The sequence below is a fragment of the Chiloscyllium plagiosum genome, unplaced genomic scaffold, assembly GCF_037043375.1.
Source record: "Chiloscyllium plagiosum isolate Xiang-an unplaced genomic scaffold, Cpla_swu_hap1 HiC_scaffold_39, whole genome shotgun sequence".
In the NCBI taxonomy this organism is placed as follows: Eukaryota; Metazoa; Chordata; class Chondrichthyes; order Orectolobiformes; family Hemiscylliidae; genus Chiloscyllium; species Chiloscyllium plagiosum.
The window spans coordinates 52,424,334-52,496,422 of record NW_028270177.1 but is presented as its reverse complement, the minus strand read 5'-3'; the positions used below and the strand labels follow the sequence as shown (position 1 = coordinate 52,496,422).

The following is a 72,089-nucleotide window of genomic DNA, read 5'->3' as shown; positions in this document are numbered from 1 at the left end:
GATTGAGATCCGGAGCCGCAATATCATGTTGCAAATATACAAAATGCTGGTGAGGTTATACTTGGAATATTGTGTGTAGTTCAGGTGCCCATATTTCGGGAAGGATATGGAAGCATTGGGAAAGGTGCAGAGGAGATTTACCAGGATGTTGCCTGGTCTGGAGGAAACGTCTTATACGGAAATGCTGAGAGAGTTGAACCTCTTCTCATTGGCAAGAAGAAGGCTAAGACGGGATGTGATAGAAACATACAGGATGATCGGAGGCTTATATTGGGTAGACGTTGGAAGTCTTTTTTCTAGGATGATGACGTCAGCTTGTACGAGGGGGCATAACCACAAATTTAGGGGGTGATAGATTTAAGACAGATGTCAGAGGCAGGTTCTTTACTCAGAGAATGGTTCGGGTGTGGAATGCACTACCTGCTAATGTAGTCAACTCAGCCACATCAGGAAGATTTAATCAATCCTTAGATAAGCACATGGGTGATTTTGGGATATTGCAGCGGGACGAGCTGAGAACAGTTCAAAGGTCAGCTCAACATCATGGAGCAAAGGGCCTCTTCTGCGCTGTATTGTTCTATGACTAAAGTGCTACAAGAGATTTCTGCTGTCTTAAACAGAGTGACGCATCTTGTATTGTGGGCTTACGAAATATCATTGATCTCTACCAAACATATACGAGGTCGCGTCAGGGCAATAATAAGATGCTGCAACAGGAGGGTAACAGCTAACTCCATACAAAACCCTCCTCCTTCTCACCTATTTTCACGTCCAAAAGCCAGCTCCTTCCAGAAGAGCACCTCTATATCCCACCACAACACTTTGCCCCACAATCGTGGTATCTGGCTGTGCACTAGGAGTAGTGCAATAGTCTGTACTGTGACCCACGGGGGCCCTGAAACACTTGGTAAAGACAAAACTCATCTGAGCATTGAGAGCTCCACCACATTGCATGCATTGTCTATTGTTTTAACTCTGTTCCTGACTTCCCTTGTTTTTCCTAATGAACCTGTTCAAAGTTATTATTACACACACCTGCACAAGCTGTCAATTGAACCCAGGCCTCTCGGTCCAAGATTCGGGATATTTTCACCACATCACAAGGCATCGACTCTAACTTCCTTTGTCCCTTAGCCTGCTGAGTCACGCCTGAATCAACTCTGCAATTGGGAGGAAGGGTCAGAACTTGAGGACCGAGCAGCAGCCGGTCCTCCAGCCAGCATGTGTGAGGAGCGAGCCCAAAGCATTCTCGGGAGTGAACGCTTCAGGATTGGTCAGAAAGCAAACTATTTTGTCGGATTGATCATTCTTACCACACAGTGGAGCATGAATTAATGTGAGATTTTTAGAAATAGTTGAGATGTAAATCTGATAACGTACATATATACAACAGATTTGCACAACACGAGTAAGAAACTTATTTTCAAACTCCCAGAACGATTGATAATTTACATACCTGGTCAGTATGGTTGAGTTGGACGGAACAGTCCGTTTGCATGCTAAACAGCTCAATGCCTGTAACTCGACAGAGCAATTGTTAATGACTAACATTCCACCCATGATTCTGTGCAGGTGTGAATATTCTCTATAAACTCACCGATAACGTCAGACGCACGCGCAGTTTAGTTTCTATGGAGAGTGTGCACAGTGTCACATTTGGAGATGCCGGTGTTGGACTGGGGTGTACAAAGTTAAAAATCACACAACACCAGGTTATGGTCCAGCAGGTTTAATTGGAAGCACACTAGCTTTCGGAGCGACGCTCCACAATCGCCTGATGAAGGAGCATCGCTCCGAAAGCTAGTGTGCTTCCAATTAAACCTGTTGGATTATGACCTGGTGTTGTGTGATTTTTAACAGTGTCACATTGGTCAGGACACAGCAAGAGAGAGAGAGACATGGAGCTGCTTTCTCTGGCAGCGGCTGCGATCAGCTTCAGAGAGCGATGCTCAGAGCCTCGCTGGGAGAAAGGAGCGCAGAGAACTCACAAGTCCTGGATACAGGTAAAAACAATACCCGAAATACACCCTCCAGGACCCAGTAAGGGAAGATCCATTTTTATTGATTGATTCCACGAACGTAGCTTCACTGGGCGATCCCGCAGGAATATCCTCTCTCAGTACTTCTGTGATGTTTCACCCAATCAGAACCAGCGGCTCTCCTCCTCTCTCAGCTCCCCTTCTGTCCTTCCTGCCCCGATGGATTTTTCTTAACATCAGCAATTGTTTAATACTCACTCACAGATTTCTGGATAAATTGTCTCACAATAATACCACAAGGCCAGCACTTCGCCTGCTCACAGGTTGCGCATCCCAGTGTAACATGAATCAAAACTCTTTCTTCCTGCACAATTGTTTGACCCGGCACTCTGGTGATATCACTCAGTATCTCTCCATGTGGTATCCCTCACTGTGTGGGTCTAATTGCTGCCTCTGTCAGCATCTCTCACTCTTGCAGTCACTCCAGATCCTGAGCCAACAGAATTATCCACTCCAGAGAGATGAGGCAGCGCAGGCCATGAATGGAGACTGAGATTTTCCAGATCTCTGTGGGGCTCAGTGCCATTCTCCATGTGTAACCCTCATAGCATCAATCTAATTTCCCATTCTGCCTATTTCTGTGTCTTCTACAGGTACGTAGGGAGTTGCTGACTCAATAGACTTGCCAATTGCTGGTTGGAAAGATTGTTGGTCAGCCAAACAGACAAAGGTCAGGGAGGTCGGCAGCATTTCAAAAATCCTGCCGCCAGGTAAGATCACTCCAGTGCACAGAGCAGAGAGCAATGAGAGGGCTCCAAACATCAGCTAGCAAGACATGACATAGATATAGTGCTGGAGTGGGAGCACAGTACTGACACACCCCAGGCTCATTCACCACGTTTACTTTAAGTTTTGTTGTACTGAGACAGTATCAGGAGTTCCCAGTTTTCAATCCAGGCATGTGGTGTCTTGGTGAGCATCAGGATAACAGAGGGGAAAGCAGGCCTCCCACGAGAAGGTGGTTATGCTGCCTGGGATCTTTCTATTCCCTCTCCAACACTGTATCGATAGCATGTCTTGTGGACCAGTGTCTTCAATCATGTTAACTTCTATAAGAATTCCTACCTCTGTCATCTCCTCCCCTCTCACCAATTACTTCACATATTTGAAGCCTCCAGTTCAGACGACCATCCATATCGCTGTAATTTGCTTCAGTCTCTACAACATGCCTTGTCTAGATAGTCTCCTCCTCCAACAACTGGAGACATAGGGTCTGTTTCTGTGCTTCATGACTCTTCGGTCGAGGTTTCTGAAATGGAATGAGTCACATTTGCCTGTGATTGGCCCATATTCCTTCAAATCATCCATTCTCCATATACCTGCCCAAGTGTCTTTTCCATGTTGAATTGTACTTGTTTTTACCATTTCCATTCTGTCTATGCACCATCCTCTGTGGAAAATGTTGCCCCTCCGCTCCCTCTTTAAATCCTAGCTCGCTCACCTCACGTTAATGCCTCTCGCTTTGGACTCACCTACCCTTGGCAATTCACCTTATTTAGGCCATGCATGGTTTCATAACCATTTATAAGGTCACCCCGTGGCCTCCTCTGCCCAGGAGAAATATTGACGACAATGTTACACATATCTCCAACTCATGTGCTCAACGCTCTGACCAATGACGGCAAGTGTGCCAAATGCTGCTTTCCCCACCCTGTCCCCATTCAATGCCAATTCCAAGGAACAATGTAACTGTACCCCTTAGTCTCTCTTTATTCGACAACACTGCCCAAGGCCCTACCATTAACTGTATTTGTCCTCCCTGTTTGGCTTAACTAAATCCAACACCTGAATTAATCTCCACCTTTCATTCCTTGGTCCACTGGCCCAGTTGATTACCATCCGTTTCAATAACTATATTGCCTGCCCACTCTTCCACTAATCTTGGTATCCACAAACATACTAACAGTGACTCCTATATTTTCACTCAAATCGTTTAGGTAAATGGTGCACAACTGTGTTCCCAACACCAATCCTTACAGCACACTGCTGGTCAGTGGTCTCCAGTCTGAACAACAACCTTCTCCCACTCTTTCTCCCCCTGTCATCCCATTTTGTATCCAGTTGGCTAGCTCTCCCTGATTCCTTGTGATCTACCCTTTCTAACCAATGTATCATGCTACACCCTGACCAAGGGTTTGCTGAAGCCAGAAATAACATCTGTTGCTCTGCCTTTGTCTATCGTCTTGGTCACATCTTGAACAAACTCAAGTCAAGTTTGTGAGACATGTTTTCCCATGCACAAAGCATCTGTAATAAGTCCTTGTCTTTCCAAATGCATGTAAGTCCTACCTCTCAGAATTACTCCAACATCTGACCCACCCTGCTGTCTGGCTCATCAGTCTGTAGGTTCCTGGCTTTCTCTTGCAGCCTTTCTTAATTAATGACACAACATTATATTCATAGTCAGAGTCATACCGCACTGTTCGGTTAACGCTAACCATACTCTAAAACAGATCTCGTCCAACCTGCCTGTTCCTGGATCATAAACCTTCAAACCTTTCCTATTCCTGTCCTAATCCTAATGTATTTTAAACATTGTAATTGTCCCCATGTTCACGCCTTCCTTGGGAAATTCATTCCACACACAACCCACCCTCTGTGTAACAATGTGCCTCTCATGTCTTTTTTTTTAAATGTCTCTCCTCTTAAAATTAAAAATGTAGCTCCTAGTCTTGAAGCTGCCCTGTCCATGGGAAAAGACAACTCCCATTAACTCTATCTATCCCCCTCATGAGTTTATAAACTTCTATGACGTCATCTGTCAACATTCAGGTTTCAATGAATAAATACCAACCTAACCAGCCTTTCTTTATAACGGAAAACTTCCATAACCAGCCACATCCCAGTAAATCTCATCTGAACACTCTCCAACTTAATAATATATTTCCTGCAACTGGGCGAACAGAACTGGACACAGGATTCCAGAAGAGGACTCACCAATGGCCTGTGTAATCTCAATGTGATTTCCCAACTCCTATATCCAAAGGACTGAGCAATGAAAGCAAGTGCGGCAAGCACTTTTTTTAGCCATTCTGTCTCTCCATGTTCGAAGAGGAAGTGAGGGCTGCAGATGCTGGAGAACAAAGCTGAAAATGTGTTGCTGGAAAAGCGCAGCAGGTCAGGCAGCATCCAAGGAACAGGAGAATCGACGTTTCGGGCATAAGCCCTTCTTCAGGAATGAGGAAAGAGTGTCCAGCAGGCTAAGATAAAAGGTAGGGAGGAGGGACTTGGGGGTGGGGCATTGGAAATGCGATAGGTGGAGGGAGGTCAAGGTGAGGGTGATCGGCCGGAGTGGGGTGGGGCGGAGAGGTCAGGAAGAAGATTACAGGTTAGGAAGGTGGTGCTGAGTTCGAGGGATTTGACTGAGACAAGGTGTGGGGGAGGGGAAATGAGTAAACTGGAGAAATCTGAGTTCATCCCTTGTGGTTGGAGGGTTCCCAGGCAGAAGATGAGGCGCACTTCCTCCAACCGTCGTGTTGCCATGGTCTGGCGATGGTGGAGTGGGAGGGGGAGTTAAAGTGTTGGGCTACGGGGTGGTTGGGTTGGTTGACTCCTTGGATGCTGTATGACCTGCTGCGCTTTTCCAGCAACACATTTTCAGCTCTGTCTCCATGTTGCAAACTTCAAAGAAATATGTATCTGAACCCCGAAGTCCCTCTGTTCGATAACACTACCGAAGGTCCTACCATTAATTGTACAAGCCCTGCTCATGTTTGTTGTACCAAATGCATTCCTTCGCATTTATTCAGACTGAACTCCATCTACGGTTTTTCAGCCGTTCACGCATTTCATCAGGACCCTTTTGTAATCTTCGGAAACCTTCTTCACTGTCAACAATGCCACCCTCCAGTCTACCAGCCTATCGCACATCGCTCTCTATGGTACAAATATCTCTGCTCGGGGCCCTACAATGTCTTCACCAACTTCCCAAAATGTCCTGAGATACATTTGATCAGGTCCTGGGGATTTATCTACCTTCCTGTTGTAAACCCTCCAGCACCTCCTTTTCTATAAGGTGGAATCATTTCAAGACATTGAGTCATAGAGATGTATAGCACGGAAGCAGATCCTTCGGACCAACTTCTGCATGACGTATCTAGTCACATTTGCCAGAATGTTGCCAATATCCCTCTAAACCTTTCCTATTCATGTACCCATCCACATGCCTTTTAAATGTATTTCTATCAGCCTCCACTAATTCCTCTGACAGCTTATTCCATTCAGTCTACAGGAATCAGTTGTCCTCTAGGTCCCTTTGAAAAGTTTCCCTCGCCTGGGGAAATGACCTTGTCGATTCACCCTATCGATGACCATCGTGATTTTAAACAACTTTATCAGGTAACTCCTCAGCCTCCCATGTTCAGTTGAAAATAGCCCCAGCCTATTCAGCTTTTCCCTGTTGCGCAAACCCTCCAACCCTCGCAACATCCTTGGTCATTTCTTCTGAACACTTTCATGTTCCACAACATCCTTCCGATGGCATTGAGACCAGAATTGCACACAGTATTCCAATAGTGGTCAGGCCAAACACTGTTTTGTTCCCTGAGCACCCCAGTGTTTATCCACAGTAAGCTCCAGAGTGAAATATTAGTTTCAGATCTTGTCGTTTCGCACATCGTTGGCTTCATTGATCATTTAGGATACCTAGCTCTTCTTTTGCTCTTAATACCCTTGTAGAATCTCTTTGGACTCTCTTTAACTTTCTCTGCCAAAGCTATCTCATGTCCCCTTTTTGCATTCCTGATTTCCATCCTCAGTTTATTTCCACAGCTCCGATGCTCCTGAAGGGATTCACTTGAGTCAGCATGTTTTATCTGACATGTGCCAACTTTTTTCTTGACCAGAACCTCGAAACTCATCCAGTGTTGCCTAATCCTGTCAGCATTGAGCTGCACACTAACAGGAACATGCTCGTGCTGAACGCTCCTTTTATCTCGGTTTTAAGATATTCCCACATGCCAGACCTCCCTTTACCTACAAATAGCCTCCCCAAATCTACTTTAAAAATTCATGTCTAATACTATCTTGCTCCATTGTATAACTTGAAATTGTGGACGAGACCTGTCCTTTTCCATCGCTATTTTCACACTAATGCAATTGTGATGATTTTCCAAAGTGCTCTCCCACTAACACCTCAGTCCCGTTCCCGACCTTCTTTCCCAAGGGAAGGTCAGGTTTAGCCCCTTTCTCCAGTTGGGCCACTTACATAATGACAAGGAGTTCCTGGAACACACTTAACAAATTCCTTCCATCCAAATGCGTAACACAGTAGCAATCCCAGTCCAGGTTTGGAAAGGTTAAAAAACCTCTACTGTTACAACCCTATTATTCTAACTGATATCTGAGATCTCCTGATATATTTGCTCATTCATCTCCCATTGCCTATTGCTGTAGTACAATCGTAGCAAACTGATGACATATTTTTGTTTCTCAGTTCCACTAATATCGCTTAACTGTGCAATCCTGCATGAGTACTCTCTCTAGGTACTGCCGTGATGCTTCCCCCAATCAAAACCACCACCTCTCCTCCTGTTTTGCCTCCTGCTCTATCCTTCCTGTAGCATCTGTCCCCTAGAACATTGAGCTGCCCGTCCTCAGCTGATTTTCTGTATTACCTATGGTATCCCAGTCCCATGTTCACATCAATGCTGTGGGTTCACCTGCCTTATCTGTCTGGCACTTTGCATTGAAATAAATGCAGTTTAATTAATCGATTTTCCCTCATGTTCGGCTATTGCTTGCCGTTTCTATTTATATTGCTGTCTAGAACGTCTGTACCAGCCTCAAACTTCTTTCTGGCCTTACGACTGTTTGGGGTCCCACAGCCCTGTCAAACGAGTTTAAATCCTCTCGACCAGTTCCAGCAACTCTCCCCACCAGGGTGTGGGTCCACTCCTCTTCCCAGTTCAGCTGTCTTCCCCACCCTGTCTACCTATGTTGACACCTTCAGACATCCAGGGACATATCCACCAACGCCCATATGTTCCTCAGTACTTCAGGAGGACCTACAATTCATGATGGATATCGTTACCTTATTAGACTTCCAAAAGTAATCAGAAGTAGACTCAATTTGCCATTACTCTCCTCAGTTTATCATCTGATCGATATCAGACAGCAGCCTGAGACCATCCCCCTCACTGTGACCAACTCTCTCACCTTTCATGTCATTTGCAAACCTCCTAATGATACCTTCTACTTTCACATGCGAGATATTAATGGACATAATAACCAGCAATGGTTCCTGTACAGGTCCCTGTGGTACACCCGCTGGGCAAAGGCTTCCAATCGTGAAAGAAACTCTCCACCAATTGTGGATCCAATTTACCAACTTGCCTTGGATCCCATGGGCTCTTTCCTTTTGGAACAGCCTTCCATGTGGAACCTTGTCAAAGACCTTAATGAACTCCATGTAAACCACATCATCTGCACAGCCCTCACTAATATCAGAGGACAGTCCTCTACCTAATCCATACAGACAATCCCTAATGTATTCCTGTCCTGTTGAATGTTGATTCATCGTGTCCCTCAGAATTGTTTCCAATAAATTCCCTCCCAATGCTGTCAGATGATCTGTTCTGTAATTACCTGGCCTATCCCTGCTGCTCTTGAACAAAGGAACAACATTCGCTGTCCTCCAGTCGTTCAGCACTTCATCTGTGGCCAGCAAATTATTAAATATATCCGCCAGGGCCCCAGCAATCTGCTCCCTTCTCTCCCATAGCAGCCTGGGATATATTTTATTGTTACTGGGAATTGTTCCACCTTTTTGCCTGTTAATACATTTAACGCCTCCTTCTAATTGATTTTAATATGTTCCAGAACCTCACCATCCCAACTGAAATCCCCGGCTACAATGTCTTTCTCCTGTGTGAATACAGATGGGAATTATTCATTGAAGACCTCACCTATTTCCTCTGGCTCCATGCACTGAATGTCCCTTTGGTTTCTAACAGGCTCCACTGCTTAGTTGGGGGATCCTCTTACTCTAACTGTACTTATTAAATATCTTGTGGCTTATCCTTAACATTATCTGCCAAGGATATTTTGTGCCCATCGTTTGCCCGTTCATTTTTAAGTAACAAGATCCCCTCCCCCCGCTTTCTATCTAATGCCTTTGTTACCCATTATTGTTAGCATCGTCTATTTTGCCTGAGTTTCCACAAGGTTGTGAACCATTGAATATTTATGTTCCACCTTTTGTTCACCCTGTAACCACATCTCTCTGGTGTCTAAATCACTCATCTCTGTGTCACAAGTCCACCTACCTTATTGAAGAGAGTTTGTCGATGCGGAAAGTTAAAGTTCTGTACTCTTTTCCACTATTTCCTATCACAAACCAATTCGCTAATGTAGAGTTTTAGTTAAACTCTGTCCCATCCTGTTCCTTTCTGCTTGTCTTCAGCCACATCCCCATGCTGTTTCGATGAGTCACTTTTACTATTTGGATTTGGAAAACATTTTGCTGTGGGTATGTCGTGCAGACCACGTGAGGAAAGGCAGATGTCCTTCTCGAAAGGACAAGTGTTTGGGCTTTTTGTACATCAGCAATGGTTTCATACGTATTTATGGATTGTTAATTATTGTTTTTAAATTATTGATTTGAACTTCCACCATTTCTGATGGTGGGATTCAAATCTGCCTCCCCTGAACATGCCCCAACAGTGATACCACGAGGGCATCACTTCACGTGTTCACACGTTGCTCATCCCTGAGCACGGATACCAGTGTATCATGAAGCTAAACCCTTTCTCCCTACACAACTGTTTGATCCTGACATCTTCCTGAACTCGAGTGATATCACTCAGTCTCTCTCCATGTATCCCTCACTGTGAGGTCTAATTGCTACCTCTGAGGTCACCTCTCCCTCTTGCAGCTAATCCAGATCCTGAGCCAACAGAATTCTCTGCTCCAGAGAGACGCAACAGCATTGGCCAGGGATGGAAACTAGATTTTCCAGATCTCTGTGGGACTCAGTGCCATTCTCCATGTGTAACCCTCACTGCATCAGATTAATTTCCCATTCTCCCTATTTCTCTGCCTCCTGCACGTAATCAGGAAGGTCCTGACTCAACAGACTTCCCAACTGTTGGGTGTCTCGTCCATCACCTCATCGAATACAGTTGCTCACCCAGAGGGCAGGGAGTTCTGGAGCCTTCAATAAATCCTGCAGCGAGGTAAGATCACTCACAGTGACCAGAGCAGAAGGCATTTAAAGAGTGAGAATCTTCAGCTCACAGGACATGTCATAGATACAGTGCTGAAGGGTAAACACAGGTCATAAAGCTCCCAGGCTCAATCTCCACCCTCTTGTAAGAGGATGAGTTTCAGCTCTGCTGCCCTAAGCCTTCCTAAGGCAGTATGGAGAGTTAACAGTTATAAATCCAGGCCTGTGCAGTCTCAGTGAGATCAGTACAACAGAGGGGAAAACAGGCCTCGCTTATGAAAGTACTATTGAAGCCTAAGATCTTTCTGTTCCCTCTCATACATTCTCTGTTGTCCCATCGTAGAGTCATACAGCACGGAAACTTACCTTTCAGTCCACCTCATCTGAGCCTGTGCCTTGAATGCTTCAAACTCTGAGAACAGTTCCTATCTCTGTAAACTCTTCCCTTGTCTCCAATCCCACTGTATATTTAAAACCTATTCCAATGTTGAATATTCTCCCTGTCTCTGTAAACTGCTCCAATCTGAATAATATATTTCCAATCCCAACAATCTCCTCCTTTAGTCATTACAATAATCCCTATTCCTGTCATCTTGCACAATACCTACAGCCCATCCTATCCCTGTAACATCCTCCAGACTTTACAAACCACCCCCATCTGCATACCTTCCTCCAGCCCGTACAGCGCATAATATCACTGTCACCTTCAATCCCTATAACATTCCTGCCTCCTGTCCTACGTCACCACATGACCTCTGAAAACATACCTTCCGAACAGACCTCCCAAACTGTGTAAGCTCCTCCAATCTCTTCAGCCTTTCCTGCCAGTTTAACCTGCTCCAATCCCTGCAACCCTCCCTGTGCATAGTGTTCTGAAACCAATTTAACCTTCCCCATGTCTGCAATCGCATCCATCCTCTGTGATCTCCTCTGTCGCTGTGACCTTCTCCCTCACGGCAATGCTTCGTTACTCTACATCCTGCCATCACTACTAACCTTTCTGACTCTGTAACCTCCTGTCGCCACTAATACCATCGATGAACCTGGGACTTCTCTTTGTGGCTGCATCCAAGCCCACTCCGTACAGGCCCCTCTCTATAACCACCTTCTGTCTGAAGAATCATCCAGTGTCTACACCACTCTGCATTACTAAGTTCATCCAATTTCAAAAGACATCACCACAAAGCTCACTATCGCAGTAACCTCTTCCAGCTCCTCGCTATCACTGTACGCCATCCTGCCTCTACTACCCTCCCTATCACGTCATTTCATCTCTGAAACCCTCACGATCATAATAAATCTCTTCTATCTCTACAAAATAGACCAAATCTCAGCAAACTCTTCTCTTCCTACTCCCCTCCATGTGCATGTAATCTCATTGAATCTTTAGAAACAGTTGCTTATTACCACTTCTGGGGAAAAGACGACAATATATGTTTCGCCAATGAACACGACCTCCTATAATCCTCCCTGTCACAGTAAACTTCTCCAACTCCTTCACACATCCCTTTTCAGTCACCTCCTCCAGCCTCCACAGGATGAATGACCGTCCCTATCTCATTAAATCTCGATCAGACTCCAAGAACCTCCCTATCTCTGTAACCTCCCATAGTCAACCCATCCCTTCCTATCTCTGTAAACTCCTCCATTCACTCCCTGCCTCCCTATCTCTGTCACCTCCTCCAGTCGTTCCTCCCGTCCCAATCTCTGTCACTTCCGCCAGTCACTCCTTCCATCTCCATAAATCACCAAATCACTCCATCCACAACCTCCACAAATGGCGGGCCGAAGGTCCTATTGCTGTGCTTTACTGTTGGATTTTCTAATTTCCTGGCATCCACCATGGCAGTGCCCCTTAGAATCCTAGATGGTCCGTTCAATTTCTTTGCGATTTTTTGAAATGTCAATGTTTCAAACTCAATCTACTACACCTCATTCCATTAGAAAATCCCATTATCTCCAGGATCAGCTGAGTGATCCTTCTCTGGCCTGCCTCCAATACAAAAATATCTTTCCTTCGGGAACTCATACTGTTCATAGTATTCTCGGTGTGGTCTGACTGGTACCTTAGATTAGATTAGATTAGATTACTTTACAGAGTGGAAACAGGCCCTTCGGCCCAACAAGTCCACACCGACCCGCCGAAGCGTAACCCACCCATACCCCTACATTTACCCCTTACCCAACACTACGGGCAATTTAGCATGGTCAATTCACCTGACCTGCACATCTTTGGACTGTGGGAGGAAACCGGAGCACCCGGAGGAAACCCACGCAGACACGGGGAGAACGTGCAAACTCCACACAGTCAGTCGCCCGAGGCGGGAATTTAACCCGGGTCTCTGGCGCTGCGAGGCAACAGTGCTAACCACTGTGCCACCGTGCCTCCCACTTGCATAGTTTAGCAAGAAATCTATATATTACGACTCCATTACATTTGTAATAAATGTCAGCATTTGATCTGCCTTCTCGATTACCTGCTGACCCTGTAAGCTATCTTTTTCAGATTGATCCACAAGGAGTCCCAAAACCCTTTGTGCAGTCAGTCTGAAACCAAACAGTGTTAGCCTGACAGTAAGTCAGGAATGTGTTGGAATGTATTATAAAGGATATGGCAATAAATGATAACTGGACACTTAGAAACAATTGGAGATGCATGATATTTTAAAAGAAGAATATTTTTTAAATCTGTTGGATTCTATATTTCGGTGTGACCATAAGTGGCAGAATAGATAAGGTTGGGGGAGGCTAGTGGCAGTAGAGGGAAACTTCAGAGGCATTTTGTCAATTCCAAACAGGGCTAAAGAGTAATGAGAGAGAGAATAGGGCCCCTGAAAGGTCAATGAAGATTTACTGTGGAGAAAAACATGGAAGCTCAGGAACTTGGGAAAATACATAGTGATGTCTTGAACAGAGTTTACATTTGAGAACAGGAGTTGCTGGATGTCTTAAAATGCAAAAACGTTGATAAAACCTTCGGACATAATCAGATGTATCCCATCGCTTTGTGGGAGGCTAGAAATGAAATTGCAAGGCCCCTCGCAGAGGTATTCGTGTCATTGACAGGCACTACAGGCCAGTAAGACAGATGGGAGGGTAATTTGTTCGACTAAATTCTGAGAGAGAGGATCATCATGCATTTGGAAAGGCAAGAACTCATTAGCGATAATCAACATTGCTTTGTGTGTGGAAAATGATGACTGAGTGTTTGTGGAGGTAGACAAATAATAGATCAAGGCAGAGGAGTAGATTATGTCTCCATGTATTGTCATGTGTCTGCATGGCAGACTGGTTAGTAAGTTTAGATCACACATAACCAGGGAGCGCTCACCAAATGGATACAAAACAGGATTGATGGAAGGAGACAGAGCATGTTCAGAGAGGGTTACTGCTCAGACTACATGCCTGTGACCATGGTATGCCATGGAGTTCGGCGCTGGGTCACTGTTATGCATCATTTATATAAACGGTTTGGATGATAACACGGGAATCATGGTTCGCAAGTTTGTGAGTGACACTCTAATTGCTGGGAAAGTGGACGGCGAAGAGGATTATCTGACAGTACAACGAGCTCAACAGTACTTCTGGGCCAGTGAGTTTAGGAATAACATGTGGACAAATGCAAGATTGTGCATTTTGCGAAGGCAAACCATGCTGGAATTGTACAGTTAATGTTCGGGCCCTGGGTAGTGTTGTCAATCAGAGACCCAGGGATACAGGTACACAGTTCTTTGAACGTGGTGTCACAGGGGATTATGTGGAAAAACTCAACTGGTCCACGTATGTCCTTGAGGGAAGGATAGCTGACATTCTAACCTGGTATGGCTCACATGTGACTACAGACCCACAGCAATATGGCTGACTGTGCTGCCCTCTGGGCAATTAGCAGTGGGTAATGTGTGCTGGTCCAAGTGGTGACATCCACAGCCCATGAATGAATAAATAAAAAATGATATTTCCATCGCTACCGCTGCAAACCCCTCCAGCTGCAGCAATTCGTATTGGCTGTGTAACATTGCCCCTCTCTGTAACACTCTCACCACCTCCAGCACCTCTCCCTGTTCATATCATCTCATTAAACCCTGACAATGTTTCATTTTCCTGGTGCACTCCTCCTGCTACTAGACCCCGAATGATCCCTTTATCAAATACTTCCATGTTTATAAAGCATTGGCTTCTTCAGAATTATTGGGTGTTATTTTTATTATCTTCTAAGAATCTCTTAATGAGATCTGGTAAATCCTGGGAATGACTGAGCCAAGACCATCCAAATGGGGGAGAAGCATTGGGAAGGTTTCGAGCACCTTGAGACTTTCTGTGGGGAAAAAGGGGAATCCAGGAGAAAACAGCACAAGGAGCTCGCAGCTACTGCAACGCCCCGCCCACCCCTTCCCACGGCCACCTTCTGCCCCATGTGTAGCAGAGTCTGTGGAAGGCCACATCGGTCTGAACAGCCACCTACAGACTCCCCCTGAGAGTGGGAGAGAGTCAGCCCCGTCTGTGACCCACCACCAATGAGATGATGCGATAGGGAAGTTTAATCTTCTTTCAATTGTTCTACTGTCTGTTACAAATTCCGATAATTCCCTGCCCAATGTCTTGCCTCACAATGTAATGCTGTAAAGGGGCCTTAACACTGCCCTTCCACTTCTGTGTTCTGACTCCTATTAACCAGAATTTGATTTCCTAATGTTTGATAGTGTGAGGCCACATATAATCCCATTGTGATCCCTAACGATGAGAGTTCCCCATTCTCCTTCCCATTCTGCCTGACTTTCCACAATATTGTGTAGCCGTGAATATTAATGCCCCATCTTTTGTTCACCCTGTGACCACGTCTCTATGATGGTTATTGGATAGAAATCACAGTCACATGAGCATATCCCTTATCACAAATGCTTCGTGCATTCAAATTAAGAAATAGTAATTTACTTTTGAAATCACAATTTCCTGTCACAAACCTATCTGCTGATTACAGTTCTGGTTAAACTCAGTCTCTTTCTGTTTCTTCCTGTTTTTCCTTAGCCACAGCCCCATGTATCAATATTTGAACATTTCTCTATGGAATTGGGAATTTCCTTTCAGCTGAGCCCTGTCCCTCCTCGTCTGTGTCAGTTTAAAGCACTCTATATAATCCTGGTCATATGATTTACCAAGGCACTGGTCCCAGCACAGTACCATCCCATTACAATAGCTGACTCCTCCCTGAGTACTGGTAGTAGTGCCCACTGCATAAGACCCACTTTTTCTAACACCATGGTTTGGTCCTGAAATCTTCCAGCATTCTGGTGATATGACTCAATCGCTCTCCATTTGGTATCCCTCATTGTGTGGGTCTAATTGCTGCCTCTGTCAGCGTGTCTCACTCTTACAGCTACTCCAGATCTGGAGCCAAAAGAATCCTCCGATCCGCAACAGCACAGACCAGGGATGGGGACTGGGATTTTCGTGATTTTTGCTGGACTCAATGCTACTCTACCTGAGTTATCCTCACTGCATCAGTATAATTTCCCATTCTGTCTGATTCTGCCTCGTGCAGTTAATCAGGATGTTTATAACTCCTGTCTCAACTATCACCACATTGACAACGCTTGGTCAGCCAGAGAGAGAGGGAGAGGGAGATTTGGAGCCTTCAGTAAATCCTGCAGCCGGTAACATCACTCACAGTAAATAGCACAGGGAGGAGTTAGTGGCCGTCTTTATTCAGACCTGGAACACAGGACATAGATACAGAGCTGGGCAAGGAAAAGCAACATACTAGGCTTCAATCCCACCATCTCGTGAGGGTCCTGTTCTCGCCTCTGCTGTACTGCTCCTCCCTGAGACAGCACAGGAGATCCCAGGCATCAGTCTTTGCCCATGCTATATGAGAGACCTCTGTAATATCCTTCAGTCCCGATAATCCATCTCTGTTTGGAATCTCCTTTCGTCCACACCATTCTCTCTGTCTCAGTCAGTTTCTCCAATCCCTAATACCCTAATTCCTAAACTTCTCCAGCAGATACTAAATTCCTTCATTCCTGTAAACCCTGACAGTCCTGTCTATCCCTGTAAGCTCCTCCTATCAATACCACCCTCCATGTCATTGGGTTTGTTTTTAACCTCTCCATCGGTCCCTACCCAGGTAATCTTCTCCAGCTCCTACAACCCTATCTTATCTGTAAAAACATTATAATATCCTTCTCCTTCTCCAATTCTTCGATGTTAATCTTCTTAAATTTCACCCTTTATTCCCACCCCACCACACTCCTCCTGACTACAGGAAACCCGTTCAGTTTGTGCAATCCTCCCATCTGTGTAACTGTCTCCAACCCAGCAACCTGGCATTCTCCATTGCCTTCCTATCTATGTAGCCTCCAGAACTAGAAGCCTTCTTATATCTGAAAATATCTTCAGTCACTACAACCTTCCATATCTCTGTTAGTATACACAATACTCACCTACTGTTACACCCCCCCGTCTGTGCCTCTCAGTCTGCTTACCTCTCCATTTCTCCATTCCTATCCCTACCTTCATAATCTACTCCAGCTCCCTCTGTCTCTGTAATTTCTTCCAATCTCCAAACATCTTTGTCCCCCTGACATTCTTGACCAAATGTAACTCTGTTTAACTCTAACATTCTCGAGTCCCTGAAAGCCTCCCAATCTCTGTAACCTCGACCCATCTGTTCAAACCCCCACTGCTGAGGAATGACTCCCTGCATTCGCCATAAGGCAGATAGAATGGCAGTGAACAGCTATTATACAACTGTCATTCCGGAGATGTAGCTGCAGAATGACTATTACTGGGAAGGGAATATTGAAGGTTTGTTGGGATCTAGGCAGACTACGCAAAAAGCCAACAAGTTGTGAAGAAAGAATGAGGTTAATGCATTAATGAGGGCTGAAGAAGGGCTTATGCCCGAAACGTCGATTGTCCTGCTCCTTTGATGCTGCCTGACCTGCTGCGCTTTTCCAACACAATTTTAAGCTCTAATGCATTAATGAGACAGTCATGTGGATCTGAAGATCAAAATTTGGAGTCTATTTGGGTGGAGTTGAGATTAAGCAAGCAGTAGCAACCGTTACAAGGAATTCTTCTATAGGCACATTGATGGTAATGTCAATATGGTTACAGTCAGGACACTGAATGTTCTTGTAACAAGGGCAGTACAGTAACTGTGTGTGACAGTGGTCTCCATACCGACTGGATAACTAATGAGTATCAGGGCTGTAATGGATGGAATCCTGGATTGTATTAAGATGGGTTTCTATAACAACATATCAAGGAGCTATCAACAAAATTGTCTATTGTAGATCAAATGCTGAGTACTAATAAATATCCAATAATCACATCATAAAGGAGTTTTGTGAGCAGAGATCCATAATGTTATAATGTAGATACTGAGTTTGAGATCAGACCATGAGATGTAGGAGCAGAATTAGGCCATTTGGCCCATTGAAGATGCTCTGCCTTTCAATCAGATCATGGCTGACCTGATGATCCTCAATTCTACTTTCCTGTCGATTCCCCAAAGCCCTTGTTTTCCTGATCCATTAAAACCTGTCCAGCTCTGCTGTAAATATTCTCAATGACCCAGCCTCGACAGCCCCCTGCAGTCAGGAATTCCCACAGAGTCACTACCTTCTGAGTGAAGACATTCCTTCTCATCTCCATCTTGAATGGGTGAGCCCTTGCTGGGATTTTCTGCTCCCTGATTACAGATTCACACACAATTGAAAGGAAAGGCAGTGACAAAGATAATTATTGCAGATGACTTGAAAATTAGTGGAGTTTGGGTGAATGAGCAAGGAGATCCAAGTTTGCAGGAGGTTACAGATCAGTTGGAAAGGTGTGCTGAGAAATGGCAAATTAAGTTTAATCTGGACAAGTGTGAGATGATGAAGAAGAAAGTCAAGAAGAAAGTTTGGATACTGAGGGATATTGATATACAGAAGGATCTTGGTGCAAGTCAGTAACTCCCTGAAAATGGCAACAGAAGTGTTTCAGATGGGATAGAAAGCAAATGGAACACTGGCCTTCATCGGTAACAACTTTGGGTAAAGTGGTTTGCACCTGATGTTGTAATTGTATAAAACTTTTGTTTGGTCACACTTGGAGTACTGTGTGCAGTTCTCATCTCCACATAATAGGAAGGATGGGGAGGCTTTGGAGAGGGTGCAAAAGGGGTTTATCAGCATGTTGCCTGTGTTAGGTTTTTTAAGGGTGTCTTTGGTACAAGAGGGAATTAAATGAAGTTGGATTGTTTTGCGAGAGTATCAGATGCTGACAGGCGACCATGTACAAGAATATAACATTCGGAGAGGGACAGATAATATGGATAGTCGGAATCTCTTTTCCAATGTGTAAGCTTCAAATCCTAGAATGCATAGTATAAGGTGAGAAAGAGAAAGTTTAAACGAGATCTGTGAGGCAAGTTATTTTTTACATAGAGAGTGGATGTTTCCGAGTGATGTCGTAGAAAAAGAAATGTGAGTAAAGTTTTGAAGTGGCATTTAGACAGAAACATGAAGAGGCAGAGAATAGCGGGATGTGGACCATGTGCAGGCAGATGGTATGAGTCAGAATAGCATCTTGGACAGCACAGACATGGCGGGCCGAGTGGCCTGTTGCTGTTCTGTACTGTTCTATTTTCTAACTTCCCAGCATCTGCCCAGTCAGGGCCCCTCAGAATCTTGGATGTTTCATTCCATTTCCCTCTCATTTTTTAAACTTTAATGGGTTCAAACTCAACCTACTTCACCTCGTCTCATTAGAAAATCCCTCCATTCCCAGGATCAACCAAGTGAACCTTCTCTGGACTGCCTCCAATGCGACAATATCTTTCTTTCGGGCACTCACACTGTTCATAGTATTCGAGGTGAGGTCTAACATGTACCTTGCATAGTTTTAGCTAGACATGCCTATTTTTAGACTCCATTCCCTCTGTAATAAATGCCAGCATTTGATTTGCCTTCTCTGTTACCAGCTGACCCTGTAAGCTACCTTTTTCAGTTGATAAACAAGAGCTACCACAACCCTTTCTGCTGTGAGTCTGAAACCAGATAGTGTTAACCTGTCAGTAAGTCGGGAGCAAACTGACATTGTTATAAATAATATGTCAATAGACAATAGCTGGCCACTTAGAAACACATTTGATAAAAGAGAATTTGCTTTTGAGCCTATTGGATTTAACTTGTTGATGTGAATATAAATGGCAGAATAGATAAGGATGTGGGGGGGTGGTGTAGTGGTATGGGGGATATGGTGTATTTAAATTTCAGAAACCTTTATGCAAGTTTCAATAAGAGCTAAAAAGTAACTCGTTGGAGAATAGGGCCCCTTAAAGATCAATAAGATCATCCCTGTGTGGAACCAGTGGAGAAGGGTGAGATATTGGACAAAAACAATCTTGTCAGTATTTATTGTGGAGGAAGACATGGAAGCTCGGGAACTTAGGGAAATAAATAGTGATGTCTTGGAAAGAATCCTCAACGGGGAAGTGAAAGTGCTGGAATCTTTAAACAAATAATTTAGATCAATTCTCAGTGTCTTGTTCTGTCTATGCTAGAATATTGTGGGAAGCTATGGAAGAGGTTGCAGTGTCCCTAACAGAGATATTTACATTATCAACTGACACCGTGAGGTACCGGAAGACTGGAGGGGGTATAATGCTGTTACATCACTTAAGAGTTGCAGGGAAAAGCCATGAAATTACAGCCCAGTGAACCCAGTGATGGGCATGTTGTTGGAGGAGATTCTGAAAGAAAGGAGCTACGTATATTTGGAAAGGCAAGGGCTGATTAAAGATAGTCTTTAGATTAGTGTTTCACAAACCGAATTGACTCTTCGAGGAGATGGCCAAGAGATAGATAGTCAGTGTTGACCACATGGACATCAGCAAAGCATTTGACAGGGTTCGAAGGGATGTAGAATATCTAGTTAAGAGGAAGAAGGAAGCTTACTTAAGATTGAGAAAGCAAGGGCCAGATAGGTTTCTGGAAGGTAACATGGAGCAGCACGATGGCTCAGTGGTTAAATAACTCATAACACCACGGACTCCATTTCGATTCCAGCCTATAGCAACAGTCTGTGTGGAGTTGCACATTCTCCCCGTGTCAGCGTGGGTTTCCTCCAGGTGCTCCGGTTTCCTCCCACAGCCTAAGGATGTGCATGTTCAGTGACTCACCCATGCGAAATAATCCATGGTGATTGCGGATGTATAGGTTTGACACATTAGTCAGGGCAAATGGGTAGTAATAGGGTGGGGAAATGAGTCTTGGTGGGTACTGCTTGAAGGGCTGATATGGAAGTGTTGGGCCAAATCTAGCGATTTTCTAAAGGTAGCCAGGAAGGAACTGAGGAATGGACTTAGGACAACTAGAAGGGGGCATGAAAAAGCTTTGTTGGGAAGGATTAAGGAAAACCATAAGGCATTCTCCACTTATGTAAGGAACAAAAGCATGGCCAGAGTGAGGGTAGTGCCGATCAGGGATAGTGGAGGGAAATTGTTCCTGAAGTTAGAGGTGGTAGGGAAGGTCCTTCATATATACTATGCTTCAGTATTCACTGCGGAGAGGGACCTTGTAATTTGTGAGGACAGCATGAAAAGGACTGATGTCTGTGAACAGGTGGATGTTAAGAAGGTGGATGTGTTCAGGATTTTGTAAAAGATAAGGATAGATAAGTCTGCTGAACCAGATTGGATATGCCCAAAATTACGACAGGAGGCGAGGGAAGAGATTGCTGCGCAATTGGCGATGACCTTTGCACACTCACTGTTCACTGGAGTCGTACTAGAAGATTGGTGGTTGGCAAATGTTGTTCCCTTGTTCAGGAAATGGAATATGGATAATCCTGGTAATTACAGACCTGTCAGTCTTATGTCTGTGATGTGCAGATAATTGGAGAGGACTCCGAGACAGGATTTATGATTCCTTGGAAAACCATAGTTTGATTACAGACAGTCAGCATAGCTTTGTTAGGGGCAGGTCATGCCTCACAAATCTTATTGCATCTTTTGAGAATGTGACAAAAACACCTTTTTGACTCTTTCAGAAAGTACATAGGCATGGGATACAGGGAGACCTGTCTGTCTGGATGTGGAATTACTGGCCTTCAGAAGACAGAAGGTGATGATAGATGGAAAGCATTCATTCTGGAGCTCAGTGACCAGTGGGTTTCTGCAGGGAGTGGTGACAGAACCTCTGCTCTTTGTGAGTTTTTGAATGACTTGGATGTGAGAGTGGGTTAGTAAGTTTCCCAATGACACGAAGGTTGGTGGAGTGGTGGATAGTGTGGAGGGCGGTTTTAGGTTGCAACGGGACATTGACAGGCTGTAGAGCTAGGTTGAGAAGTGGCAGATGGAGGTCAATCTGGAAAAGTGTGGAGTCAGTCATTTTGGAAGATTGAATTGGATTGCAGAATGCAGGGTGAAAGGCAGGATCTTTGGCAGTGTGCAGGAACAGAGAGATCTTGGGTCCCAAGTCAATAGATCCCTCAACGTTGCCACCCAAGCTGATAGGCTTGTTAAGAACGAATACATTGTGGTGGATTTCACGAGCTTGGAGATTGTGTTTTAAAGCCGTGAGGTTATGCTGCAGTTCTGTGGAGCCCTGGTTCGACCCCATTTGGAATATTGTGTTTGATTCTGGTCCCCAAATTACAGAAAGGATGTGGAAGCTTTAGAGAGGGTAAAAAGGAAATTTGCCAAGACTATGCGTGGACTGGAGAGCATGCCTTATGAAGAAAGGTTGGTGGAGCTAAGGCTCTTCTCTTGGAGTGGAGAAGAGCGAGGGGTGACATAGTAGAGGTGAACAAGATGATGAGAGTTACAGAGAGAGTGAATTTTTCCCTCATGACATAAATAGTCATTGCAAGGTGGTATAATCTTAAAATGATGAGCAGGTGGTTAAGGGGAGATTTCAGAGGTAGGTCCGTTAGATATAGAGTGGTGGGTGGGTAGAATGCACCGCCAGCGGTGGCAGTAAAATTAGATGTATTAGGGACATTTAATATAGTTTTGATTGGCACATAAACGATAATAAAATGAAGGTATGTTGTTTAGGAAGGTCTTACTGACCTATAAAAGGCCAAAGGATCTTGTGCTGCACTGTTCTGTGTTCTACATTCCATATGGTAAACTGGGTAATAAGCTCAGATCAATGTAAAAGGATATGGCATTCAGGAGGAGCGAGGGAACTGGATACATAAATTGGCTTGATGGTAGGAGACAGAAGGTGATGGGACACATGTTGTTTTTCTGACTGGAGGCATGTGACTAGCGGTGTAGTGGGCCCACTGTTGTTTGTCGTTTGGATGGGAGTATTGGTTTCCTGGTAAGTCAGTTTTTTTTAGGTGACACTGAGATTGGTGGTAAAGTGGACAGTGAAGAAGGTTATCTATGATACAACAGATGAATAGTGGGCTGAAGAATAGCAGATGGTGATTAATTAGATAAAAGTGAAGTCTTCCATTTTGGTGAACAAACCAGGGTGGGAATTATGCAGTTAATATTCGGGCCCTGGGTTGTCAGTCAATGACCCAGTGATGCAGGTACACAGTTCTTTAAAAGTGGCGACACCGGTAGACAGGCTGGTGAAGCAGGAGTTTGGGATGGTTACCTTCATTGGTCAGAGCATTGAGAGTAGGAGTTGGGATGTCATGGTGTATCTGTACAAGACATTGGTGAGGCCACCATTAAAGCATTGTTGATCAGTCGGAAGAACTCATCAGGTTCACTTACCTCCTTTAGGGAAGGACATCTGATATTCTAACCTGGTCTGGCCTACATGCGACTCCAGACCCAAAGCAGTATGGCTGACTCTGAGCTGCCATCTGGACGATTAGCATTCGGGCAAAGAATGCTGTCCAATCAGTGACATCTTCATACTATTAATGAATAAATAAAAATGCATATAGAGTCATAGAGATGTACAGCATGGAAACAGACCCTTCGGTCCAACCAGTCCATGCCGACCAGATATCTCAACCCAATCTAGTACCACCTGTCAGCACCCGGCCCATATCCCTCCAAACCCTTCCTATTCATACACCCATCCAAATGCTTTTTAAATGTTGCATTGTACCAGCTTCGACCACTTCCTCTGGCAGCTCATTCCATACACGTACCACCCTCTGCGTGAAAAAGTTGCCCCTTATGTCTCTTTTATATTTTTCCCCTCTCACCCTAAACCTATGCCCTCTCGTTCTGGACTCCCCGACCACAGGGAAAATGCTTTACCTATTTATCCTATCCATGTCTATCATAATTTTGTAAACCTCTATAAGGTCACCCCTCAGCCTCCCACGCTCCAGGGAAAACAGCCCCAGCCTGTTGTCCCTTCCTACCTCTGCAAACCCGTCCAGCTGCAGCAATCCGTATTGGCTTTGTAACACCGTTCAGGCCCTGACCAGTCTCTGTAACACTCTCACCATCTCCAGCATCTTCACCTCTCCCTGTTCCTACCTTGGTAATGATTCCCCTTCCCATTGCCCTCCTCCTGCTAGCAGACCGTTTGCAAACTCTTTAAAACGTAATCCTAAAACACTCTCTCACTTCAGGATTTTAAATAATTTTTGGTGACCTTCTCAGCCTAATAATCTAATATGATCCATTTTGTCCTGAGTGAGGGACGGGTGGGAATTTCTTGCTGAGGTTTTGTTTGTTTAAATGGAATGTGTTTTACACTGTTCCTTCAAAAGTTTTCCACTGTTCATTTGCAGACCCATGTTTCAGTGTGTTTCCCCTGTTTACCTTGGTCAGTTATCCTCTCAAACTCATGTAATTGGCTATTTTTATTTCTAATTGCAGCGTGTCCTTTCTGTGATTCACTTTAAAACTTTATATTCCTTTAAACTACACTTTACCAAAATTTCCCGGAGGACCTCTTCAGGTGGAATTACTCATCCACTACGTTTCATCACACAATCTGACATAGTTACGTCCCTTGCCAGTTGCACAATGTGTTACTCAAAAATAAGACAAAAAACCCTGCAAACTCCACTTCCACTATCACTGTTGTCAGTGTGACTGTCCCAGATTATACCAATATCAAAGTTTCCAAGCAATATAACAATGCCTTTATTAAAAAATTCCAATGAGTTCTGTGTAATGCAGTGATGAGCTATGAAATGTTGTTCGGTGGCTGAAAGTGTTCTGCTGCTTGTGCCCTTAGCAAGTAGTAGCCAGAATTTATATTCAGACTGACTCTACTTCATGATCTACGGCCAAATGCTTTCTCTGTGATGCCTTTGTTGAATATTATTGTTAGTGTTACCCATTTTGCCTGAGTTTCTGCAAGGTTGTGAACCATTGAATATATATGTTCCATCTTTTGTTTGCACTGTAACCATGTCTCACTGGTGTCTAAATCTCATGTATCACTGTGTCACAAATGCATCTACTTTATTGAAAAGACTTTATCATTTCGAAAAAATCTCATAATTTACTCTTTCCCACAATTTCTTGTCAGAAATCGATTCGCTAATGTACATTTCTAGCTAAACTCTGTCCCTTCCTGTTCCTTTCTGCTTGTCTTCAGCCACACTCCAATGCTGTTCCGATGCTTTACCTTTTCTCTTTGAATTTGGAAAGCTCATTTCACCTGAGCCCTGTCCCTGCATCCTCTCTGTCAGTTTAAAGCCCTGTCCATTAACCTACCGACGTAATTGGCCAGGTCACTGATCCCAGCACTGCTCCAGTAGGACCATCCTAATGGATTATTTATTAAATCAGTTTTGGGATGTGGGTGTGTCTGGCTGACCAGCCTTTCTTGCCCAGCCCTTGAGCTGAGTAACTTCCTCGGCCATTTAAGAGGGTAATTGAGAGGCAAACACTTTGCTGTAGGTATATCCTGCAGACCACGTGAGGATGGGCAGATGTCTTTCTCTCAAGGACAAGTGTTTGGGTTTTTTTGTCCATCAGCAATGGTTTCATATTTACTTGTAGATTGTTCATTATTATTTTTAAAAATATTGATTTCAAATTCCCCATTTCTGGTGGGGTTCAGACCCTTGTCCCTGAACATTAGCTGAGGTTTTGGATACATGCTCTAGCAATAATAGCTCGGGGCCATCACTTTGCTTACTCATTCCTGACCAGATATTACCAGGGCATCATGAAGCTAAACCCATTCTTCCTATACAGTTGTGTGATCCTGAAATCTTCCTGCCCTCTGGTGATATCACTCTGTCTCCCTCCATGTGGTATCCCTCATTGTGTGGGTCTAATTGCTGCTTATGTCAGTGTCTTTCGCTCTTGCAGCTACTCCAGATCCTGAGCCAACAGAATTCTCCACTCCAGCTGGACGACGCAGCACAGGCCAGGGATGGAGACTGGGATCTTCCAGATCTCTGTGGGACTCAGCGCCATTATCCGTGTGGAACCCTACTGCATCAGTGTAATTCCCCATTCTGTATGTTTCTGTGTCTCCTGTTGGTTCTTAGGAAGGTCCTGACTCAATATTCTCACCTCACTGAAGATGATTGGTCAGCCAAAGAGACAAAGGATAGGGAGATGTGGAGCCTTCAATAAATCCTGCAGTGAGGTAAGATCACTCAGTGCACAGGACAGAGAGCAATGAGAGAGAAACAAAACAATGGCTAACAGGACATGACAGTTACAGTGCTGGAGAGTTAGCACAGTACAGGCACACCCCCTGCTGTAAGTTATGTTGTACTGAGACAGCATCGGGAGTTCACAGTTATCAATCCAGGCCTGTGCTGTCTTAGTGAGCATCAGGACAATAGAGGTGAAAGCAGACCTCACACGATAGGGTGGGCATGCTGCCTGGGATCTTTCTGTTCTGTGTTCCCTCTCCAACGTTGTATCTTTGGCATGTCTCATGGACCAGTGTCTTCAATAACTTTTAACTGCTATAACTGTTCCTGTTCCTGTAACCTCATCCCTTCCTGATAATTCCTCCACATATTCGAAACGTCCTGCGTTCCAGACTACCATCCCTGTAGATGTAAGTTGCTTTTATGTCTACAACATGCCTTGGCTCGGTAGTCTCCCCATCCAATAACTGGAGACAGAACCATGCAGCACAGAAACGGTTCCTTCAATCCAACAAGTGCAGACTGACCAAGATTCGTGAACAAGTAACATTTCTCTGCATTTGACCCATATCGCTGCAAACCTTCTCCTCTCCATGTATCTGCCCAAATATCTTTTACATGGTGTAATTGTACTTTACCATTTCCCTGGCATCTCATTCAAGACGTGCACCATCGTGTGTGTGCAAATTGTTCTCCTCTGATCCCTTTTATGTCTTTCCTCTCCGACCTCACATTTATGCCATCTTGCTATGGACTCCCCTACCCTACAGAAAAGACCTAAGCTATTCGCTTTACCTCAACTCGTCATGGTTTACAAACCGTTATAAAGTCACCTCTCAGGCACCTACACCCAATGGAAATATGACAGACAACGATACAAATATTTCTGCTAGGGTTCCCGCCACTACTTTGCTACAATGTTCTGGGATACCTTTGTGTTTTAAGACCTCCAGCACCACCTCTTCTGTAATGGGAACTCTTTTCAGGTCATTGCAGCTTGTTTTCCTTTGTTTCCCAGTCTTTGTCCACAGTACGTTCTGACATGAAATATTCATTTAGGATCTCGTCCATCTCCTGTGGTTCCACACATGGATGGCCTTACGGAAATTTGAGGTGCCCTATTGTCTTTCCAGTTGCGAATTTGTACTTTATTCTGTAGAGTTTCTTTGGATTGTCCTTAGATTTCTCTGCCAAAGCTATCTCGTCCCTCCGATTTCTTTTTCCAGCTTAACTAGCCTATCCTTCTAAGTCAAACCCTCCAATATCAGTAACATCTTCGTCAATCTTTGCTCCATTTACAGTTTCAGAATTTGCTTCCTGAAGCAGGAGGATCGGAATTCTATGCAATACTCCATCTAGAGACCAGCAATGTATTATACAGCCGTATCATGATGTACCAACTCATGTACTCATTGCTCTGACCCATGAGGGGTGGTGGTACCAAATTCTGCTTTTAACACCATGTCCACTTCCAAGGAACAATATAACTCCATCCCATAGTCTCTCTCTGTTTGATAACACTTCCCAGGGCCCTACCGTTAACTGTGTTAGTCCTCCCTGTGTTTTCTTCACAAAATCCAACACCTGAATTAAACTCCATCTTTCATTCCTTGACCCACTGGTTCAGTTGATCAAGAAAAGCTTCAATAACTGTATTTCCTGCCCGCTTTAATACTAATTTTGGTATCCACGAACTCATTAACAATGACTTCTACACTCTGAAACATATCGTGCATATAATTGATGCATTAAAGTGAATCCACCACTGGTCATAGGCTTCCAGGGTGAAGAACAACCATCGCCAACCACCCTCTGTCTCCTACAGTCAAGGCAATTTTGTGTCCGTTCGGCTAGCTCTCCCTGATCCCATGTGATCTAACCTTACTAACTCGTGTACCACACCCAATCCCGTCAAAGGCCTTGCTGACGTCAGTATAGACAACATTTACTGCTCTGCCTTCATTTATCTTCTCGGTCAACTCTTCAGCAAAACCAATCATGGTTGAGGGACGCTATTTTATCTACACAAAGCTGTGCCGACTATCCCTAATCAATCCTTGCCTTTCCAATTGCATGTAACCCCTGTCCCACAGAATCGCTTCCACATTCTCAATGGTCTTTCGTCAATGGCCTTTTATTCGCCGCCACCCTACAGGATCCCAGCTCATCACCCTTGGCTGTCAGTGAGAGAAATATCTCTTTAAGGGGCCCCACAATTTCTTCCCGCACTTCCCACAACGTCCTGGGATATATTTGATTAGCTCCCAGGGATTTGTCTTTTTTATGCACCTTTTTATAAACCCCAGCACCCCTTGTCCTCTAATGTGGACCCTTTTGAATACATCACTGTTTATTTCCCTGACTTCCCAAATCTTTCTCCACAATAAGTTCAAACGTGAAATTTTTGTTCAGGATCTCACTCATCTCCTGTGGTTCCACACATGGATGGCCTCATTGATCTTTATGAGGCCATATTCTGTCCCTAGTTAATCTTTTGTTGTCAATATTCAAGTCCAATCTCTTTGGATTTTCCTCAGCCTGATCTGCCAAAGCTTTTTGTGGTCACCTTTGTGCCCTCCTGATTTCCGACTTCAGTGTATTATTTCTTCAAGGGATTGCCTTAATACAGTTGGCTATATGTGACACGTACCCCCTTTTTCTTGACTAGAATCTCTATACACCCTGTCATCCAGTGTTTCCCACTTGTGTCAGCATTGTCCTGCACACTAATAGGAATATGCTGACCCTGAAATCTCACTTTAGCTCTCTTTTGAAATTTTCCCAGCTGCCTGACGTTCCTTTTCCTGCAAATAGCCTCCACAATCAATTGTTAAAAGCTCTTGACTCATAGCTTCAGGTTTGAGGCAAGGTCAGTTTTGATCTTTAACCTTGTGGATCAGGCCTCTTCTTTTCCATCACTATTTTAAACTAATAGAATTGTGGTCACTTTGACAAAGTATTGCCACACTAACAACTCAGTCCCCTTCCCTCCCTTGTTTCCCAAGGGGAGGTCAGGTTTTACTCCTTCCTGCAGTCTGACCATTGACATTCTGACTGAGAGAGTTTACTTGAACAAATCCCTCCCATCCGAGCTCTGAACACTCTGGCAGTCCCAGTCTAGATTTGGAAAGTTAAAATCCCTGACCATTACAACCCTATCCTTACAGATATCTGAGATCTCCCGACATATTTGCTGCTCAATTTCCTGCTGACTGTTGCGGGCCTGTAGTGCAGTCATATCAAACTGATGACCCATTCTCATATCTCAATTTCACTATTATAGCTTCACTGTTGTTTGCACAGCAATAGCCTCTCTAAATGGTGCAGTGATATTTCACTGCCCAAAAACTACACTCTCCCTCCTCTCTCACCTCCTGTTCTCTTCGGCCTCTAGAATCTGTGCCCTGGAACATTGAGCTGCCAGTCCTGTCCCTCCCTCAGGTGGTTCTGGCATACCTGTGGTGTCTCAGTCTCATGTTCCTGTCCATGCACCAAGCTCATCTGCCTTACCTGTTAGGTCTGTTGAGTTGAAATAAAGTAGTTTAATTGATGAGGTTTCGCTCACTGCCTACTGTGCTCTTGCCTGCCTTGTCTATTTAAATTACTCTCTTGAAATTCTGTCCCAGCCTCAACATTCAGACTGTAGCCTGAGACCATCCCCCTCGCTGTGGACAACACTGTCACTTTTCATGTCATCTGCAAACCTAATAACGATACCTTCTGCTTTCACATTCAATTCATTAATGTACATAATAACCAGCGATGGTTCCTGCACAGATCCCTGTGGTACACCCGCTGGACGAAGGCTTCCAATCATGAAAGCAACCTTCCACCAATTTTGGATCCAATTTGCCAACTTGCCTTGGATCCCATGGGCTCTTCCCTTTTGGAACAGCTTCCATGTGGGCCCTTGTCAAAGGCCTTATTCGATTCCATGTAAACCACATTATCTGCACTGCCCTCATCAACATTTTCAGACACCATTTCAAAAAACTCAACTGAATTCGTAAGTCAGGATCTTCGTCTACTAAATCGATGCTGACTATCCCCAATTTATCCCTGCGTTTTCAATTATTGATTCATTATGTCCCCCAGAATAGTTTCCAATAATTTCCCTATCTCTGCTATCAGACTATCTGCTCTGTAATTACCTGGACTATCCCTGCTGCCCTTCCTGAACAAAGGAACCACATTGGCAATCTTCCAGTCATTCGGCCCTTCACCTGCGGCCAGCAAAGTATTAAATATATCCAGCAGCGCCCCAGCATCTCCTCCCTTTCCTCCCATAGCAGCCTGGGATACATTTCATTAGGCACTTGAGATTTCTCGACCTTTATGCCTGTGAAAACATTAAATAGCTCCTCCTTATTGATCTTACCATGATCCAAAATCTCACCATTCCGACTGAAATCCCCGGCTACAATGCCTTGCTCCTGTGTGAATACAGATGGGAAGTATTCATGAAGACCTCACCTGCTTCCCCTGGCTCCATGCACAGATTGTCCCTTTGGTTGCTAACAGCCCCCATTCTTTTGCTGGGAAAATTTGTACTCTGAATATAGCCATCAAATAGCTTGTGACATTTCCTTAATAGTGTCTGCCAAGGAGGTTTCATGGCCATTGCTTGCTCCTCATTTTTAAGGACCCGCTTGCACTCTATATAATTGTGAAGGGCTTCACCTGATTTTATTGCACTGTATTTTCTTTATCAAACTCACGATATCACTTGATCAGCATTCGCTAAACTTGCTGTCTGTGTCATTTCCTCTTCATGAACACACTGGCCATGAATTCTCACTGTATCTTTAAAATACTCGACTTTCCAAATATAGCCTAACTGCAGGTAGTTCATGCCAGTCTCTGTTTGCCACATCCTGTCTAATTATCGGAGACTTAGTAGTGAGGGGGACAGACATGAGACTGTGTGGCTGCAGAAGTGACACCAGGATGGTGTGCTGCCTGCTGGGTACCAGGGTCAAGGGTTTCTCCGAGTCGTTACAGAACATTCTGAAGGTGGAGGGTGAATAGCCAGAGGTTATTGTGCACATCAATCCACAAGGCAGAGGTACACAATGGGATAGTATCCTGTGAAATGAGTATCGGGCGTTAGGTAAGAAGTTAAAAAGCAGGACCTCCAGGGTAGTGATCTCCAGATTACTCCCAGCGCCACATGCCAGTGAGGATTAAAATAGAAAGATAGGCCGGACTGATGTGTGGCTGAGGAACAGGCGTAGGGGGGCAGGGTTTTCAGTTCTTGGGTCATTGGGATCTCTTCTGGGGTAGAGGTGACCTGAAAGAGCGGGAACGGGTTGGACTTGAACCAGAGGGGCACCAGTATCCCCAGTATCCCTTGGGGGGCTTGGGTGGGAGGGGTTGCTTAGTGGGCTGACTGACAATGCACGAGGCCTGACTGGTAAGGCAAATGAGCTCAGACCATGGATTCTCTCTGGGAACTGCGATATTCCAGCCATAACAGAAACATGGCTGAGATAAGGGCAGAGCTGAAAATGTGTTGCTGGAAAAGCGCAGCAGGTCAGGCAGCATCCAATGAGCAGGAGAATCGACGTTTCGCGCATGAGCCCTTCTTCAGGAATCTTTCTTCAGGATAAGGGCAGGACCGGCAGCTTAGTGTTCCAGGATACAGAAACTACAGGTGGGAGAGAAGGACAAGTAAGTGAGGGGGGTGGAGTTGTCCTTTTGATATGTGAGGACAAGACAACAGTGTTTAGTGAGGATACACTTAAAGGATAATCAAATGCGGCCATATATTTAGACGTTAGAAACAAAAAGGGGGATGGTAAGTCTGCTGGAATGGAGTTTTTGCCCCCCAAATAGCCAGCAGATATGTGCAGAGCAGATATGTAGAGAGGTTGCAGTGACCGATAGGAATATTTAATAGAGTTGTATTGGTTTGAGTTTAATTTCCCCTGGATTTACTGGGCCACCCATAGTATAAAAAGGCCTGGATGGGGTGTAATTTGTCAAATGTGGCCAAGAACGTTTCCCAAATCAATATGTCGAGGGTTGATCTCGACTCAGGCGGGTCGAGGTCTAGCAAGTGACTGAAGTGTCAGTCAGAAAGCACTTTGGGTCCAGTGACCACAACTGTCTGCGTTTTAACATAGCTATGGAAAAATATCAGACAGGTCGATAGATTAAAGTGTTTAACTGGAGCAGGGCCAGTTTTGGGATAATTAGGCAGGATCGAGCAGTTGTTGATTGGGTGAATTAAAAATTACACAACACCAGGTTATAGTAAAACAGGTTTATTTCGAAGCACTAGCTTTTGAAGCGCAGGTGATCATTCTAAAAGATGAAAGGCTTAAACTAAATTTGTTGATATTACATTCCATTACATTGCTTTCCTGTTTCAATAAATTCTGTGTCTTATGATTGTGCTGCACAACCACCTGATGAAGGAGCAGCGCTCTGAAACCTAGTGCCTCCAAATGAACCTGCTGGACTGCAAGCTGGTGTTGTGTCTTTTAACTTTGTGCACCCCAGTTCAACACAGGCTCGTCCACATCATTACTGTCGTCGATTGGGTGAGTCTGTTTGAAGAAAAAGCAACAACTGGCAAAAGCGTGATCTCAAAGATCTAGGGTCAATATGTCACTGTTAGAGTGAAGGGAAAAGCGGGCAGGTTTAGGGATGCCTCGCTGATGAGGGACATTGCAGCTTTGTCCGGAAAATGAAGAAGCATACAGTGGATCTAAGCTATCCGTATCTTCTTCCAGCCCAAAAGACACGATCAATATGTGGAGATCTTATAATCTCTCAGGTCCTTGCAGCACTCCTGATCTGCAGAACTCACTCCAATGCCTGTTACTCTCCTGCTCCAGTTCTGAAAAGACTCGCTATCTGTGTAACATCCTCCCGTTGCTATCTCCCGCCCTGTCAATGTAAACTCCTCCAGTTTCTCCATCTATCTCCTCATTTCAATAACATTCTCCAGCTCTTACACTCCATCTGTGTAAACGTCACACTGCCTACAACCCTTCCCACTTTGACCAAACTGGAGGAGGTTACAAATGCTCCCTTACCTATGAAACCGTCTTCACCTAAATTGCTGTGCTTATATCCTGAAATATCTGCCCAATTCCACACCCACCATATGCAAATCATCTCCAGAACCTAAGCCTTTCTATATCTATAAACATCTTCAGTCACAACTGCTCTTCATATATCTATTTTTCTTCCAATCTATCTAACCGTCTTGATCGCCATAATCGGCTTCATTCACCAAGAACACGGCTGTCTGTGTAAACCGCTCCATCCTACCAACATCCCTATCTATGCAAACAACTCCATCCCTCCCAACCTCCCCATCTCCACAAACTCTTGAAGGCCCTACAGCTCTCTGCATTTCTGTAACACCCGGTGGCTCTCTGGTCCTCCCTTTCTGTGAAACCACCTCCAGTCCCCACATCCCACCCAATCTGGGTCCTCTGCTCCAGATCAGACCATTGCTGTCTCTGTTACCTCCGACAATCCTCGCAAACCCTTCCTATTTGTATATCTTCATTCGGATCCCATCCTCTCCAATTTTCTGTAACCCTTCCTATTTGGAACATAGAACAGTTCAACGCAGTAAAGGCCCTTCGGCCCTCAAAGTTGTGCTGACCTTTTATCATACTATAAGATCAAACTAACCAACATACCCTACATTTAACTATCATCCAGGTGCCTATCCAAGACTGACTGAAATGTCCCTAATGCATCTGACTCGATTACCACTGTTGACAGTGCATTCCACGCACCCACCAACCTCTGTGTACAGCACTACCTCTGACATTTCCATGAAACTTCCTCCAATCACCTTCAATTTATTCCCCGCATTATAGCCATTTTTCACAATGGGAAAAGTCTCTGTCTATCCACTCTATCTATGCCTCTCATCATCTGGTGCACCTCCAACAAGTCACCTCTCATCCTTTTTCATTCCAATGAGAAAAGCCTGATCTCGCACACTCTTTCTTCAAATGACATGCCCTCCAGTACAGGCAGCATCCTGATAAATCTCCTCTGCAACCTCACTAAAGCTTCCACAACTTTCTGATAATGAGGCAACCAGAACTGAACACAGTATACCAAGTGTTGTCTAACTAGGACTCGATAGAGCTGCAGCATAACCTCATGGCTCTTAAACTCAATCACCCTGCTAATGAAAGCCAATACATCATATACATTCTGAACAAGGCTATCAAATTAAATGGCAATTTTGAGAGATCTATGGTCTTTGAACTCAATATTCTTCTGTTCCTCCACACTGTCAAGAATCCTGATGTTTTCCTGTAAAGTTTGCCTGTGGAATCCTTCAATCTTAAACCCTCCCTATCTTGGCAACATCCTCCAAACCCTACAGCACTCATAAACTGTGAAACCTTTTCAAGTCCTGACAATCCACCTCAGCTCTGAAATTTCTTATATTAGCATGCAACCCTCAGAATTACTGAAGTTTCTTTTTTCTATTGCAATATTCCTAATATCTGCAAAATTCTTCTGTCCTGATATCCCTCACTATCTCTGTAACTGCCATCGTCCTTCAGTATCCTTCTGGGGAACATTGCAGAGGAAGGAAGGGTTCTAGAGTCCGGGTCATGTTACGGACGTAGGAAGGGCTGTAGAACCTGTAGGATGGTACAAATGTAGGAATGGATGTCAATCCTACAGGAGGTTAGAGGGAACGGGATTCTTAGAGCCTGCAGGAGTAACCGGGAATGGGTTGTTGAACCTGCAGGATGTTTAAATTTGAATGTCTTACTGTTTTTGATCGGACTATTGGGCTGATCTCGCTGTCCTATTTATACAAATATTGGCCAGAATGGCTAAGCACAGCTTTAGGTTCCCAGGCTGGGAGATGTGATCTCAGATGTGAATCTATTTGCTGTTCTGACTGTGTCCCTGACAGTGACCTAGTGCTGCTCTGGTACAAAGCACTCTCCGTGCATGTGGTAACCTCCAGGTCTATGTGACTGAGCAGAGTTCACCTCATCAAAGTCTTCATTTGGAATGTTCTTTTTCCCCCATTCTTTTCAAGTGGCAGTTTTGCTAGATGCAGGAATCGGGGATTTTCCATTTTGAGAGAATGAAAGCTTTATCATTGGGAACTGAGAAGCCTTCCGAAATAGGATAGCTGCAGTCCCAAGACAGGAGACGTATGCCTGTTAGGGAAAAAGGAAAGGTTGGGAGGTGTGGAGAACGCTTAATGATTAGAGAAACTGAGGTTTTAGTTAGAAAAAGGAGCATATGTCAGGTATGGACAGGAGAGATAGTGTGAATCCTTAGAGTGGAAAGGCAGTAGGAGTATAATAAAGAGGGAAATCAGGACGGCAAAAAAAGGACATAAAATAGCTTTGGCAAATAGAGTTAAGGAGAATCCAAAGGGTTTTTATAAATACATAAAGGAATAAATGGTAACTAGGGAGAGAATAGGGTCCTCGACGTTCAGTAAGGCACGTAGAGCTGCAGGAGATGGGGAAATACTAAACAAGTATTTTACATCAGTATTTACTGCAGAGAAGGACATGGAAGATATAGAATGTTGGGAAATAAATGGTGACATCTTGAAAAGTGTCCACATTACAGAGGAGTAGGTACTGGATGTCTTGAAGTGTAGAAAGGTTGATAAATCCCCAGGACCTTATCAGGTGTACCATAGAACTCTGTGGGAAGCTAGGGAAGTGATTGCTGGGCCTCTTGCTGAGATATTTGTGTCATCGATAATCACAGGTGAGATGCCAGAAGGCTGGAAGTTGGCTAACGTGGAGCGACTATTTAAGAAAGGTGGTAAGGAAAAGCCAGAGAACGGCAGGCCGGTTCGCCTAACGTCAGTGTTGGGCAAGTTGAAGGAGGGAATCCTGAGGGATAAGATTTGCATGTGTTTGGAAAGGCAGTGGAAAGGCAGTAGGAGTATAATAAAGAGGGAAATCAGGACGGCAAAAAAGGGACATAGCTTTGTGCGCGGGAAATCATGTCTCAAGAAATTGATTGTTTTTTTGAAGAAGTAACAAAAAGGATTGATGGGGGCAAAGCGGTGGATGTGACCGATATGGACTTCACGAAGGTGTTCGAAAAGCTTCCCCATGGGAGATTGGGGAGCAAGCTTACATCGCATGGAATAAAGGGAGAACTGGCTATTTGGATACAGAATGGCTCGAAGATGGTGGTGGAGGGTTGCTTTTCAGACTGGAGATCTGTGAAGTGGTGTGCCACAACGATCAATGCTGGAGCTATTATTTTCATTATATATACAAATTATTTGGATGTGAACATAGGAGGTATAGTTAGTAAGTTTACAGTTGACACCAAAATTGAAGGTGTTGTGCACAGTGAAAAACGTTACCTCAGATTACATTGGGTTCGTGATCAGATGGGCCAATTGGCTGAGGAGTGGCAGATAGAGTTTACTTTAGATAAATGTGAGATGCTGCATTTTGGAAAAATACATCTTAATGGTAAGGTCCTCGGAACAAAGGGACCTTGGAGTGCAGGTTCATAGTTGCTTGAAAGGAGAACCGCAGGTAGATAGGATAGTGAGAGGGTGTTTGGTATGCTTACATTTACTGATCAGAGCATTGAGTAGTGGAGTTGGGAGATCATCTTGTGGCTGTCCAGGACATTGGATAAGCCACTTTTGGAATATTGCATGCAATTCTTGGCTCCTCCCTATCGGAAGGATGTTGTGTAAATTGAAAGGGTTCAGAAAAGATCTACAAGGATTTTGCCAGGATTGGAAGATTTGAGCTACAGGGAGAGGTTGAATGGGCTGGGGCTATTTTCCCTCTGATGTCTGACGCTGAGGGGTGGCCATGTAAAGGTTTATAAAATCAAGCGAGGCATGGGTAGATATAACGACAAGGGCTTTTCCCTGAGGTACTAGAATCCAGAACTGGAGGGCCTAGGTTCAGGGTGAGAGGGGAAAGATATAAAAGGAACCTAAGGGACAACTTTTTCAGGCAGAAGGTGGTGCATGTATGGAATGAACTGCCAGAGGAAGTGGTGGAGGCTGGTACAATTACTGCATTTAAAAGGCATGTGGATGGGTATGCGAACAGGAAGGACTGAGAGGGATTTGGGCCAAGTGCTGACAAATGAGATGAGATTGTGTTAGGATATGTGAGTGGCACGGACAGTTGGATCGAAGGCTCTGTTTCTGTGCAGTCCATCTCTATTACTGTAAATGCTTTCCACTGTCCATTTCCAGCCATACACTTCACTGTTTCCCCTCTTTACCTTGGTCAGTCCTCCTCTCAAACACGCGTAAATGCCTTTGGTTGTGATTGTAGGGTGTGCTTTATGGTCGCTTTAAAAATCCATCATCTCACTGAATTCCACTACACTACAATTTCCCAGAGGATATCTCAGTGTGACATTACTCCTTCACTCAGCGTCATCACCCAATGGTCGATCTGAGATAGTCGCATCCCTGGCCATTTACACAATGTGTTCTTCAAAGAAACACTGACACAAAGATTCAAACAGGATTTTGGAGAACATCACTTTTGCCAATGTGACTGTCCCAAATTACACAAAGACTGAAGTCTCCCAAAATTATTACAGTGCCTTTGCATTACAGAGGAAATCTGTCGACAACAGATTTCCTTTCTTAAAGGATATTGAGCAGTCAGATGAGTATATCGGACACTGACATTAAATTCTGGGTGAACAGTCTGGTGAGAATAACACGAGGCCATCACCTCTCCCACTCGTAGCTCAACCATCACTGAGTACTGATCCATTAATCAAAGCCCTTTCATCATGACCATTGATTGATTCTGAAACTTTCCAGCACTCTGATGATATCACTCAGTCTCTCTCCATGTGGTATCCCTCACTGTGTGGGTCTAATTGCTGCCTCTGTCAGCGCCTCTCGCTGTTGCAGCTACTCCAGATCCTGAGCCAACAGAAGTCTCCACTGCAGAGAGACGAGGCAGCACAGGCCAGGCATGGAGACTGGGGTTTTCCAGATAACTGTGGGACTCCATGCCATTCTCCATGTGTATCCCTCACGGCATAAAACTAATTTCCCATTTTGTGTATTTCTCGGTCTCCTGTAGGCAATCAGGATGTTCTTGTCTTAGCCGAATTCCTAACTCCTGTCTCATTAATGACCACATCAAACATGGTTGGTCAGCCAGAGACAGATAGAGAGGGAGACCTGGAGCCGTCAGTAAATCCTGCAGCCAATAAGATCACTCACAGTAAACAGCACAGGGAGGAGTTAGTGGCCTACTGTATTTACAGCTGGTAGACAGGACATAGGTACAAAGCTGGGCAAGTTGCATTTACATTCTAGGTGTCATTTCCGCCATCTTGTGAGCATCCTACTCTCACCTCTGCTGTACTGGTCCTCCCTGAGACATCTCTCACTCTCTCTCTCTCACTCTCTGTCTCTTTGTCTCTGTCTCTCTCCGTCTCTCTATCTTTGTCTCTCTATCTCTGTCTCTCTATCTGTTTCTCTATCTCTTTCTCAGTCTCTCTCTGTCTCTCCGTCTCTCTCTCTGTCTCTCTCTCTCTACACCCCTTCTATTACACCCTCACTTTCATTTTCTTCCTCTCACCCCCTCACTCTCATTCACTCTCTCTCCCACTCACTCTCATTCTCTCTCACACCCCACACTCTCTCTTCCCCTCACTCATTCTCTCACACCCCCCACTCACTCTCAACATCATCCCTTTATCTCACCGGACTCTCACTCTGCCTCGCTTACCTCTTTCACAACTCTGTCTACGGCTCGCCCTCTATCTCTCCCTATCTTGCTCTCCCTCCTCTCGATCTATCTATTTTTCTCACTCTCACTCTCTCTTTCGTCCCTTTCTGGCACTCTCTCTTGCTCTCTCAGTCTCTCTCTCTCTCTCATTTCCATATCCTTTCCCTCACTCTCACTTGCACCTCTCTCTCTCTCTCACCCCCCTCTCGCTCTCTCATCCCTCTCTCTTGCTCGCAACTCTCTCCACTCTCTCTCATCCCCATTCTCTCTCATTCCCATTCTCTCTCTCCCCTCTCTCACTCTCACCCCCTCTCTCTCTCTCCCTTTTGTCTCTCTCCCCCTTTCTCTCTCTCCCCCTTTCCCTCTCTCTCCACTTTCTCTTCCCTCTCCCTCCCCCAATCTCACCACCCTCTCTCTACCCTCCCTCTCGCCCCTATCACTACACCTACTTGCTCGCCCCACTCTGTCTGTCTGTCTCTCTCTCTCTAGACACCTCTCTCTCACGCGCCCCTGTCTCTCGACCCGCTCTCTCCCGCCTCTACCTCTCTCTCGTCCCCACTCTTTCGCCCTCTCTCTTGCCTCCTCTCTCTTACCCCCTCTCTTGCCCCTTCTTTCTTGCCCCACTCTTGCCCCCTCACTCTTGCCTCCTCTCTCTCGCCTCCTCTCTCTCGCCCCCTCTCTCCTGTCCCCTCACTCTCATACCCGCACTCTTGCCCTCTCACTTTTGCCCCCTCACTCTCGCCCCCTCACTCTCACCCCTGTCTCCCACGCCTCTCTCTCGCCCCATCTCTCTCGCCCCTATCTCTCTCACCCCGAACTCTCGCGTCTTTATCTCTTGCGTCTCGATCTCTCGCGGCCCTCTCTCTTGTGCCCCTGTTTCGCTTGCACCCCTCTCTCTCACGCCTCTCTCTCTCGCGCGCCCCTCTCTCTCACGCCACTCTCTGTCACCCGACTCTCTCTCGCCCCCTCTCTCTCGCCCCTCTCTCTCTCGCCCATCTCTCTCTCGCCCCACTCTCTCGCGCCCTTCTCTCTCGCGCCCCTTTCACCTCTCTCTCTCACCCTTCTCTCTCACCCATCTCTCTCTCGCCCATCTCTCTCACCCGACTCTCCCCGTCTCACCCCCGTCTCTCCTCGTCTCTCCCCGTCTCTCCCCTCCGTCTCTCACCATATCTCTCACCCCCGTCTCTCACCCCCGTTCCTCAGCCCCGTCTCTCACCCTCTCTATCCGTCTCTCCCCTCTGTCTCCCCCGTGTCACCCTGTCTCTCTCCCCATCTGTCCCCCTCTCTCTCCCGTGTCACCCCCGTCTCTCACCCCCGTCTCTCCCCCGCCTCTCCCCCCGGCTCTGCCCTCGTCTGTCCCCCTGTCTCTCCCCTGTCTCCCCCCCTCTCTCTAAGCCCCTCTCTCTACCCCCTCTCTCTACCCCCCTCTTTATACCCTGTCTCTAGACCCCTCTCTCAACCCCCTCTCTCTTCATTCGTCTCTCTTCCTCCCTCTCTCTTCCTCTTCCCGCTTTCCACTCCTCCCGCTCTCCTCTCTCCCCTCTCCCCCTCCCCTTTCCCTGCTCTCCCCTCTCCCATTTCCCCCCTCTTCACACTCTCCGCCCTCCCCTCCCCCCGCTCTCCCCTCTCCCTCTCTCCCCCCTCTCTCCCCCTCTCTCTCTCACCTCACTCTCCCCCTATCTCTCCCCCCTCTCTCTCGCTCCCTCTCTCTCGCCCCCTCTCTCTCGTTACCCTCTCTCTCTGCCCCCTCTGTCTCTCGCCTCCTTCTCTCACCCTCCCCTCTCTCTCACCCTCCCCTCTCTCTCACCCTCCTCTCTGTCTCACCGTCCCCTCTCTCTCACCCTCCCCTCTCTCTCTCCCTCACCTCTCCCTCCCTCCTCCTCTCAATCCCCTCTCTCTTTCCTCTCTCTCACTCCCCTCTCTCTCTCCCTCCCCTCTCTCTCCCTCCTCTCTCCCTCTCTACCTCGCCTCTTTCTCTGCCTCACACCTCGCTCTCCCTCCACATTATATCTCCCTCCCCTCTCTCTCCCCCCTCTCTCTCCCACCTCTCTCTCTCGCCACCCTCTCTCTCCCTCCCCTCTCTCTCCCCGTTCCCTCTCCCTCTCCTCTCTCTCCCTCCCCTCTCTCTCCCTCCCCTCTCTCTCACCCTCCCCTCTCTCTCTCTCTCCCCCTCTCTCTCCCTCCCCTCTCACTCCCTCCCCTCTCTCTCACCCTCCCCTCTCTCTCTCTCCCCCTCTCTCTCCCTCCTCTCTCCCTCTCTACCTCGCCTCTTTCTCTCCCTCACGCCTCGCTCTCCCTCCACATTATATCTCCCTCCCCTCTCTCTCCCCCTCTCTCTCCCACCTCTCTCTCTCGCCACCCTCTCTCTCCCTCCCCTCTCTCTCCCCGTTCCCTCTCCCTCTCCTCTCTCTCCCTCCCCTCTCTCTCCCTCCCCTCTCTCTCACCCTCCCTCTCTCTCTCTCTCCCCCTCTCTCTCCCTCCCCTCTCTCTCTCCCTCCCCTCTCTCTTTCCGCCCTCTCTCTCCCTCCCTCTCTCTCACTCACCACTCTCACTCCCGAACCTCTCTATTCCTCCACTCTCTCGCCCTCCACTCTCTTCCCTTTCCTTCTATCTCACCCTACCCTCCCTCGCCCTCCCCTCTCTCCCTCACCTCCCTCGCCTTTCTCCGTCTCTCACCCTTCCCCCTCACCGTCCCCTTTCTCTCGCCCTCATCACTCTCTCGCCCTCCCCTCTCTCCCCCGCTCTCTCCCTGCGCTCTCTCCCTGCTCTCTCCATCCGTCTCTCGCTGCTCTCTCCCCCTATCTCTCTCCCCGCGCTCTCTCCCCGCGCTCTCTAGCAGTTCTCTTCCCCCGCGCTCCCCTCCGCTCTCTACTCCCAGTGTCTCTTCCCCCACTGTCTCTTCACCCCGCTCTCTCTTCGTCCCGCTCTCTCTTCGTCCCGCTTTCTCTTCGCCACGCTCTCTCTTCGTCCCGCTTTCTCTTCACTCCTCTCTTTCTTCCCTCGCTCTCTCTTCCCCCTGCTCTCTCTTTCTGCCGCTCCCTTCCCCGCTCTCCCTTGCCAGCTCTCTGTTCCCCATGCTCTCTCTTCCCCCAGCCGTCTTCATCGCTCTTCACCCCGCGCTCTCTTCCCCCGCTCTCTCTTCCCCCGCTCTCTCTCCCGCCCGCTCTCTCTTTCCCCCGCGCTCTCTTCTCCCCGCTTCTCTTCCCCCGATCTCTCTTCCCCCCGCGCTCTCTTCCTCCCGATCATTCTTCCCCCAATCTATGTTCCCCCCGACCTCTCTTCCCCGCTCTCTCTTCCCTCGTGCTCTCTTCCCCGATCTCTTCCCACCACACTCTTCTCCCGCTGTCTTACCCCCGCTGTCTTACCCCCGCTCTCTTCCCTCGCTCTCTTCCCTCGCTCTGTTCCCCGCGCTCTCTTCACCGCGCTCTTCCTCCCGCTCTCTCTTCCCCCGATCTCACTTCCCCGATCTCTCTTCCCCCCACTCTCTCTTCCCACCTCTTTCTCTTCCCCTCGATCTCTCTTCTCCGATCTCTCTTCCCCCGCTCTCTCTTCCGCCGCTTTCATCCCCCCGCTCCCCTGCTCTCTTCTCCCCATTGTTCCTTCCCCACCGTCTCTTCCCCCACTCTCTCTTCCCCATGTGAGAAACAAAGCCCACTCACATCAATAATTTCAGTCCGAGACCAAGTATCTGAAACAGCAGCGTTGTTTTATTTGTACAGCTGCAGGTGGGTGTAATGTCTGACGCCTCGAAAGGCATTGACAAAATACACACCAAACCCCAATCAACTCTGCAATTTATACATTTTAAATTCCCATATTTTTGTCTCATTTTACTATTTGTTTCTGCTTCACTTACGTCACTCATTTCCTTAAGACTTATCCCACAACTTCTGTTTATCCTGTCTTGTCCGTGACAAACTCTTATCTCTGACTCCCATAAGGGTGTTTGACGTCAGTCTACCGTAGATTATTGATTAGGCATATCTTTTCTTCGATCAGCATCTATTTCCATCCAGAGGCCACTTTGACCTCTTTGATTAGGGTTTGTTCCTGTGTCTCCGTGTAAGTGGGGAAACAGATGTCTTCCTGTTTGCCCATACATCCACCATTGTTCTGTAATCACGTCTCATGCTAACATCTCCTTTCTTTTTGCTGAATATATATTTTCTCATTCCTGTTCTGTATCAGAATTTATAGTTGCAGAAATAACATTAATTCATTTATATTCCACAATTTCCCCTTTTTCTTTTCATTACTATCTGTTATCTTCTGCATTTTTGTCTCTTTTTTTTTAAACATTGTTCCCGAAATTCGCAAGCATCATTTCAGAGATTTCATCCATCTTAGTCTCACTCATCTCCTTATTATTTAGTTGATAATGTTCCTCTGTCTGATTCCCTCTCAGGGGCATCTGTTTCAACAAGGCTGTTTCAATCAGCATCTGGGTGAGCCCTCGTATACAGGGTATGACACAACAGCCAATGGCCACCAATACCCCGACTACTACTATCAGGGAAGTAACGATCGAAACCACCACCCCCTGTTTCTGCTAAAATCATATCAAGGGCTATTCTGTTTTCCCATGCCATCCTACTTGTCGCATCAAGCTGTTCTGATATTCCTTTAACCACATCTCTTGTATAATATATAAATCGCTGTTGATTATAGAAAATGTAATTTATCCAATCTACATTTTTATTTATTGTTACCCACCAAAAGAGAGCTGACTCAAAGACTGCTGCAATCTGGTTACGAGCTTTGAATTCATCAGGTACTCCCCTAGGAACTCCTACCGAATCAAGATAAATCCTGTCATCGAAAGAAGTATCTAACAGTAATCTCTTACCCCTTCCCTTTTTCCCTACTATCTTTTCCTTCTCAAATGCCAAGGTAAATGGAATTGCCAATTTACAATTGCGCATATCCCTTTCCAATCCGGAGGTAGGGCGGGTGTCAATATTTTTCCTCCACAGTACCACCACAGATCCGCTCGGGGAACCTTTAATGCTGAGTAGTTCCCTCCCTTCTCCGTTTCGGTAACATTCTTAATCTCTGTACATAATTTCAGCTCCCCCAAATCTCTCGACCGACTTGTACCTCGCCTGTGCACACACGACATGTGATTTCCAACTGCGGCGGAAAATGTCGGAGGGGGGGAACTTTTACATCTTTCTTCTCCAAGGGAGGGAACATTAGAGATAGGGAGGTACAATTCCTATCATTCCATGCAGTCTCATCCTGGTACAGGGCTATCATACATTTCATGCCCTTACTGTTTCGCTTCCACCCGAGCGGAAAGGGAACCACCTGGGACACTGGCCTACCGGAGGCACATCCATAGCAATTGCTTTTGTTCAGACTTTTTACAGTATACTTTACCCATTCAATCCAGGCATTTGCATCCCCGTACCCAGTCTCTATCTCGATGGTCTGTTTCAAATCCTTTACCTCTATAATTTTTACTACTTTAGGATCATCGGGAGGGGTGAAAGGTTGTATCTCATTACCCAGTAATTCTACCCGTTTTCCCTGTCCTACGCTAATTCGAAAACAACAGCCCACAAACTCCTTCCCATTTGCTTTCATTTCAATCCCAAATGTTTCATTTAATTGTATCTCATAATTGCCACCCCCCAAAACTGCTTCGTGCCATGTGGTTTTCCTTATCGTTAAATATATGGGGTTACACTTTTTATCGGGACAATTGCATGCTGGTCGGAAGGGGGCCTGGTGTATTGTGACAAGACCATTATACCAGGTACCATCCCCGAGGCCATCCCCATAGCACTTAAGATGTATCTCTGAGTTGCGGTATTGTCTCTGATTAACTACATTCCCACAATTTACTGAGCTACATACATCAGTGTCTATTACTGGTGGATTATCAGACTCCGGAACCATTAATAATACATATGAAAATGATATGTGACAAAATCCTAATACCAAGAGCGCTAGCATCATGACTCTAAACATACGCAGCATTCTAATCATTATGCTAAAACACAAAAAGGCTTAATATACAATCTTACAGAAATAATCCCGTGCTCGCGTCGCCACTGTATAGTCAGTTACTCAAAGTCTCTTTAGTCTGAGTGTCAGCGGGTCTTGCGTTGATTCGGCTGTCCAGACTTCTTCCTCAACTGGAGGGTCCACTGGCCCTTTGATCCGAGTATAATGAGTCCAGCCTTTCTCCGCCGTCCTTATTGCCGTTTCGGGAGTCAAAAGAGCCTGATACGGCCCTTCCCAGTCTGGCTGCAGCTTAGTCTCTGTCCATGATTTTACTAAGATCCAATCTCCTGGCCGGATGGGATGAACAGCAAATTCAAGGGGCGGAGTCTGTGCCAATAGACCCTGTTTTCTGAGGAAAGATAAAGAGGAGGACAAGCCCAGTATATACTTCTTTAAAAACAAATCTTTAGTTTCGGGAATTGGCAATTCTCCCTGCGTTCCCAGATAAGGTAATCCAAATAAGATTTCATAGGGGGATAGTCCCAAATCTTTCCTCCGCCAAGGGACAAGCCCAAAAGGCATCCTTTAAATCTATCACACTAAACCATTTGTGGTCATGAGGGATCTTACTTAATAACGTATAGGGGTTTGGCACCACTGGGTGTCTGATCTGTACTATTCGATTTCATGTTCTCAAATCCTGCACTAATCGATAAGTTCCTTCAGATTTCCGCACTGGTAGAATTGGGGTATTATAAGGAGACATACATGGCTCCAACAGTCCATCTCTAATCAGTCCATCAATTACTGGCTGCAGTCCTCGTTTACCTTCTATGGGAATAGGGTATTGTCGTTCACAGATAACGTCTCCTTTCCGTTTTAAATTTATTAAAAGGGGAGGGATCTATAGTTTTCCACGATTCCCTTCTCTAGCCCATACAATAGGTTCTATCTTTCTCTCTGCATCCTCTGTCAACATCGCCAGTTGTACAACTAATTCTTTTTCCTGAATTCCAATCTCCAGTCCTAAAAGGATAATTAAGTCTCTCCCTAGTAAGTTGCTTCCTATATCAGGGATATACAGTAGTTCCCCTGTGACCCTATCCTTAGGACCTTCTATCATCATAGGTTCAAATACTGGAACAGTAAATCCTTCCCCTTTTACCCCTGAAACAAAGAAACAATAATTGACCGTGTTAACATTTCTACCTTCTTTGTTTTAAAATTCAGCAATGACCGTGCTGCCCCCGTATCTACTAGGAAGACTGCCTCTTCCCTACAGGGTCCCACCTTCAAGTTTATCAAGGGTTCCTGGTGGGCCCCCGAGGGCAGGAACCCCTAACACCCCTATTCTTCATCATAATTCATAAGCGGAATTGCCCTTTCTTCCCTTTGTAGATCGGGACACCCCCGCTTAAAATGCCCTATCTTTCCACAATAATAGCATCCTGCCTGTGGAGACTTCCATCTCTGCCCCTGTCGCTCAAACCCTCTATCAAATGTTTCCCCTTGTCCTCTCCCTCTTCCTCTTCCTCTCTGTCCTACATGCTGCCTCCTGCCGCTCCGGTTGCTCACTATTGGTTCCATTCTTTTCTTAAATACCTCATCCACTGTAGCTCCCGTCATTTTCGCCTTCTGTTTTTGTCTCTCATCCTCCCTCTTTACAAATACTTTCTGTACCTCTCTCAACAATTCATCTAATGGTTTTTCGCTCCATCCTTCTATCTTCTGTATCTTTCTCTGTATATCTGGCCATTCTCTTGTCACAAAATGTACTTTCAACAGACCCTGTGCCACTGGGTCCTCAGGGTTCATTCCAGAGTATTTCCGCATTGAGTCCCTTAATCTTTGCAAGAAAGCTTAGGGAGTCTCATCTTTCTCCTGTCTAATTTCAAAGGCTTTAATCAAATTCTGTGACTTCGGAACTGCCTCTGTTATTCCTTTTAGAATCAGGTCTTTCAATTCCCTCATTTCTTCTCTATGCTCCGGGTTTTGATTTTCCCACTGGAGGTCTCTGAGGGGAAACTTCACCTCTCCCTGTCCAGCATCCCCATCTCCAATCGGGTGTTTCCTGTCCCATATTTTAATGGCAGCTCCTCGTATAAGTCCCCTTTCCTCCCCAGTAAATAGTATATTCAAAATAGACATTAATTCAGCCCAGGTATACAGACTGGGCCCCAAATATTGATCAATTTGTTCAGACAATCCCACCGGGTCCTCAACCAGGACCTTCATTTCCTTTTTAAATGTTCTGACCTCCCCACTGGTGAGGGGGGCACTTACACACCCAATCTCTTTGTCCCCTATGGGTACCTCCCGAAGGGGATAAGTCGTTACGTTCTTCCCCTTTTTCTATTTTTTTAAAGAAATATTGCAATATTTCTAGCTCCCCATAACTTCAAACACCAATTCATCAATTCATGCTTGACTAACCTTTAAAGCCTGTTCCTAACTTATAAATATATTTATATATATTTACGTTCATTTCTTCAGTATTTAATAGTTAAAATGCAAAATGCATACAGTTCCCAATTTTGCAATTCACTGTAATTACCCAGTTTTAGTCCTTTAATTTAGATCCAAAATTAGTTTTCTTAAATAGTCCTGACCGATCATTGCTCAATGACAATACTATAGGTCGTAAAATAATCAGAGCTTGCCTTAAAATAATTTGTCTACTCAAGTGTTTTTCAAAAAAAAACTTCTAATGCATGAACAATGGCTGAATCCAAGGTCACAGATATTAACCATAGAATTTTGCTTTTATTACAATCTAATGTTGAACTGAAACTTCAACAGTCCTCCATAAATCGCTTTTATGTAAAGATAAAAGAGATTAGTTAGAAACTGATAGTAAGGCAGTCATGATCTGTAAAAAGAACAGGAGTTATCATTCTTTTTTTTCTTCAAAATCTCGATAGAATCCTTAACCTTAAAAGAAATCATGTTAAGTTTCCATAACAAAAATCAGATTCAAAACAGTCCTGGAACTTAAGCTCCAGGAAATAAAACACAAACATTCCATCACCAACAAACAAATGTTCACTCAAACCAAATCACAAAGGGTTAAACTTCCTACCAGCTGTACAACTCTTTACATTCTCTCTCTCTCTCTCTCTCTCTCGCACATTGACATATAAACTCAGATATTCACAAACCTAGTTTTCGTCCGATCCGTACTTTGGCCAGAAGACAGCGGGACGAAGAATGGATTCCTTAGTCCATACAAAGCAACAATATTTAATCATCTTTCTCCCTTGTACAAGTATTATTTTGCCAATTTCCACAACATCCTGCCCAAAGGACTTTCCGGAGGAATGTTGTAAGGGACCACGCCTCCATTTCCATTGCCTTTTCCTTACTTTGTTTCCCCGGAGGCTTTTTCCTTACCCACAGCGCAATCCATATTGAGTTCCTTCGTTAGTCCCTTATTAACTACTAAAACTCAATCCCGGCCACCAAGGCAATACTTAAAAGTCAATTTTCTTACCTTGGTCTGTGCACAGAGTTGCTTGGCCCCTTTTATCACCGTATCTTCAATCGAGCTCCTATCACTGTCTGATTCAGATGTCTCTCTTATAGGATTCACATCAGTCACCCAAGGGAGCAGACCAAACCGGGACACGAGACCGCTCCTCAATGGGGAACGGGACGCGTCTTCCCAGTGTCCAAGGCCAGCCACTCCCCCCGGTGATGGAAGAAAATCCCGGACACGAGCCCCCAATTGTGAGAAACAAAGCCCACTCACATCAATAATTTCAGTCCGAGACCAAGTATCTGAAACAGCAGCGTCGTTTTATTTGTACACCTGCAGGTGGGTTTAATGTCTGATGCCTTGAAAGGCATTGACAAAATACACACCAAACCCCAATCAACTCTGCAATTTATACATTTAAATTCCCATAATTTTGTCTCATTTTACTATTTGTCTCTGCTTCACTTACGTCACTCATTTCCTTAAGACTTATCCCACAACTTCTGTTTATCCTGTCTTGTCCGTGACAAACTCTTATCTCTGACTCCCATAAGGGTGTTTGACGTCAGTCTACCGTAGATTATTGATTAGGCATATCTTTTCTTCGATCAGCATCTATTTCCATCCAGAGGCCACTTTGACCTCTTTGATTAGGGTTTGTTCCTGTGTCTCCGTGTAAGTGGGGAAACAGATGTCTTCCTGTTTGCCCATACATCCACCATTGTTCTGTAATCACGTCTCATGCTAACATCTCCTTTCTTTTTGCTGAATATATATTTTCTCATTCCTGTTCTGTATCAGAATTTATAGTTGCAGAAATAACATTAATTCATTTATATCCCACACCCACGTTCTCTCGCGCCCGCTCTCTCTTCACCCCGCTCTCTTTTGCCTCCGCTCTCTTTTCTCTCCACTCTCTCTTCCACGCACTCTCTTCCCCACGCTCTCTCTTCCCCACGTTCTCCCTTATCTCCGCTCTCCCTTCCCCCGCTCTCTCTTCCGCCCGCACTCTCTTCTCCCGCCCTCTCTTCCCCGCTCTCTGTTCACCCAGCTCTCTTCCCCCTCCTCTCTTCCTCCGCTCTCTTCTCCCCGCTCTCTTTTCCTCGCTGTCTTACCCTGCTCTCTTCCCCACGCTCTCTTCTCCCACTCTCTTCCCCGCTTAATCTTCCCTCCACGCTCTCTTCTCCCCGTTCTCTCTTCTCCTCGCTCTCTCTTCTCCCTGCTCGCTCTTCACCCCGCTCTCTCTTCCCCCTGCACTCTCTTTTCCCCTCGCTCTCTCGCCCCCGCTCTCTACGCCCCCCGGTCTCTTCCCCCACTTTCCTCCCCCCGCTCTCCTGCCTCCACTCTCTCCCCACCCGCTCTCACCCCAGGTCTCTCTCCCCCTCTCTCTCTCTCTCTCTCACCTCTCTTTCTCCCTTCCCTCTTGCCTCCCATCTTTCGTGCCCCTCTCTGTTGCTTCCTCTCATGCTCCCCTCTGTACTTTTCGTCCTTTCTCTCTCTCTTCTCTCTCACCATCTCTTCTCTCTCGCGCACGCGACCCCCAACCTCTCTCTCTCTCTCTCTCGCTGTCCCTTTCTCCATCTCCCCTCTCTCTTGTGGGAAGTGAGAAATGTAGTTTCTGCAGGCGATATAGAAGTGTAGTTGTTGTAGGTGGTAGTGGAATGTAGTTTCTATAGATGGGGGTGGGGTGTTGCGGGAGTGAGCGGGATTCTTGTAACATGTAACATACTTAAGGCTAAGACTTTAGTCTGATTTGTAAGTGAGTTCTGTTTCTCACAATTGGGAGCTCGTCCTGGATCCAAAACACCGACCGCCCGACATTCATTGGACGACGGGAAAGGTACACCTCGCCGATTTCGGCCATCTCCAACTCCCTTGTTTGCCGTTCGCAGTTTGGGCGAGTATGATCCGGACTGGGAGACCCTGGAAACAAGGTGGGCACACGCGGCGGGTTCGGTCGGGCAACTCTTGTGTGGTATTTGCTGCAGGAATTGCCGCGGGATGGGGCACACCGAAACGACCAGGTAACTCGGTGCACAGACCAAGGTAAGAAAAGAGACCTTTAAGTATCGCCTTAGTGGTCGGGACGTACAAAAGTACGGGGAATTGGCGATATTAAATTAAGCATATATCAATGGAAAATAGCCCGTGTCAGAAGGGCTAGTAGCTGAAGGGCTACTGAGGGTGCACTTCGTAACTAACTTATGGCCAGACGTCCAGAAAAACATTCAAAAGCTAGAGGAGTCGTTGTGGGAAGCTCAAAGTGTCTGTGAGACACAGTGTCTGTGTGTGTGTGAGTGAGAGAGAGAGAGCGAAAAGAGCTGTGAAGCTAGTAGAAAGTTTAACCCTTTGTGATTTGGTTTCAATGCACATTTGTTTGTTGGTGATTGAATGTAAACAGTTTAAGTCTCAAAAAGCATATAATTGGCCAGATTAATTAAATTTGCAATAATGGGAGGCAAGGGGAGTTGCCTGTGTAATGATCAATATACAAATAACGATAAAGGGGGATATATCCCGCCCGACAGTCCTTTGGAGAAAATGTTGGGTAATTGGGAACACAACTCCCAGACACGGGAGAAAGATAAGGTTACAATGATAAACTGTTGTTGTTTCGTTTGGACTCGAGAAAGTATTAAGGCGCCTGTTTTTTTTTTGGCCCAAATATGGGTCCGATTAGGATTGGCTGTGTCAAGATCTTAATATATATGTCAATCGAAAAGAACTGTACAGTCTTAAAAGAGTCCGATTATGCGGCGTGTTGGATAGGGAGTGCGGGAGTAAAATTATGTTCCATGAATACGGAGGAATCAGGGAAAGAACAGAAAAAGAATGAACAAGGGAAGCCACAATGGGATCCCTTAACGTTTTTGCCGCCCCCATACACTACACCCTGGAACGAGCCTACAGCTCCCGAAGTAGAACCGAGTCCAGACACAGAAAGGGGAACGGACTTTGAACTAAAAGATGCAGAATCTAGGGGGCTCAGAGTCACTCGAGCCACCACGCGTAAAGGAGGGGCAGAGATATTGGAAAATGCAAAATTATGTCCCTTATGAGAGGTTCCGATTGGTGAAGGTGCAATCGGATATGTAAATGCTCTCTTAACGAGCAGTGAAGTTAGGGTCTTTAAAAAGGAAATGAAAAGTTTAATAGAGGATCCAGTTGGACTAGCCGAACAATTAGATCAATTCCTAGGGCCTAATTTATATACCTGGGGAGAACTGATGGCAATTTTAGGAAGGTTATTTTCAGGGGAAGAACGAGGTATGATTAGGAGAGCGGCTTTAGAAGAATGGGAAAAGAAGCACCCAGTTGGGGAAGAAGGGGCCCCAGCAGAACAGAAATTCCCAAATGTTGACCCTCATTGGGAAAATAATGACAGAGAAGATTGGGAGTCAATGCGGGATCTATGAGAAATGGTAATATTAGGAATTAAAGAGGCGGCACCTCGATCACAAAACTTTGTTAAGGCCTTTGCAGTACGACAAGAGAAGAATGAAACCCCTTCTGCATTTCTTAAAAGGCTCAAGGAAGTATTCGGGAATGGACCGCAATAATCCGGTAGCACATTGACTCTTAAATGTCCAGTTTGTAACTAACTCATGGTCGGACATATAAAAGAAATTACAGAAATTAGATGGATGGAGTAAAGGACAGATGGAAGAACTGTTACGTGAGGCACAGAAAGTGTATGTGAAAAGGGAAGACAAGAAGCAGAAACAGAAAGCCAAAATGATGGTAGCGGCAGTAGAAGAAATAACAAAGAGAATGGGATCAAGGGATAACAGGAATGGTAGGGGAGGACACGAAAGACAAGGGTCGGATACCTGGGAAAGGAGGCAACAGGCAGGGTTGTTACCATTGCGGCAAAGTGGGGCATTTTAAACGGGAATACCCGGAATTAGCACGAGAAAGGGAAGCTGTTTCCTTAATTACTTTAGAGAAGATTAGGGGAGTCAGGGGTTCCTTCCTCCTGAGACCCACCGGGAAACCTTGATAAATTTAAAGGGGAGGAGGCAGTATTTATGATGGACACGGGAACGGCACGGTCATCCCTAAGTTTTAGACCTACCGGTGTTAAGTTGACTAAGGAGTATCTTAAGGTTTCTGGAGTAAAAGGCGAAGAATTCTTGGTTTAAAAATTTGTTGCTGGAAAAGCGCAGCAGGTCAGGCAGCATCAAAGGAGAAGGAGAATCGACCTTTCGGGCATAAGCCCTTCTTCAGGAATAAGGAGGGTATGCCAAGCAGACTAAAATAAAAGGTAGGGAGGAGGGACTTGGGGGAGGGGCGTTGGGAATGCGATAGGTGGAAGGTTAAGGTGAGGGTGATAGGCCGGAGAGGGGGTGGGGCGGAGAGGTCGGGAAAAAGATTGCAGGTCAAGAAGGCGGTGCTTAGGCTGAGGGTTGGGACTGAGAAAAGGTGGAGGGAGGGGAAATTAGGAAATCAACACGGACGTATATTATAAACAGACTGACTCCCACTGCTACCTAGATTACAACTCTTCCCACCCTGCCCCCTTTAAAAACGCCATCCCATATTCCCAATTCCTTCACCTTCGCCGCATCTGCTCCCAGGAGCACCAATTCCAATACCGAACAACCCAGATGGCCTCCTTCTTCAAAGACCGCAATTTTCTCTCAGACGTGGCTGACGATGCTCTCCACCTCATCTCCTCCACTTCCCGCTCCTCCGCCCTTGAACCCCGCCCCTCCAATCGCCACCAGAACAGAACCCGACTACTCCTCACCTACCACCCCACCAACCTCCAGATACATCAGATCATCCTTCGACATTTCCGTCACTTCCAAACGGACCCTACCACCAAGGATATATTTCCCTTCCTACCCCTATCAGCGTTCCGGAAAGACCACTCCCTCCGCGACTCCCTTGTCAGATCCACATCCCCCAACAACCCAACCTCCACTGCCAGTACCTTTCCCTGCAACCGCAAAAGATGCAAAACTTGCGCCCACACCTCCCCACTCACTTCCCTCCAAGGCCTCAAGTGATCCTTCATATCTATCAGAAATTCACCTGCACTTCCACACACATCATTTACTGAATCCACTGGACTCGATGTGGCCTCCTATGCATTGGGGAGACAGGCTGTCTACTTCCAGAACGTTTCAGAGAACACCTCTGGGACACCCGCACAAACCAACCTTACCGCCCCGTGGCTGAACATTTTAATTCCCCCTCCCACTCCGCCAAGGACATGCAGGTCCTTGGCCTCCTCCATCGCCAGACCATGGCAACACGACGCCTGGAGGAAGAGCGACTCATCTTCCGCCTAGGAACCCTCCAACCACAAGGGATGAATACAGATTTCTCCAGCTTCCTAATTTCCCCTCCCTCCACCTGTTCTCAGTCCCAACCCTCAGCCTAAGCACCGCCTTCTTGACCTGCAATCTTCTTCCCGACCTCTCCGCCCCCACCCTCTCTCGGCCTATCACCCTCACCTTAACCTCCTTCCACCTATCGCATTCCCAACGCCCCGCCCCCAAGTCCCTCCTCCCTACCTTTTATCTTAGCCTGCTTGGCATACCCTCCTTATTCCTGAAGAAGGGCTTATGCCCGAAAGGTCGATTCTCCTTCTCCTTTGATGCTGGCTAACCTTCTGCACTTTTCCAGCAACACATTTTAAGCTCTGATCCCCAGCATCTGCAGTCCTCACTTTCTCCTAGAAGAATTCTTGGTGCCTATTTTTGAACCAACCGTAATCAAAAGAAATGATGAGGAAGTGATAGGACAATTCCCGAAATAGGAAGTATTCTATAAGGTAGGGATTTGATTATATCGTTATAGAAAGATTTGAAATATTTCGGACACCTTATTAATGAGGGCTCTAGGTGCATTAACCCCGAGAGAATTAAAGGGATAGTATAACTGCCCCTTCCGATCACCAAACGAGAATTACGGAAGTTCTTGGCGCTGGTGGGCTATTGTAGATTATGGATAGAAGCATACGCCCAGAAAACGAAAGGGTTATATTACAAATTGACAGAATCTGAACATGAAAGACTGTGCTGGACAGAAAAGGGAAAGGAAGGGTTATATGAGTTGAAGCGTAGTTTACTACAAGCTCCGGTGTTGGCCCTTCCCTCCCTAGATAAACCATTCCACCTTTTTGTGACAGTAAATGATGGAGCAGCCTTAGGAGTGTTAACCCTGAAAGGAGGGGGGAAGAGACAGCCATAGCCTTCCTGTCTCGGGAGGATGGCCTGAATGTATACAGGCAGTAGCAGCCACTTCCATACTGGTACAGGAAAGCTGTAAACTTACTTTTGGAGGGCCGCTAATCGTTGGTACCCCCCATCAAGTTAGGATTGTGTTAAACCAAAAGGCAGGGAGATGGTTGACATATTCACGAATCCTAAAATACAAAACCATCCTGATGGAGAGAGATGACCTTGTTTTAGCAACAGACACCTGTTTAAATCCAGCTACATTCCTATGGAAGGGAAAACCTCTGGACAAACGAGAATTAGAACATGACTGTCTGGATATCATGGAGTATCAAACCAAAGTTAGACAGGACCTAAAGGATATCCCCTTACATGGCGGGGTTAGACTGTTTATAGACGGGTCATCAAAAGTAGTAAATGGAAAAAGATAAATGAATATGGAGTGGTGGAAAGTATAGATTCAGACCACGGTAGCCATTTTTCTTCTAAGATCCTACAAGAAGTAATGGCGGGATTAGAAATCCCTTGGGAATTCCACACTGCCTTCCTCTGGACGGGTGGAACGAATGAATCAAACCTTAAAGAAGCAATTGTCTAAGCTAGTCCTACAGACTCGATTACCATGGACAAAATGTTTACCTATCGCGTTGCTACGCATTAGGACTGTGCCTAGACGTGATATAGGCCTCGCTCCTTATAAGATGATGTTTGGATTACCTTTCTTGGGTGGAAGAGGGGAATTACCAACTGTAGAGTTCAATGATAAGTTTTTAAAGAACTATATTGTGGCGCTTGGCTCTTCGTTGTCTGTTCTTAGGAAGAAGGGTCTGTTGACCCAGACACCTCCACTTGAGATCGCCGTACATCAAATACAGCCGGGTGATTGGGTCCTGATCAAAACTTGGTAAGATACCTAACTGCACCCAAGCTGGTAATGCAGACCGCTCCTAACCATCCTGACTAGTGAAACAACCGTCCGAACTGCTGAAAAATGGTGGAGTCATCACACTTGTGTTAAGGGCCTGGTGGACGCTCCTTCCCCTTCAGCAGAGTGGCAAGCTCATCCTACGGACAACCCTCTGAAAATCAAGCTGATGAAGAAGAATAGACTGAGATAAGAGACTATTGATATTGGTTAAAAAACCGTATCCCAATACAATTGTAAATGTTGCATGGACTCACTCCTCCCTGGTAGTTAAAGCATTAGGGAATAGACAGATAGGGGTTGTGAGCTAAAATGAGTGGTCAGCTTTATATTGTCACGATAAAACTGGCGTTAGCTGCCAAGGGGGGCGGGAAAAAATCATTTTACCGCTTTATGTCAGAATTATGCTAAATTAAAGGGACATGTCGACTGTTGGGTATGTGCGGAGTTCCCACACCGTGGGGAATCCGGAATTCCTCTCACGGTAATACCACTTACCAAACAAGAAGTGTACGATGCACAACAATTTGACTCAGGCTCAAATGATACAAAATGGGAATTTGAGAGGGGTAATTATAACTTTGAGGGATGGTTCCCTCGACCAGCCCCGAAAACTCCGGGTTCTATTGATGGCCTTAAAGTCTCCCCACCGAAAGGAGCAGTAAATACCACTTGTTTCTGTATTCAGAATGATACCGCACCCTTCCGATTGGGAAAATCATCTTGTGTCTATACCAGTCAAGTCACTGCCACAACCATTCCCCGAATATTAAACGGAACATATTGGGAATGAGGCCTGGACGCCTATCTATTTATTCCCGGGGAAAAATACATTCGCGTGACTGAATGTACAGGAATGCATGCATGTTATGATGTTGATGAAACACTGCCTCAAAGCCAGAAAGGCTGGAATGGCTGTTGCTACCTCGCGTATATAAATCCCCACTTGAGGCTGTTAAAAGGAGCCCCAAAAATACCTCGGAATAAATAGGGAAGAAGGCGGGAAACCAGGGAAGTAACCAATGGGATCGGCTCCTCTGGGCTTTGATACCTATGTATGGGACTGCTCGAGCAGGAGTATAAATACAAAAGTTGGCAGCTTCCCTGGAAGAGTTAGCCAACAATACTGCTGATGCGTTAACCGAACCCCAATCACAAATAGCAGCCATAACGACTGAAATGATTGCCACCAGACTAACAACCCTTCAGAACAGGATGGCTCTGGATTACATTCGAGCAGAGAAGGGTGGTACCTGTGCAGTAATTGGAGAGGAATGTTGTACGTACATACCTGAGGTCTCCTCTAACATTACTTATATCTCCAAACATGTGCGAGACAAAATCGCCAAGATAAGGCAGGCTGGCAATTGGTACCAGAACGAAAAAGGATGGGAATGGGGCAATTGGGGATTGACTGGTTGGGGAAGGTGGTTAGTCAATCTCGCTATCTATGGAATATTGATATTAGTGGGTCTGGTAGTAGGGTTCAATGTCCTAAAATGGTTAATGAGCCGACTGATGACATCCCTTGGGGAAAGAACTCAAATAAATCATCAGATGCTTGTACAATCAGCAGGTGATATGCAACAAAGAGAAAGCCAAAGAATGCTTCTAGAGTTCAAGTGACGAACAACACAAATGTAAAATGTAAGATTGTGAACCTCATAGCCAAAAGGCTACGAGGGCAGACCGTAAGAAATGAATTAAAGGAGACTTAATAATCCCAGAAACAACAGATTTTAAAAAAGAAAAGGGGAAATTGTGGGGAGTGAGAAATTTAGTTTCTGCAGGCGATATAGAAATGTAGTTGCTGAGGCTGGTGATGGAATGTAGTTTCTATAGATGGGGGGTGTTGCGGGGGTGAGCGGAATTCTTACAACATGTAGCATACTTAAGGCTAAGACTTTAATAAATATAGAGGGTCTTTTAAAGAATTAATTTTAAAGAAATAGTTTGAAGCTAGGAAATAACTATGGAGTGTTGTAGCTGACAACAAAAGAAGCAGTAGGGGTATTTCACTTATCGTATGATAAGGAAACTGGACAAAAGTAACAAGGAACAGAGAATGCAGACATACAAGGACAGCCGGATAGCCAGATAAGAAAAACTGAAGAAAAACAAGTGAGGTAACCGACTTATGACAGGATGAAGTTAGAAAAGGGAGTCGTGATTCAGAAACTTGCAAACTGAACAAAATTAGTACACATGTTCTGTGACGGACGCATTTCTGCTGGACTGCAGAGGCGTCCGGTACTTGTAAGACAGTAATAAATTGTTCTTGTTTCCAAGGCTTTGTCTCAGGCTGATTTATGAGTGAGTTCTGTTTCTCACATTCTCTCCCTCCCTCTCTCTCTCCCTCCCTCTCTCTCTACCACCCTCTCTCTCCCCTCTATCTCTCTCCCCCCTCTCTTTCTCACCCCTGTCTCTCTCCCTTCTCTCTCACCACGCAATCGCACCCTGCGCTCTCACCCCGCCCTCTCTCCCTCCGTCTGTCTCCCTCTCTCTCACCCTCCCCTCTCTCGCCCTCCCCCCTCTCGTGCTCCCCTCTCTCTCGCCCTCCCTCTCTCCCGCCCTCCCCTCTCTGCCGCCCTCCCTCTCTCGCCGTCTTCTCTCTCTCTCTCGCAGCCCTGTCTCTCTCTCGCCGCCCTCACTCTCTCTTGCCGCCCTCTCTCTCTCACCACCCTCTCTCTTTCTCGCCACCCTCACTATCGTTTCTCCTCTCTCTATCGTCCCTTCTCTCTCTGTTACTCTCTCGCACCACACTCTTTATCTCTTGCTCCCTCACCCTCTCTTGCCCCCTCCCTCACTCACCACCTATTCTCTCTCTCTCTGTCCTCTCTCTCTTTCTGTCACTCTCTCCTCCCGATTTCTCTTGCCCCCTTCCTCTCTCTCTCTCTCCTCTCTCTCACAAGGTCTTGCCCCCTTTCTCACTCTCACTTGCTCTGTCTGTCTCTGTCTCTCTCTCTCCGTCTCTTTCTCTCTCTTGCCCCCTCCCTCGCCCCTCTCTGTCTCACTCTTTCTCTTGCCCACTCTCTCCCGACCCTCCCTCTCATTATCTTCTCCCACGTCTTTCTCTCTCTCTCCCTTACCCTATCTGTCTCTTGTTCCCCCAACCCCCCCCCCCCCCCCCGCTCCTTCACTCTCTCTCTCCACCTTCTCTCACTCTCAATCCCGCTCCCTCAGTATCTCTCTCTCTCTCTGCCCACTTCCGTCCATTTCTCTTTGGCTCATTCTCTCTCCCTCCCTCCCTCTCTATCTGACACACTCTGTCTCGCTGGTCCTTCCCTCTCCCTCTGAACGAGAGTCTGGGTGTGTGTGTGTTGGTGGTGAAGCTGCGTGTGGGATGGTGGGGCTGGGATGTGGGAGGTGGGAGGAATGGGAAAATGGAGTAGAGACGGAATTACGGGCGGGAGACAGAGCAGGCAGGAGAGTAAGTGAGGGGGAGAGGGAAAAGTGAAGAAAGTGGGGTTGAGGGTGTGTGTGAAAGAGAGAGGGGGACGAGGGAGATGTGGTGAGAAGGAGAGTGTGTGCAGAGATAGAGAGGGAGATCAATAAGGAGAAAGGGTGGGGGGAGGAAATGGGGAGGCCAGGATGGAGTGGTGGGGATAGAGGGAGTTGAACCCAGCTCCTGAGCTCAGGGTGCAGTGCCCTCCCCTTCCCTGAGGACCAAGACGTGGGGCTGAGTCTGTCTCTCCCCAGCTCAGCTTCTCCAACACAAAAACACACAACAATGTCGATCACTCTGCTGCTCGGCACGCTTTAATCAACATTTTTCTTTTTTACAAATGGAAGTGATGGATAGTGGGATGGTGTCTTTTCTCACTGGCCCATGAGTTGTGAGGAACATTGAAATGTGCCCCTGTAATCCCCTGTGGGATAAGGATGGACAAACCAGCGCTGCCCTCAGTCTGTTACCATAGCGACAGGCTGCTCCATCACTGAAACACTGAACTGAAATGAGAAAATCCCGGATGGATTGATTAATGAGGAAATTTGATTGATGGATGGATCTGGGTGAAGGGATATTTCAGCACATTCTTCAGCTGCAGCCTAAACTTAGTCTGGGTCACGGCATAAATCACGGTGTTTGTGCAGCAACTGAGGAGCTGCAGCATGAAGCCCAATTCCCGAACAAAGTAATCGAGATACACAGATCGATATCCAATCAAATACATCCGTCTCCATATAGAATAAAGCGTTAACATTGACCATAACAGGATGAAATTGGCCGAGATCAAAAACAGTAAAATTATGTTTTTTTTCCGGTTTCTCATTTCAGTGTCAGACTGAGCGTCCCCATTGGTGTGAGCGCGGAGTCTCCTGCGGGCTCTGCTGGTCACTACAATGTGTCTGACGGTGAGAACATTGAGCAGCAGAATCAGGAGAAATGGGACACACGGGGTTAGAATCTGGTGGAGGAACTCGATTGTGACCCAGACACTGGAGTAACGAACAGCGTCTGTTACATCACAAAACCAGGGGGAGTTCCACAGCCAATACCGAGTCGTGAACATAAAATACCGGGAAATGTTCTTTAAACAGCTCAGCACAGTCACTGCTCCCAGAACCACAGCCGCCGTTTTCTCACTGCAATATTTACTTTTCAGCTTCTGGCAACAAATGGCCACAAATCGATCAAAGGTGAAAGTGACGGTGAACCAGACAGAGCAGTCAGCGGCTGCATAAACCAGGACGGCGTGCATATTACACACAGGGACGGAGTCCCTCAGGAAATAAAACTGTTCCCGATAAACAATGGGAATGTGTCTCAGTATCAGGTCGAGGATAATGATCAGGAGATCCGCCGCTGCCATGGCCCCCAGGTAACGTCTGACACACGGAGACAATCCACAATCTTTATAAAGCAGGACGTAGATGGTCACTACGTTAACTGTGAGGTAGGAAAACAAAACCCATTATCCATCAGCCTGGAGGCAAAGGGACCCGTTTTATTGGGGACCCAGTGAGATTTTCAAATGTGTCCCTGTATTCAGGGATTTAATAAAATAATTGGAGCTAGAATAACAAATGGGAAGGTCAGAATTACTGACAATAATGTGACATAAACCACAAGAAACCCTCCCTCCCCAAACACACAGAGGCACATCCATAAGGACAGATGGTTTCTAGAACATTCCCACACAATCGGTCACTCCAGAGCAGACACAGGTCACTCCTTCCCAGTTCCTAATACGGAGGGTGGAAACGTTGCTGTCCTGAAGGATTCTCTCCCAGTTTCCTGAAGACAAACGGAGTTTGGGAATTTCTGTATTTTGCTCGAAATTGTGGTCGATCCTGTGTTGTGGAGAAATGTAAACGCAGGGAAAACGTATTCAACCCTTTAACTGCCTGAGGGGCCTTCGGAACAGTGTCTCCTTCTCCCTGGAATGGGATCTCTTCCTTCGCGATCTTATCGTTTGTTCAATTCACTGACGTCCGGCCGTTCACAAACAATGTCAGGGACAGAACGTTCCGTGGAATGTCAGTTATAGAATGTCAGGGATAGAACGTTCCGGGGCATGTCAGTTATAGAATGTCGGGGACAGAACGTTCCGCGGAATGTCAGTTATAGAATGTTGGGGACAGAACGTTCCGGGGCATGTCAGTTATAGAATGTTGGGGACAGAACCTTCCGGGGAATGTCAGTTATAGAATGTTGGGGACAGAACGTTCCGGGGAATGTCAGTTATAGAATGTCAGGGATAGAACGTTCCGGGGAATGTTAGTTATAGAATGTTGGGGACAGAACGTTCCGGGGAATGTCAGTTATAGATTGTCGGGGATAGAATGTTCCGGGGAATGTCAGTTATAAAATCTTGGGGATAGACCTTTCCGGGGAATGTCAGTTATGGAATGTCAGTTATATAATGTCGGGGACCGAACGTTCCGGGGAATGTCAGCTTTAGAATGTCGGGGACAGAATGTTCCGGGTAACTCCTTGACCTGTCCATGACCTTCTCCCCATCTACCCCACCCTCCTCTCTGACCTATCATCTCTCCCCCACCTCCGTCTACTGATCACATTCCCAGATCCCTTCCCGCCAGCCCCAGCCCCAACTCAACCCCAACCCCAACCCCAACCCCAGCCCTAGCCCTAGCCCCAGCCCTAGCCCTAGCCCCAGCCCCAGCCCCCTCACATTTATCTCTCAGCTCCCCAGCTCACAAGCCTCATTCCTGATGAAGGGGTTATGCCTGAAACGTTCATTCCCCTGCTCCTCGAATGCTGCCTGACCTGCTGTGCTTTTTCAGCACCACACACCCAGTCAGGAAACAGTCCGACACCGTCATACTCACAGGATCACGCCTGATGGGTAATTTAGATTAGATTAGATTACGTACAGTGTGGAAACAGCCCCTTTAGCCCAACAAGTCCACACCAATCCTCCGAAGAGCAACCCACCGAGAACCATTCCCCTACAATTCACTCTTCACCTAAAACTACGGGCAATTTCCCATGGCCAATTCACCTGACCTGCACATCTTTGGACTGTGGGAGGAAACCGGAGCACCCGGAGGCAACCCACGCAGACACGGGGAGCATGTGCAAACTCCACACAGTCAGTCACCTGAGGCGGGAATTGAACCCGGGTCTCTGGCGCTGTGAGGCAGCAGTGCTAACCACTGTGCCACGGTGCTCACCCATAATGTTTCATGAAGCCCCATCCCCATCCCTGGGTATATCCTGTCCCACCGGTACAGACCCACCAGTGGTGGGCACACCCTGGGATACAGTCAGGGAAGGAGTTACCCTGCAATTTCCCACCATTGATTTCAGAACCCAGGAAATCTCATAGTAACAGATCACACATGGTCAAGGAAATCGCCTGAGGATGGTTATCTCCTGCCCTCCACCCCTCCTCTCGGTGATAACTCAGTTCCCCTCGATGTTGGAAACAAATCAGAGGCAGGACTGAGGGAGACAACGACACAGACCGTCCTCTGGGTGTGGGACTTCAATGTCCATCACCAGGAGTGTCTCCACAGGCCCACCGCTGCCTGAGCAGGGACTGGCTTCAATACACAACAGCCAGACTGGGGGAAAATTCTCACCAAACTCCTTGTCCCAGATGGATCTGTCCCTGACAGTATCTGTCGGAGCAGATTGTCTTTCCTACTATAGTGCATCTCCTCACACTGCTCTGCATTGATCCCCATCTGCCATACACCTGAATACGACACCAACGTGTCACTGTCCTGTTAGAGTTCTACACAGGCCTCCATAGACTTTACAATTCTTCCAGGTTTGGTGTCATGTACAATCATTGAAATTGTCATCGTGTCACGCTCCCCATGAAACAACTGAAATCCTGCCTCACTCACGAGTGTGAGCAAGTGAATACTGATATATTCCACAGACGGAGTCCAATAATTAGATGTTGTTAATGGAGTAACAAAAGTCCTGATACAAACCAGATTGAGTGAATGAAATATTGACAAACCATAGAGCAACAGAAATCCGGATTGACTCCAAGTATCTGTCATGACATCAGGGTATTCATGTAATGAAGTTGAAAGTGTGTACTGTACCTTTAAGATAGAGGGAAAGCTGTTCTGAACGGAGAACTTACAAGTGCCTGTGTATATGAGAGGATGGCAGACCCAGAGTGTCCAAGTCAACTGAAAATATGTCACATTTGGCTGTGAAATAGATCCCTGAGATGGTTGCTGTTTGGACAACAATTTTATCAGTTTAAATAATACCCCAGGATACTAAAACAAAATCAAGTTTGAATTTATTGTTTTTCAAAAATCGAACCAATGAGATAATCCGATGGATATTAAGAATGCAGGGATTTTGAAAATTGAGGACAGAGCAACACAGATTCAAGAGATTAGGAAATACTCTCTATCAAAGGTACCTTTTCCTATGAAACTTATCCGCAGTAAAAAGAAAGAAGATGACCCAGGGAGATCTTCTCACAGAAGAAGAGACAAAAACTACAGCTCCTATGTGGTTTTGAAATTAAGTTGATGAAATTTTAATAAGCATCTTATTGAAAGAGTTTACTGTTATAGATTTGGAATTGGGGAATAAGCGGTTAAGAGAAAGGGGGTCCCAGAGTTGTGAATAGTTGATGTAAAATGTTCACTTTCAGAGTTAAAAAAATAAATTGATGTTTTTATTTAAACAATGGAAGTTGGGAGTTCTCTGCAACACATATTTTAACAGTTTACGAGGTGAATTGAGCATTTCTTTACGTTTCATTTAAGTTACCAGATGAGCTCAATGCCGTGTCCTAACAATTGCTGTGTGTGCCTCTGTGTGGTGCAGGTGTGGCTGTCTCTGTGGTGCTTAAAGTGATGCTACCCCCTGCTGGTCTCCACACGCCACTGCACAGGCATGAGCAGAGGGTGAAAACCAACAGGGATTCATTCAGAGAGGGGGAGGGAGAGGAGAGCTGCTCACAGCACCAATAAAACTGATGTCTTATCCATGGACTGATCTAAATGTCCTTTAAACGTTGTAACTGTCCCTGCTTTTACCACTTCATCTGGAAGTTCATTCCACGCACATGCCAGCTTCTGTCTAAAATAATTACCTCTCATGACTTCTGTAAATCTTTTTCCTTGCACCTTAAAATATCCCTTAGTTTTGAAACCCAACTCGAGGGTAAAGACTTCAGCTTATCTGTACCCCTCATTATTTTATAAACCACTGTAAAGTTACCCCTAAATCCCATCCTCTCAAGTGAAAAATGTCCCACCCTACCCAGCCTCTCCTTATAGCTCACTCCCTCCATTCGCAACAACGTCCAGGTTAATCTGTACTCAACCCTCTCCAGCTTAATAATATCAAGGTCAATAATATCGAAGTGAAGATTCAAGGTATTTTATGAGGGTAGGGGAGACCAAAACTAGAGTGCACAGTTTAAAGGTGAGAGGTGAAACATTTAAAAGCGAACTAAGGGGCAGCTTTTTCACCCAGAGGGTGGTGTACCTATGGAATGAGCGGGCAGGATGACCAGACTGGACACAGTATTCCAGAAGAGGTCTCACCAATGCCCTGTACAACCTCAACATGACGTCCCAATTCCGATACTCAAAGTTCTGATCAATGAAGACAAGTGTGTTAAACACCTTCATAACCACACTCTCTATTTGAGATGCAAATGTTAAAGAATTATACCTGACGGCCTAGGTCCCTGTTCTACAACACCGCCAAAGACCCGACTTCTAAGGGTATTGGTCATGCTCTTGTTTGATTTACCAAATCCAATACCTCGCATTAATCCAAACTAAACTCCATCCGCCACTCCTCAGCCCAGTGTGTGATATTACCACCCCCTCACCTTCCCCGTTTAATTTAAAAATTCCCTCCTCCTCTCCAGGAAGCCTGCACACTCCGGGCTTGATTTTCACAAAACCCGGAGCTTGGTTTGCCTCGTGTGGTTAGGGGGAGGTGGGACAGAATACAGACAAAGTCAGTGGGGAGGAGAGGCTGGACAGTAATCGTTTAATGCTTTCAGGAAGAGGACAATGACATATGAGAGTTGGGTAAAACCGATCTGTGTTTTGGAGCCAGAAGTTATGCTCTTCCTGCGTCTCGAGTGTTCAGTAATAAATCTGTATTCGAGACCCTTCTTTGGGGGATTTCTTTCCCTAATATTGCAGACTACAGATAATAGTAATTAAAGACGTTTATAGTTAATTGCGATAGGGAGTTGCAATTATAGTTAATTGCAAAGGGAATTCAGCCAAATCCAAATCTGCCAGGGTGAAATCCCATTGCTAGCAGCTGTGTGAGTACGATATCTTCAGAAGCAGAATAACGTTTTGGACAATCTCGCAATTTTTCCTTTAGTCATGAGTTCCAATAATATCTGGATAAAGTTCTTTCAAGTTAAAATTGCAGAGATTTTGTGTGTGTGACTGCTTTTAGAAACGGAAATATTGATTATAAATTTGAAATACCCAAACAGTTTGCCATTCATCTTTCCACCATAGTTTGAGTAACATTGCTCTGGTTCATAAACGTGCTGTTTTAGCAGATTAAAGAAACTAGCCTGACTTGTTCCTAAAACAGACCCTGACCCAGTCTGAGACCGATATCATCGGCCATATCGCCGACCTGGTCACATTTAACATTTGTTGCGAGCAGTGGAGGAGTGGGACTAGAAAAGGAAACATTGACCCAAAAAGCCAGGGAACTATCGGCCGCTGAGCCTGATGTCAGTGGTGGGTAAGTTGTTGGAGGGGATTCTGAGGGATAGCATTTACATACATTTGGGAAGGTAAGGGCTGATCGGGGTAGTCAACGTGTCTTTCTGCATGGGAAATCATGTCTCATTAATTTGGTTAAGTTTTTTGAAGAGGTGACAAAGATTGATGAAGGCAGTTTGGTAGACATTGTCTGTATGGACTTCAGCAAGGTGTTCATTTAAATAACAAAGAGCAAAGAAAATTTACAGCCCAGAAACAGGCCCTTCGCCCTCCAAGCCTGAGCCAATCCAAATGTACTGTCTAAACCTGTCGGTCAATTCCTAAGTATCTGAATCCCGCTGCTCCCCACCTACTCATGCATCTGTCCAGATGCATCTTAAATTAATCTACCGTGCTTGCCTCTACCACCTCTGCTGGCAACGCGTTCCAAACGCCAACCACCCTCTGTGTGAAGTACGTACCGCGTGTATCCCCCTTAAACATCCCACCTCCCACTTCGAAAGCACAACCTTCCGTTATTGGATCCTTCACCTTGGGAAAAAGCTCGCCTCTATCCACCCTGGCTATACCCTTCATGATTTTGCAAACCTCAATCAGGTCCCCCCTCAATCTCATTTTTTTCTAATAAAATAAACCTAACCTACTCAGCCTCTCTTTATAACTAGTATTTCATTCCGATTGGTAGACAGATTAGTAAGTTTCAGTCACATGGGATACAGAAGAAGCTAGTCATAATTGGCTTGAAGGAAGAGGGATATTTTTCAGACTGGAGGCTTATGAGCAGCAGTGTGCTGTAAGAATCAGGACTTAGTTCACTGCATTTCTCATTTATGTAAATGATTTATTTGTGAATATTGGGGTCATAGTTAGTAAGGTTACAGATTACATCAGAAAAGTGGTGTAGTAGAGTATCTCACAGTACAACGAGACCACAACTAGATGGGACAAATGGGCAAGGAGTGACAGATGAAGTGCAATTTAGATAAATACGAGGTTTTGCATTTTGGGAATGCAAACCAGGGCAGAAATTATACACTTAATGGTAAGGTCCTGGGGCGTGTTGTGAAACAAAGGGACGTAGGTCCATTTGAAACAAAGGGACGCAGGTACATTGTTCCTTGAAAGTGGAGTCGCAGGTAGACAGAGTGGGACAGACTACATTTGGCACATCTGCCTTAATCAGTCGGAGCATTGAGTATAAGAGTTGGGGTGGAATGTTGCATCTGTACAGGATGTTGGTGAGGCCACTTTAAGAATACTGCGTACAACTCGGTTTTCTGCAGAAATGACTTACGCACAGATGTTCCAGGACTGGAAGTTTGAGCTTTAGAGAGAGGTTGATTAGGTTGAGGTGTTTCCCCCTGGAGTGTCAGAGGTTGAGGGGTGACATTATAGAGGTTGATAAAACCATCAGGGGCATGGATATTCTGAACAGTCACGCTCTGCTCCCCAGGGTAGGGGAGTCCAGAACAAGAGAGCATAGGTTGAAAGGGAGAGGGCGAATGATTTAGAAGGGACCTGAAGATAAATGTTTCACACAGAGAGTGGTGTGTGTAGAGAAACTGCTGTCAGAGGAAGTGCTGAAGGCGGTTACAATCGCACATTTAAAAAGTGTCTAAAAGAAGAGGGATATTGGCCAAATGCTGGCAAATGGGACTGGATCAGATTTGATATCTGATCGGAGTGAACAGATTGGACTAACGGGTCTGTTTCCGTTCTGCAGGACTCTCTGATTCTATAAGAAGGATGACGAATTATTCTGAAAGGACCTTTCAAGTGGGAATTCTCTTCACTGGAAGTTTATCGTGCCTCTATGTTCACATTGATTGAAAGCTGCATTTGGTAAATATTTGACAGAGAAGTGAGTCATGGATAATGGGATGCAGACAGAAAAGTGGAGCTGAGACCCCAACCTGATCAGCCACAATCTTAGAGCTTTGTGGAGAAGGCTCAAAGTATCTAATGACCCACTCCTGCTCCTCAGTCCCATGTTTCTGTGTTCCATTCAGCTGCCTAAACCTGCTGGACAGGAACTGTTGGAGGCCACCTACTCATATAACCTGGTGCACAGAAACAGGGGAGACCATTCAGCCTCTCAAGACTGTCACACAAGCTTTGAAGTCATTTGGGAAATGTAATTGGAAAATCCAGGCATGGGTGTGAAAGAAGCCCCTCATTTCTTTTCACAGAGCTTCCCCTATCTGCAACTTGTGCTTCATTTGTTGGTCATATTGTAGACCCAGATTCACTGTGAATACAGCCCATATAACTCACCCAGAGATGGCTCACAAAATCATCTGTTTTTCCTGACTGCAATATTCAACAACATAATATTCATGAAAATAGCACCCACTAACTTTCCAACAACAGAATGTGAGAACATCAGAAATCGGAACAGGTCGTTCACTCCCCAAGCCTGCCTTGCCCTTCACTAAAATCATGACTGATCTGCTCTTGGTCTCAAATCCTCTTTCACACCCAATTCTTCGTTGCCCTCAACTCTCTGACAGGTCAATATCCATCTATCTCCTCTTCAAGTAATTTCTAGCTCCCCGAACACTCTTGAGAAGAGAAATCTTGACATTCAATACAATCTGTTTGAAGAAAACACTTGCTGTTCCTATATCATGGCTTATTGATATGAACAAAAGAGGTTGGCTCAAGGGTTCAGGTAAAAATGACTGGCCCTGATATCAAGGCAGTGGTTGCCTGCTGTTGACATCAAGGAACTAATCAAATGGGAATCAGAGTAAACTCTCCAGTGTTTGGAGTCAAACATGACACAAAGGAAGATGTTCATCATCTCAGTCCTGGGTCAGCTCTGTGGGAGATCCTCAGGGTAGCTTCCTCTTCACAAACATCTTCAGCTGCTTCATCAATGTCTCCCTGCCCCCACCCTCCACACCATAAGATCAGAAGTGGGGATGGTCACCAAAGATTCCACAATGTTCAGAACATTTTGATCCCCGTCTGCTCCTGAACTGGTCTGTGTCCATGTGCAGCAAGACCCAGACTCCATTCAGGCTTGTGCTGTTAAAGTATCAGTAACATTCATGTAACAGCACTGCCTGACACTTCACATTGCCACAGTAAAATAAGAGTTCATTCAGCACCGAATGCTGGTTTCACAGGAATATGAGGAAGCCATTCAGTCCATTGACATTATTGGAGATGAACAGGGATAGCCCATTCAGTACCTCCAGCCCATTACTCAGGAAGAGAAGGAGTCTAGTGTGATGGACCAAACCAGAGCCCCTCGAAAATATTTGAAGGAAGTAGCCTAGACTCTAATGTTTTCTTATTTTAAAGGAAATGTAAAGTGTCTGTTCCAGATGCAATGTGACAGGTCAAACTACTCGGTGTGAAGCAAAACACCATCTACTTAAACACGAAAGTTGAAATAAAACCAAAGAAAGAGGAACTTAGAATGTAATTCTATTGGACAACTTTACAGAATAATAGATATAGGAACTATTACTAATGAACTGTTCCAATATAGGTAAATCCCATCAACACAGCCCTTGGCAAAAAGAAATATTCAGACACAGATTGTCACAAACATTTCTCCAATCCAGGAATTAAAAACAGCATAAAGAGAAATTTCAGTGAGGGTAGCAGCCAGGAGACATTCACTGAAGCTTTCAACTCTGTGGAGACCCCAATAGCTTCTGATGTTGCTGAGAAACCAGAACCCAGAGATCCTAATCTGTGAGAGCTGGCCACATCCATTCAGTCTGCATTAAAATAAACCCAAGGCCTTCCTATCTGTTACTCAAGTGGTCTTAACTAGCCAGCTTAGTAATGAGCGCTTAATCTCTCTCTTAAAATAAACCAGGACAAAATAACCTCTTAAAGCTGCAGCATCGTCACACTAGTCAGTACAATGAGCTGTCAAACAGGAACCGGGGTAGCCAGTCGGGCCCTAGACCCTGTCCAATCAGAAGAGCAAGAAGCCATTCAGTCTGTTGAGTCACTTATACAGGAACAGTAGGAGGCCATTCCCACCTCAATGCACTTCCACGGGGGCAGAATGAGGTAATTTATGCTGATGCCGGATGAATGTCTTATGCCCGAAACGTCGATTCTGCTGCTTCTCGGATGCTGCCTGACCTGCTGTGCTTTTCCAGCAATAGACACTCTACTCTGATCTCCAGCATCGACAGTCTTCACTGTCTCCTAATTGATGCTCTAACATGATGAACAAGTGGAGCAGAGGCTGCACAACTAGACTGCTCCACATTGTTCCTCTTGGCTTCTTTGCTTTAGACACACACGTGGACTTTAATGTAGTTTTCTCGTGGTGAGCAGGAAAGCCATTAGTCTTGTGTGGAGTCTCAAGAAGGCATCTTTCATCTCTGAGAAGACAGCCTACTATTCTCTATATAGGGCGGAAGCTAGATGGAATGGCTGTTTCAGATGGAAGGGATTGTGGCTGCTGTTGGGGATTGTGAGCAACCTGATGTTCATTACGGATTCACACGTCGATTGCACAATAACGTGGGGCGAAATAATTAAGGCATATAAGGCATCAGGAAAGCCACATTAGACTGATGAATGGACTCTCTAAGTTCAAATAATGCTGATCTTGCTCATGTTGAGCTTGTCCAGTTCATGTCCTGTTCATTTTAACCTGTATGCCTTACTCTGTCCAAGCCTATTTCCACCCTACGATCTACCTGACCATCCTTGCTATGATCTGCCTCCACTGCTCATAAATAAAATGTTTCCCTGTACTGAGGTACACGTGACAATAAATCAAACCAATCAATCCTGGGTAAAGTATGGAATTTCTCTCCCTGTCAACGTCTGTTTTGGAAATAAAAGATCACAGCCACTCCTCGTGTTTCAGCATCACCATTTCTTCGTCTCTCACAGCTCTACAGATTAAACACTCAGCTTATTCACTCCATCCGCATGTTACCATTACCCGTGTCTGTGGTAAGGCGATAATTCCTTACAAAGGAGATCAAATCTGTACAGAGTGCCCCAAATGCTCTCTCAGCAAGGCTCTACAACAGCAGGAAGATGGCTTTACTTATGTACTCGAATCATCTTACAATGAAGGACAGCATACCATTGACTGCACCCATTACTTAGTCATAGAGTCATAGAGATGTACAGCATGAAAACAGACCCTTCAGTCCAACCCGTCCGTGCCGACCAGATATCCCAACCCAATCTAGTCCCACCTTCCAGCACCCAGCCCATATCCCTCCAAACCCTTCCTATTCATATACCCATCCAAATGACTCTTAAATGTTGCAACTGTATCAGCCTCTACCACTTCCACTGGCAGCTCATTCCATACACGTACCACCCTCTGCATGAAAATGTTGCCCCTTAGGTTTCTTTTATATCTTTTCCCTATCACCCTAAATCTATCCCCTCTTGTTCTGGACTCCCCGACCCGAGGGAAAAGATTTTGCCTATTTATCCTATCCATGCCTCTCATAATTTTGTAAACCGCTATAAGGTAAACCTCAGCCTCCGACGCTCCAGGGAAAACAGCCCCAGCCTGTTCAGCCTCTCCCGGTAGCTCAGATTCTCCAACCCTGGCAACATCCTTGTAAATCTTTTCTGAACCCTTTCAAGTTTCACAACATCTTTCCGATAGGAAGGAGACCAGAATTACATGCAATATTCCAACAGTGGCCTAACTAGTGTTCTGTACAGCCCGCAACATGACCCCCCAACTCCTGTACTCAATACTCTGACCAATAAAGGAAAGCAAACCAAATGCCTTCTTCACTATTCTATCTACCTGCGACTCCACTTTCAAGGAGCTATGAAACTGCACTCCAAGGTCTCTTTCTTCATCAACACTTCCTATTGATTCAGACCGGTCAGTATAGACTTGTGAGTCGAAGATCATGCTTCCCAAATTTGTTAGAGTTCTTTGAAGAAGTGACCAAGAACGTTGACGAGCGCAGAGCGGTAAACGTAGTCTCTATGGATTTCAGTAAGGCCTTTGATAAGGTACCACAGGGCAGGCTGCACTGGAAGGTTACATCACGTGGAATGCTGAGGAAACTGGCCAGTTGGATACACAGTTGGCTTGATTGTAGGAAGCAGAGTGTTTTGTGGAAGGATGCTTGTCAGACTGGAGGCTGGGTCCATAGCTGTTTGTTATCTATGATTTGGTTGAGAATGTAAAAGGCATGATTAGTACGTGTACAGATGACATTAAAATAAGTGGCAGCGTGATCAATGAGGAAGGTTATCAGAAATTGCAGCAGGACCTTAATCAGGCGGGGAAGTGGGCCGAGAAATGGCAAATGGAGTTTAATATAAATGTGTGAGGTCTTGCATTTTGGAAACTCAAATCAAGGTAGGAGTTTCATGGTGAATGGGAGCGCCCTACGGGGTGTAGTGGGCAGAGAGACCTTGGCGTTCAGGTGCACGGTTCCCTGAGAGTGGAGTCACAAGCAGACAGGGCAGTGCAAAAGGCATTTGCCACACTGGCCTTCAACAGGCAGGACATTGCGTAGAGTAGTTGGGGATTTTTGTTGCAGTTACACAGGACTTTGGTAAGGCCACACTTTGAGTATTGTGTTCAGTTTTGTCACATTTGTTATAGGGAGGATTTATTAAATTAGAAAGAGTGCAGTAGAAACTTACAAGGACGTTGCCAGAACTCAATGGTCTGAGATATAGAGAGAGCTTGGACAAGCTAGGACCTTTTCTTTACAGTGTAGGAAACTGAGGGGGGACCTTATAGAGCTGTATAAGATCATGAGGGGTATGGATAGGGTCAATGCTCTCAGTCTTTTTCCACGGTTCAGAGAATCGAGGACGAGAGGGGATAAGTTTAAGATTAAAGGGGAAGGAATAAAAGGGAGCCTGAGGGGCCAATTCTTTACACAGGGGCTTGTACGTGGATGAGCTGCCAGTAGATGTGGTTGAGGGGGATACATTAACAACATTTCAAAATCATT

At 45.7% G+C, this 72,089-nt stretch overlaps 1 pseudogene; it reads left to right on the top strand.

Annotated features, from left to right (window-relative positions):
* Positions 1–13,626: 13,626 nt before the first annotated feature.
* LOC148138686 (uncharacterized) lies at positions 13,627–56,619 on the top strand (annotated as a pseudogene).
* Positions 56,620–72,089: the final 15,470 nt, after the last annotated feature.